At 46.6% G+C, this 70,731-nt stretch overlaps 3 protein-coding genes and 1 pseudogene across 8 annotated transcripts; 2 read left to right on the top strand and 2 right to left on the bottom strand.

Moving 5' to 3' along the window:
- Positions 1–24,909: 24,909 nt before the first annotated feature.
- On the bottom strand, positions 24,910–31,079 carry ZNF846 (zinc finger protein 846; the record flags this gene model as incomplete). Its single annotated transcript, XM_030821775.1, has 4 exons — positions 24,910–26,440; positions 27,525–27,607; positions 29,767–29,846; positions 30,961–31,079. Coding segments are annotated over 4 exons (1,572 nt in total), but the record flags the coding sequence as incomplete, so codon positions are not given.
- An 11,329-nt stretch (positions 31,080–42,408) lies between these two features.
- Positions 42,409–42,873, top strand: LOC100589118 (ubiquitin-conjugating enzyme E2 L3-like). Of its 2 annotated transcripts, XM_030821875.1 has the most exons (2): positions 42,409–42,435; positions 42,532–42,873. In XM_030821875.1, exons 1-2 carry the CDS (start codon positions 42,409–42,411, stop codon positions 42,871–42,873), a joined length of 369 nt encoding a protein of 122 aa, XP_030677735.1. The 2 variants fall into 2 exon arrangements, with proteins under 2 accessions (XP_030677735.1, XP_030677734.1); XM_030821874.1 differs by having other exon boundaries at positions 42,409–42,873.
- Positions 42,874–55,447: 12,574 nt separating this feature from the next.
- Positions 55,448–64,451, bottom strand: FBXL12 (F-box and leucine rich repeat protein 12). 5 transcript variants are annotated; one of them, XM_012509582.2, is made up of 4 exons: positions 63,901–64,450; positions 63,718–63,790; positions 58,411–58,454; positions 55,448–56,900 (listed from the first exon to the last, which is right to left on the bottom strand). In XM_012509582.2, exon 4 carries the CDS (start codon positions 56,898–56,900, stop codon positions 56,079–56,081), a length of 822 nt encoding a protein of 273 aa, XP_012365036.2. In that variant the 5' UTR covers positions 58,411–58,454; positions 63,718–63,790; positions 63,901–64,450; the 3' UTR covers positions 55,448–56,078. The 5 variants fall into 5 exon arrangements, with proteins under 5 accessions (XP_012365036.2, XP_012365038.2, XP_030676775.1 ...); XM_012509584.2 differs by having other exon boundaries at positions 63,927–64,450; XM_030820915.1 differs by lacking the exon at positions 58,411–58,454 and having other exon boundaries at positions 63,901–64,451.
- Positions 64,452–65,220: 769 nt separating this feature from the next.
- On the top strand, positions 65,221–65,344 carry LOC115837127 (annotated as a pseudogene).
- Positions 65,345–70,731: the final 5,387 nt, after the last annotated feature.

Raw genomic sequence — 70,731 nt, 5'->3', positions numbered from 1 at the left:
TTTTGTTTTTGTTTTAATTTTTTTGAGACAGAGTCTCGCTCTGTCGCCCATGCTGGAGTGCAGTGGCACGATCCTGGCTCACTGTAACTTTCTCCTCCTGGGTTCAAGTGATTCTCCTGCCTCAGCCTCCTGAGTAACGGATTACAGACGTGTGCCACCACCCCCAGCTAGTTTTTTTGTATATTTAGTAGCGACAAGGTTTTGCCATGTTGGCCAGGCTGGTCTCAAACTCCTGACCTCAGGTGATTTGCCCGCCTCAGTCTCCCTAAGTGCTGGGATTACAGGCGTGAGCCACTGCGCCTGGCCGGCCCCTATTTTTAAAGTCTGTGGGGATGTCCAGGCCTACGAAGTTCAGATCAAAATAGCTTAGCATTCTTATTTTTCTTCAGTGGAAAGACCTGTTTGTGGTCTATGTAATTTTATATTTCCATAGAGAAATATGCACTTCCTAGACACCTATTAAAGTGTCTTTATAACAGAATGTAAGGCGTCAAAAGTACGTTTATGATGCATAAACAAACGAAGAGTCTCAGGTGAAACATTCGTTCGCATAACAAGATGCCCCTTTGAACCATCCCTCACCCAATGCTCACCGGAATGCGTAGGGTCTGTAAGGCGGGACGAGGCTGGGGGACGAGTTAATGTGGCTCAAGCGGAGGAAATTCTTTTCTTCGTAGAAAAAACTCACAATGGTCTTTTTGGAAGCTTATCTTTTTGGAGGCTTGTCTTTTGGGAGGCTTTTGAAGGGAGCACCGTGGGTGAGCGCCCCAATTATCAACCGCGACCTTCGCGAGGACCGACAGCCCAAGCGGCCTCGCAGACCTACCTTAGGCGAGCAGAGCAGGCCAAGAATCTCTAAGAAGGCCCCTTGGCAGCCTCGGATAAACTTGAACGCCTGTTCCACTACCAGTCCACTTGCTCCGTCCGAATTCAACCACAACCATGAGAAAACCTTGCTCAGGCTCGCGGAGCCAGTACCGGAAAAGAGGGCAGCGCCTCGCTGGCGTCACTTCCGCTTACAGCCTCCAGCTAGCAGTGGCTCCGCGGCTCGTGCTTCAGCCCTGTTGGAAGACCTCACGCTGAGGAATTCTAGTTTCCTTCCGCGTGGGTGCAACTGAACATCGCTGTGGACTCACAGAGGAAGCTGGAGTCACCAGGTTCAGAGAACAAGGTTGAAGTTAGTCAGGCCTGTGGGCGGAGCTACGGGCGAGGGGCGGGAGCGACGCTAGGGGACCGGGAGGAAGGTGAGGCCAGGCCCAGAGGACGAGGTTGAGGGTAGAGTCAGGCCTGTGGGTGGGACTACACTGGGGGCGGAACCATGTTTGGGGGCGGAGCAGAAGGTGGGGCCAAGCCCAGAGTACCAGGTTGAGATCAGAACCAGTCCTGTGGATGGTAGAAGAAGGGCAGGGAGGAAGGTGAGGCCTGGCCTCAAGTAATCGGCCTGCCTGGACCTCCCAAAGTGCTGGGATTACAGGCGTGAGCCACTGCCCCTGGGCCCTGGACTCTCAATTCTATACCAATAATCTGTAGCTCTGTCCCTAAGTCAGTGCCACATTGTTTTGATTACTGCAACTTTGTAGTAAGTTTTGAAATCCAGAAATGGAAGTCCTTCAACTGTGCTCCTCTTTTTCACAATTGTTTTGGCTATTTGGTGTTCTTTCCATTTCTATATGAAGTTTAGGATTCACTTGTCAATTTCTGCCCAGAAGCCAGTGTCAAAAAATAAAAATAAAAATAAATAAATAACCACTGGAAAAAGCAAGATCTTCATTAATTTTAGTCACATCTACCAGGTTTTTCTTTCTTTCTTTCTCTTTCTTTCTTTCTTTCCTTCTTTCTTTCTTTCTTTCCTTCTTTCTTTCTTTCTTTCTTTTTTTTGAGATAGAGTCTCACTCTGTCACCCAGGCTGGAGTGCAGTGGCACAATCTCGGATCACTGCCACTCCCGCCTCCCAGGTTCAAGCCATTCTCCGGCCTCAGCCTCTAGAGTAGCTGGGATTACAAGCTCCCACCACCCTGCCCGGCTAATTTTTTTTTGGTGGGGGGGACCGAGTTTCACTCTTGTTGTCCAGGCTGGAGTGCAATGGCATGATCTCAGCTCACTGCATTCTGACTCCCAGGTTCAAGTGATTCTCTTGCCGCAGCCTCCCGAGTAGTGGGGATTACAGGCGCCTGCCACCATGCCCAGCTAATTTTTGTATTTTTAGAAGAGACAGCGTTTCACCAGGTTGGCCAAGCTGATCTCCAACTCCTGACCTCAGATAATCCACCCGCCTCAGCCTCACAAAGTGCTGGGATTACAGGTGTGAGCCTCAGATTTTTCTTTAGGCATGGAAGTGTAGGGGTCTACATTAGGAGAGAGTTAAGAGTGTAGAAGTATCATGGGTTAAGCAGAGCTCAGGAGGAAAACCAAAAAAATGTTGTATCCGTTTTGTACCTTAGGAAAGGCAGTCCATGAGCATCACTGGGTGGAGAGTTTTGGGTAAGAAATGTATATTTTCTAGCACAAGGGTCAAACTCAACTCCGTTGGAAAATTCTTGGTTAGGGCAATGTCTTCTGAGGCAATGTCATCTCAGCCAGTGAAATTTGGGGCCAGAGTGATGTCATGATGTCATCTGGGATGTGGGACTGGGGAATCCTTTTTTTTTTTTTGAGATGGAGTCTCGCTCTATTGCCCAGGCTGGAGCTCAGTGGCATGATCTCAGCTCACTGCAACCTCTGCCTTCCAGGTTCAAGCTATTCTCATGCTTCAGCCTCCCAAGTAGCTGGAATTAGAGGCACAACTGCTATGCCAGGATAATTTTTGTATTTTTGGTAGAGGCAGGGTTTTGCCATGTTAGCCAGGCTGGTCTTGAACTCCTGTCCTCAAGTGATCCACCTGCCTTGGCCTCCCAAAGTGGAGGGATTACAGGCGTGAGCCATCAAGCCCAGCCTGAGGAATCCTTTTACGTGGGTAACCACTTCAATTGATAGTGACCTCCCAAGTGTAAACCAGTGAAAGTACATAAACTAGTAGTAATAACACCAACAGTCAACAGAATGGTGTGCAACTGTGCCTGACAGTTTTTGTTTTGGGGTTTGTTTGGTTTTTTTTTGGTGGAAATTTAGCTGCTTTTTGTTTGGGGGGTTTTTTCAAGACAAGGTCTCACTGTATTACCCAGGTGGGAGTGCAGTCGTGCAATCATAGCTCACTGCACCCTTGAATCCCTGGGTTCAAGGGATCCTCCCTAAGCTACTGAGAAGCTGGGACTAGAGGCAAATGCCACCATGCCCGACTTATTTTTCAATTTTTTTGTAGAGATGGGTCTCATTATGTTGCTAGGGCTGGTCTTGAACTCCTGGCCTCCAGCAATCCTCCTGCCTCAGCCTCCCAAAGTGCTGGGATTACAGGAGTGAGCCACAGCACCTGGCCAAAATTAATTTTAAATGGGTCTTGTGGCCGGGTGTGGTGGCTCACACCTGTAATCCCAGCACTTTGGGAGGCCAAGGTGGGCGGATCACGAGGTCAGGAGTTCGATACTAGCCTCACCAACATGGTGAAACCCCGTCTCTACTTTAAAAATACAAAAATGAGCCAGGCATGTTGGCACACGACTGTAATCCCAGCTACTCAGGAGGCTGAGGAAGGAGAATCGCTTGAACCTGGGAGGCAGAGGTTGTAGTGAGCCAAGATCGCACCACTGCACTCTAGCCTGGGCAACAGAGCGAGACTCTGTCTCAAAAAATAATAATAATAAAATAAAATAATAAATGGGTCCCGTTATCTGATGATCAGCTGCCTGGCCTGTGGGACAATCCCTGGTTAATGAGTCCAAAGAAATCATATACACTCAATCTGGATTCTAACCCCTGAGAGATGGGGGCAAAATTTAAAATTTGTTAAGATTGGTTAAGATTTGGGGCAAAATATAAACTTATGTAGGGGTTTATTTGTTGGACTGGAATTTGAAAAGGAGTTGTTTGAGGACTTAATTATGCCCCTCAGTTAAAATATCTATTTGGAACCTGTTAGGGACACAAAACTTCTATTGAATGCCTTTTTCAAGAGCCTAGCATTCTGTATTTTAAGAAGTGAAATGTGTGTCTTGGTTACTACCAGTAATGCCTTTTACCCCAAGGGGAATGAGGAGTGTCCTCACAGAGGCTGGTATTGTGGCCTCAGTATACGCGGCAATGTGTTGTTTTGATTTATATTTTGGGTATCTGTTAGGCAAGAGATTTCCAGATTTTTTTTTAACCTTATAGGGACAATATTTAGGTAATGGCTCAGTTGTGTATAATAAACATGAAGATGGGACCATATGTTTGACCAGGGCATCCAGTGCCAAAACAGTTGCCAAAAGTATGGCCAAGCAAATTGTTTCTTGGGTTCTGTCCTTTAAAAAAAAAAAAAATTAGCCAGGCGCTGTGGCTCACACCTGTAATCTCAGCACTTTGGGGGGCCGAGGCGGGTGGATCACCTGAGGTCAGGAGTTCGAGACCAGCCTGGCCAACATGGTAAAACCCTGTCTCTACTAAAAATACAAACACTAGCTGGGCGTGGTGGTGGGCGCCTATATTCCCAGCTACTCAGGAGGCTGAGATAGGAGAATCACTTGAACCTGGGAGGCAGAGGTTGCAGTGAACTGAGATAGTGCCACTGCACTCCAGACTGGGTGACAGAACAAGACTCCATATAAAAAAAAAAAAAAATTTAATAGAGATGGGGTCTCACTATGTTGCCCAGGCTGGTCCTGAACTCCTGGACTCAAGTGATCCTCATGTCTCTGTCTCCCAAAGTGCTGGGATTACAGGCATGAGCCACACGTGGGCAACCTTGAAGAAGTTCTTTTATGGTCACGAACAAGAGTGACTGTTGAGTTTATTTTATTTTATTTTATTTTATTTTATGTGTTTTTTGAGACAGAGTCCTGCTCTGTCGCCCAGGCTGGAGTGCAGTGGTGCAATGTCGGCTCACTGCAACCTCTGCCTCCCAGGTTCAAGCGATTCTTCTGCCTCAGCCTCCCAAGTAGCTGGGATTACAAGTGTGTGCCACCACGCCTGGCTAATTTTTGTATTTTTAGTAGAGACAGCATTTCACCATGTTGGCCAGACTGGTCTTGAACTCCTGACCTCAGGCAATCCACCCACCTTGGCCTCCTAAAGTGCTGGGATTACAGGCATAAGCCACTGCCCACCGCACCTGGACTGACTGATTTTAATTTTTTTTTTTTTTTTTTTTTTTTTAGAGATTGGGTCTCACTATGTTGGCCACATTGGTCTTGAACTCCTGGTCTCATGCAGTCTTCTCGCCTTAGCCTTCCAAAGTGCTAGGATTACAGATGTGAGCCACTGCACCCAGCCTGTTGATTTTTTTTTTTTTTTGGAGATGGAGTCTTACTCTGTTGCCCAGGCTGGAGTGCAATGGCACAATCTCGGCTCACTGCAACCTCCTCCTCCTGAGTTCAAGCAGTTATCCTGCCTTAGCCTCCCATGTACCTGGGATTACAGGCATCCGCAACCATGCATGGCTAATTTTTTTTTTTTTTTTTTTTTTTTGTATTTTTAGTAGAGACAGGGTTTCACCATGTTGGCCCAGCTGCTCTTGAACTCCTGACCTCAGGTAATCCATCTGCCTTGGCCTTTCAAAGTGCTGGAATTGGCTGAGTGCGGTGGCTCACGCCTGTAATCCCAGCACTTTGGGAGGCCGAGGTGGGCGGATCACGAGGTCAGGAGATCGAGACCATCCTGGCTAACATGGTGAAACCCCGTCTCTACTAAAAATACAAAAAATTAGCCGGGCGAAGTGGCAGAGGCCTGTAGTCCCAGCTACTAGGGAGGTTGAGGCAGGAGAATCGTATGAACACGGGAGGCGGAGCTTGCAGTGAGCTGAGATCGTGCCACTGCACTCCAGCCTGGGCGACAGAGTGAGACTCCGTCTCAAAAAAAAAAAATGCTGGAATTACAGGTGTGAGCCACTGCGCCTGACCCAGCCTATTGATTTTAATTTATCAGTAAAATTTGTAAGTGAAAAATATGTTGCTACCAGAATCCAAAAAGAACTAAGAGCTACTGGACTTATGTGTTTTTAATAAGTGTGTCAGTGAATCTCCTTGGAGGAGGATGTTATTAATGTAATGTCATACCTGTGTTCCTAGAGAACTGTGTGGATCTTATCAAGATCTTCTCTGCAAAGGTTGTGCGTGATAACTAACCTGTTAAGGTACCCCAGGGGTAATGGGAAAAAGTATATTGTATCTCTTTGTAGGTGGAACCAAATTGTGGCTGAGAAGCTATTGAAACAGGCACTGAACAGGATATATTAGCCAATTGTATTAGTCAGGGTTCTCTAGAGGGACAGAACTAATGGAATATATATATATAGGGGAGTTTATTAAGTATTAACTCACAGGATCACAAGGTCCCACAATAGGCCATCTGCAGGCTGAGGAGCAAGGAGAGCCAGTCCGAGTTCCAAAACTGAAGAACTTGGAGTCTGATGTTTGACGGCAGGAAGCATCCTGCATGGGAGAAAGAGGTGGGCTGGGAGGCTAAGCCACTCTTTCTTTTCACATTTTTCTGTCTGCTTATATTCTAGCCTGTCTGGCAGCTGATTAGATTGTGCCTATCCAGATTAGGGGTGGGTCTGCCTTTCCCAGCCCATTGACTCAAATGTTAATCTCCTTTGGCAACACCCTCACAGACACACCCAGGATCCATACTTTGTATCCTTCAATCCAATCAAGTTGACATCCAGCATTAACCATCACACCAATCTACAACAGCAAATTATTTATCTGTTGTTCAGTGAATAGAATCAGTAATCTAAATAATATTTGATATTGACTATGGAGACCCTGATGGATGGGACCACAACACTAGGTCTGTAATTAGTCCATCACAAAGGGCCATTGATCACTTTTATTATTTGTTTTGTTTATTTTCTAGAGGCAGGGTCTCACTCTGTTTCCCAGGCTAGAGTGCAGTGGCCCAATGACAGCCCCCTGCAGCCTCAAACTCTTGGACTCAAGTGATCCTCCCACCTCAGCCTCCCAAGTAACTGGGGCTACAGGCACACATTACCATGCTCAGCTAATTTTTTTTTTGTAGAGATGGGGTCTCACTATGATGCTCATCTTCCCAACTTTGCCTCCCAAATCTTTGGGATTATAGGCATGAGCCACTACTGTTCACCCTGTTTTTAAATCAGTAACTAGGGATAGAATTCTGTTTACTAGCCTTGATGTTTCTTTAGTACTTACAGTTTCAAGTTACTAATTTCCACCACCTTGGATTTATAGCTGCCTAGAGCAGCCAGAAGTCTTTTTTCTCTCCCCCCAGCCCCCCCATTTTAGGCTTTGAGTTGCCTAAAGCCACAATTCTTTGTGTTTGTTTTGGTTGGTTTGAGACAGATCCTCGCTCTGTCACCCAGGCTGGAATGCAGTGGCACAATCTCAACTCATTGCAACCTCCATCTCCCAGAAAGCCACAGTTCTTAAATTCCATCTCTGGTTGATAAGAGGAAACGAGGAGCGGTAAAGGTCTGATGCCTGTAGGCAGTAGCCTCAAGATAATTTTTCCCTTTCTTCCCCCCACCCCCACTTTTTTTTTATTTTACGTAAAATCTTTACAATGGCTTGTATTTCTAAGTGGCTAAAAAGAAATTTTTTTCTTTTTTGGCCAGGCACAGTGGCTGGTGCCTGTAATCCCACCACTTTGGGAGGCCAAGGCTGGTGGCGCACTTGATGTCAGGAACTTGAGACCAGCCTAATCAACATGGTGAAACCCCCTCTCTACTAAATATACAAAAATTATCCAGGCATGGTGGCACATGCCTGTAATCCCACCTACTCGGGAGGCTGAAGCACTAGAATAGCTTGAATTGGAAAGCAGAGGTTGCAGCCAAGATTGCACCATTGCACTCCAGCCTGTGCAACAAGAGCGAAACTCCATCTCAAAAAAATAACTTTTTTTCCTCTTATTTTGGATGTTTACTTGACATCCTGGTGGTTGGTCCCCACTGGCTACTGTTGTAAGCAGTGGCCTCCATTTGGTTCCCTTTGGCCCCAAGGATAGGCAGTCACCTCCCTCTCTCTCTCTGGTGTCCCCATTGACCTCATTAGGGTCAGATGACAAAGAACTACATAAGCCAGTGAAGGCACCGACATAGAGATCCCACACCCTGGCAGCACCTTTGCCTGGAGTTGGATATGACTTCCTGGGGAGGGGGCACCCCTCCTACTGGAGGAACCCTGTGGGGTTTTAGCACATCACCACCAAGAGCAAGGGTCTAACACAGGCGAGTCTTCAAACTCCCATCAGTGGTTTTGCCAAATACTGGGTATATATGCATGAAGTTGGGGTCACCCCTTTCCTGTTCCAGAACTTATGACATGAATTGCAATCTTGAACAGCTTGGCCAATTTGGCTCTGATTCATTCATTGGACTAAGAGTGAGTATAGTTCTCCCTCTTGCTGTACTAGGGCTGGGATTTTAGCTGCACTAAGTCTAGGCCAAGTGATACTGGAACAGGAAAAACTGATATTCTTATTGCCTCTTTGGTGTTACTTGTAATGTCCTCGGAGCTGGCTGCACCATGGTCAAGCCATCGTGACATTCCCCCACCCTTGTGATAATGTACTTTGTGATATTGCCCACCCTTGTGAATGTACTTTGTAACATCCTCCCCACCCTTGTGACAATACATCCTTCCAATGCTTGTGAATATACTTTGTAACATCCTCCCCACCCTTGAGAATGTACTTTGTGACATCCATCCCCTGCCTGCAAAACAATTTCTCCTAACTCCACTGCCTATCCCAAATCTATAAGAACCAAGGATAATCCCACCACCCTTTGCTGACTCCTTTCTCAGACTCAGCCCACTTGCAGCCAAGTGAATAAACAGCCTTGTTGCTCACACTAAGCCTGCTTAGGCGGTCTCTTATATGGAAGCACGTGACATTTTGTGCCAAAAACCCGGGACAGGGGAACTCCTTAAGGAGATGGGTCCCCTGTCCTCAAGCTCTCTCCGTGAGGAGATCCACCTATGACCTCAGGTCATCAGACCAGCCAGCCCAAGGACCATCTCACCAATTTCAAATAAGTAAGTGGTTTTTGGCACTTTGGTAAGCAGTTTTTTTCACTCTCTGCCTAACCTCTCTCACCTCCCTTCAATCTCTCTTTTAATTTCAGTTTCTCTCCTTTCCTGGTAGAGACAAAAAGAGACACACTTTATCCATGCATTCAAAAACTCTGACGTCGGTCACAGACTTGGGAAGACAGTCTTCCCTTGGTGTCTGATCACCGCGGGGATGCCTGCCTTGATCATTCACCCACATTCCCTTGGTGGCAGGTCAATTTCAGGGATGCCTGCTTTGGCTGCTCACCCACATTAAAGCCCAGGACTCAGTCAGGGATGCCTACTGGAAGACTGGTGACTGCCCACCTCCATTTCTCCGTGTCTCTACCTTCCTCTTTAAACTTACCTTCTCCACTATGGGCAACCTTCTGTTATCCATTCCTACTTCTTCCCCCTTAGCCTGTGTTCTTAAAAACCTAAAACCCCTTTGACTAACACCTGACATAAAACCTAAACGTCTTATTTTCTTCTGTAATATTGCTTGGCCCCAATACAAACTCAACAATAGTTCAAGTGGCCAGAGAATGGTACTTTCAATTTGTCTATCCTACAAGACCAGGATAATTTTTGTCGAAAATTGGGCAAATGGTCTGAGGTGCCTTATGTCCAGGCATTTTTTACACATCGCTCCCTCCCTAGTTTCTACCCCTAGTGCAGCTCATCCCAGGTTTTCCTTCTTTCTCTCCTGTCTGCTTCTTTGGTCTCCACCCCAAGCTCAGAGTCCTCTGAATTCTCCTTTTCCACTGACCCCTCTGACCTCTCTCCTCCGCCAGCTGCTCCTCCCCAGGGTGAATCAGGTCCCAATTCTTCCACAACCTCTGCTCTCCCACCTTATAGCCCTTCTATTATAATAACCCTTACGTAATAACCCTTACGAGCCTAATACATCCCTTCATTCTATTAGCCTAATACATCCCTTCATTCACACCTGGTCTGGCTTATAGTTTCATTCTGTGATTAGCTCTCCCCCACCTGTCCAACAATTTCCTCTTAGACAGGTGGCTGGAGCTAAAGGCATGGTCAGGGTACATGTGTCTTTTTCTCTATCAGACCTTTCCCAAATCAGCCAGTGTTTAGGCTGTTTCTTATAGGACCCCACTAAATATATACAGGAATTCCAGTATGTAACTCAGTCCTACAATTTAACCTGGAGTGACTTAAATGTCACCCTGACCTCTACCCCCTCCCCAGATGAATGAGAAAGAGTTTATTTTCTATCCCAGTCCTACGCGACACCCACCGGCTTCATGAGCCAGGCCTCCAAGAGGGCACCAGGGCAGTTGCCCGAGAGTACCCCCACTGGCAATACCAGACGGACTACCCAGGTATAGCTAGGCGAGATTACATGGTCTCTTGCCTAGTTGAGAGGCTCAAAAAGGCAGCATACAAAGCTGTCAATTATGACAAGCTAAAGCAAACTACCCAAGGTAAAGATGAAAACCCAGCCCAGTTCGTGGCCTGCTTGCAGCTACCCTTAGACGCTTTACAGCCCTAGACCCAGAGGGGCCAGAAGGCCACCTGATCCTTAATATGCATTTTATCACCCAATCTGCTCCTGACATTTGAAAAAACTCCAAAAGTTGGATTCTGGCCCTCACACCCCACAACGGGATTTAATCAACCTCACCTCCAAGGTGTTCAATAACAGAGAAGCTGCCAAGCAGCAACGTATCTCTGAGTTACAGCTACTTGCCTCCATTGTAAGACAACCCACAACCACATCTCTAGCATACAAAACCTTCAGAGCATCCAAGCCACAGCTCCCAGGGGCTCCTTCAAAACCCCCTCCTGGACCTTGCTTCAAATGCCAAAAGCCTGGTCAATGGGCCTCGGAATGCCTGCAGCCTGGGTTTCCTCCTAAGCCATGTCCTTTCTGTGTGGGCCCCCGCTGGAAGTTGGACTGTCCCAGTCACATCGCCACCACTCCTAAAGCTCCTGGAGCTCAAATCCAACTTTCCTTGGCTGACTCCTTCCCAGATCTCCTCGACTTAGTGGCTGAAGACTGATGCTGCCCAATCGCCTAGGAAGCCTCCTAGACCATCACAGAGACCAAGCTTCGGGTAACTCTTACAGTGAAGGGTACTACTTCACTGAAGCTACTGCCCTGCACCCTTCCACTACCTCTCAGCAAGCTGAACTCATTGCTTTAACCCGGGCTGTCACCCTTGTAAAGGGACTATGTGTCAATATCTACACTGATACCAAGTATGCCTTCCACATCCTACATCACCATGCTGTTATATGCGCAGAAAGTGGTTTTCTCACTACACAACGGTCCTCCATCAATGCTTCTTTAATAAAAATCCTCCTTTAGGCTGCTCTACTACCCAAGGAATCCAGAGTCATTCACTGCAAGGGACATCAGAGGTCACCAGATCCCATTGTTCGAGGCAATGCTTATGCTGATAATGCAGCAAAAGAAGCAGCTAGTATTCCCACGTCTGTCTCTCATGGCCATTTTTTTTCCTTCTTGTCTATCACTCCCACCTATTCTCCCACTGAAACTATCACCTATCAATCCCTTCCTACTCAAGGCAAATGGTTCTTGGATCAAGGAAAATCCCTCCTTCCTTTCTCACAGACTCATTCTATCTTATCATCCTTTCATAACCTCTTTCACGTGGGTTACAAGCCAATGGCCCATCTCTTAGAACCTCTCATTTCTTTTCCATCATGAAAATACATCCTTAAGGAAATTACTTCTCAGTGTTCCATCTGCTACTCTACCACCCCTCAGGGATATCTCAGGCCCCCTCCCTTTCCTATATATCAAGCTCTAGGATTTGCCCCTGACCCAAGACTGTCAGATTGACTTTACCCATATGCCCCACATCAAAAAACTAAGATACCTTTTGGTCTGGGCAGATACATTCACTGGATGGATAGAGGCCTTTCCCACAAGGTCTGAGAAGGCCACCACAGTCATTTCTTCCCTTCTGTCAGATATAATTCCTCAGTTTGGCCTTCCCACCTCTATACAGTCCGATAACGGACCGGCCTTCATTAGTCATGTCACTCAAGCAGTCTCCCAGGCCCTTGGCATCCAGTGGAACTTTCCTGCCCCTACCGTCCTCAATCTTTTGGAAAGGTAGAAAGAACCAATGGTCTTTTTTTTTTTTTTTACTTTAGTTTATAGGGTACATGTGCACAACGTGCATGTTTGTTACATATGTATACATGTGCCAAGTTGGTGTGCTGCACCTGTCAACTTGTCATTTACATTAGGTATATCTGCTAATGCTATCCCTCCCCCCTCCCCCCACCCCCCAGCAGTCCCCAGTGTGTGATGTTCCCCACCCTGTGTCCATGTGTTCTCATTGTTCAATTCCCAGCTATGAGTGAGAACATGCAGTGTTTGGTTTTCTGTCCTTGCGATAGTTTGCTCAGAATGATGGTTTCCAGCTTCATCCATGTCCCTATAAAGGACATGAACTCATCTTTTTTATGGCTGCATTGTATTCCATGGTGTATTTGTGCCACATTTTCTTAATCCAGTCTATCATTGATGGACATTTGAGTTGGTTCCAAGTCTTTGCTATTGTGAATAGTGCTGCAATAAACATACGTGTGCATGTGTCTTTATAGCAGCATGATTTATAATCCTTTGGGTATATGCCCAGTAATGGGATGGCTGAGTCAAATGGTATTTCTAGTTCTAGATCCTTGAGGAATCGCCACACTGTCTTCCACAATGGTTGAACTAGTTTACAGTCCCACCAACAGCGTAAAAGCGTTCCTATTTCTTCACATCCTCTCCAGGACCTGTTGTTTCCTGACTTTTTAATGACCACCATTCTAACTGGTGTGAGATGGTATCTCATTGTGGTTTTGATTTGCATTTCTCTGATGGCCAGTGATGATGAGAGTTTTTTCATGTATCTGTTGGCTGCACAAATGTCTCCTTTTGAGAAGTGTCTGTTCATATCCTTTGCCCACTTTCTGATGGGGTTGTTTGATTTTTTCTTGTAAATTTAAGTTCTTTGTAGATTCTGGATATTAGCCCTTTGTTAGTTGGGTAGATTGTAAAAATGTTCTCCCATTCTGTAGGTTGCCTGTTCACTCTGATGGCAGTTTCTTTTGCTGTGCAGAAGCTCTTTAGATTAATTAGATCCCATTTGTCAATTTTGGATTTTGTTGCCATTGCTTTTGATGTTTTAGTCATGAAGTCCTTGCCCATGCCTATGTCCTGAATGGTATTGCATAGATTTTCTTCTAGAGTTTTTATGGTTTTAGGTATAACATTTAAGTCTTTAATCCATCTTGAATTGATTTTTGTATAAGGTGTAAGGGAGGGATCCAGTTTCAGCTTTCTCCATATGGTTAGCCAGTTTTCCCAGCACCATTTATTAAATAGGGAATCCTTTCCCCATTTCTTGTTTTTGTCAGGTTTGTCAAAGATCAGATGGTTGTAGCTGTGTGGTATTATTTCCGAGGGCTCTATTCTGTTCCATTGGTCTATATCTCTGTTTTGGTAGAACTAATGGTCTTTTAAAAACATACCTCACCAAGCTCAGCTTTCAACTTAAAAAAAGACTGGACAGTACTTTTACCAATTGCCCTCCTTAGAATTAGAAACTGTCCTCGAGAAGCTACGGGGTAGTCCATTTGACTATATGCACGTAACTTCTTGTTGGGCCCCCACCTCTTGCTAGACACCAGCCCTCCAGGCGACTATCTTCCAGTCCTCCAGTAGGCTAGACAGGAAATTCTCCAGGCTGTTAATCTTCTCTTGCCTACTCCAGATTCCCAGCCATATGAAGACACCCTAGCTGGATGATCAGTTCTTGTTAAGAATCTGACCCCTCAAACTCTACAACCGTGATAGACTGGACCCTACTTAGTCATCTATAGTACCCCAACTCCCGTCCATCTGCAGGACCCTCCCCATTGGGTCCACCAATCCAGAATAAAGCTGTATCTTTCAGCCAGCCAGCCTGATCTCTCCTCTTCCTCCTGGAAGTCGCAAGTACTCTCCCCTACTTCCCTTAAACTCACTCGCATTTCTGAAGAAGAGTAATAACACTTACGAGTCTAATACATCCCTTCATTCTATTAGGTCTATTCGTCCTTACCCTACTTTTTGCAACAGGGCTTTAGGAAGTCACCCCCACTACTTGGACTGCACCCCAAAAATTTGTCATCCGTACTATCTTCTGTCTAGTCATACACCTATTCACCATTCTCAACTACTCGTAAATGCTCTGCCCTTGTTTACGCTGCCAGTTTACACTTTTCCTCCAAATCATCATAACTGGTATCTCCTGGTTTTACCTCAAATTGCCACCCTTAACACTCCTGGAGTGAATAGAAGATCTTCAGTGGCAAGATACACTCCAATTCTTCTATCCTGATGAAGTCCCTTTTTTTTCTTCACTTTTCTACTCACTCTTATCCTTGCCCCCATTCTCCAGTCACTCTCTACCTCTCCCTAGTTACCTCCAGCATAGTATCAATCTTACCCACTCTCTCCTCACTGCCTCCAATCCTTCTCTAGCAAAGAATTGTTGCCTATGCATTTCCCTTTCTTCCTGCTCTGACACAGCCATCCCTGCTCTACAGACTGACTGAGCTACCTCTCTAGTCTCCCTACACCTCCAAACCTCCTTTAATAGCCCTCATCTTTACCCGCCCGAGGAACTTCTTTACTTTCTAGATAGATTTGATGAGAGTTCCCCAGATATTTCGCACCAAAAAGCTGCCACACTTCTCCGCATCTACTTATGGCACCTTTCTCCTTATGTCAATTCCACCCCCCCATATTTGGACACCTAACCACACAAACAACTATCCCTGTTGCTGCTCCTTTATGCTTCTCCTGACAGCAGCTTACTGGAATCCCTTTAGGCAACCTTCCACAGTCCAAATGTTCCTTTACTCTTTATCTCCAGAACCAAACCACACACATTACCAAACAGATGGGAGTATTCCAACTTCACATTACTGATAAGACCTGTATCATTATTGACAAACTAAAAATCATTGGCAGTCACTATTGTTTAGGAAGACACCTACCCTGCATCTCACTCCATCCTTGGCTACCCTCCACCTGCTCATTTGACTCTCCTCCTGGCCCCTCCTCTTGCTTGCTTATACCCTGCCCCATGAATAGTAATGAAAGGCTACTCATAGATACTATGCACTTTCTTATACACCATGAGAACCCAACCTCTCCCTCTATGCAGTTGCACCATCAATCCCCACTACAACCTCTAACGGCTGCTGCCCTTGCTGGATCTCTAGGATTTTGGGTGCGGGACTCCTCTTTCAGTACACCCTCTCTCATTTTCACTTTACATTCCCAGTTATGCCTGACACAAGGTCTCTTCTTTTTCTTTGGTTCCTCCACCACATGTGCCTACCTGCAAACTGGATGGGCACATGTACTCTAGTCTTCCTTACCCCCAAAATCCAGTTTACAGATGGGAACGAACAACTCCCTGTCCCCCTCATGACACCAACACGACAAAAAAGAGTCATCCCACTAATCCCTTTACTTGTGGGTCTAGGACTTTCTGCCTCCACTATTGCACTTAGAACTGGAGTAGCAGCTATCTCAACCTCTGTCACACCATTCTGCAGCCTCTCTAATGACTTCTCTGCTAGCATTACAGATATATCACAATCTTTATCTGTCCTCCAAGCCCAGGTTGATACTTTAGCTGCAGTTGTCCTCCAGAACTGCCAAGGCCTCGATTCACTGCAAAGACAGAGCTCAAAACCTCGCTAGTCAGGCAACTAATTACGCTGGACTCACCTGGCCACTCTCTAACTGGGTATCCTGGCTTCTTCCAATCATTAGTCCTCTAATACCTGTCTTCCTCCTTCACTTATTGAAGCCTTGTGTCTTCTGATTAATCTCTCAATTTCTACAAAACTGCATCCAGGCTATCATTAATCACTCTATACAACAAATGCTGCTTTTAACAACCCCACAATATCAACCCTTACCCCAAAATCTTACTTCAGTCTAATCTCTCCCACTTTAGGTTCCCGCACCACCGCTAATCCCGCTCGAAGCAGCCCTGAGAAACGTCACCCATCACCCCTCCATACCGGCCCCAAAATTTCACCCCAAGTTTTCACTATTCTTATTATTATTTTTATTTCTTATTAACATAAAAAAAACAGGAACGTAAGATCCTCTGAGCTGGCTGCACCATGGTCAAACCATTGTGACATTCCTCCACCCTTGCGATAACGTACTTTGTGATATTCTTTGTCCTGTGAATGTAATTTGTAACATTCCTCCCCACCCTTGTGAGTGTAATTTGCAACACCCTCCCTGCCCTTGTGTGGGCTGCAAGCCACCCAGGCGCCGAGGCAAGAGACCGAGGACACGAGCTGTTCCAGTATAATAAAATATAAAACAAGAATAGTTATACCAGATATAGATCTTAGATATAATTATATATGAATATTATTAATCATTAGTTTGTAGTAATTACTTTTTATCCCAATATTATAATAATCCTCACTCTATAATCATAATCTAGGAAAAACCAGGCCATACAGAGATAGGAGCTGAGGGGACATAGTGAGGTGTGACCAGAAGACAAGAGTGCGAGCCTTCTGTTATGCCCAGACAGGGCCACCAGAGGGCTCCTGGGTCTAGCAGTGACGCCAGCGTCCGGGAAGACGTCCATTGCCAGGCAGACAGTGGTCTAGCAGTAGTGAAGTGTGTCAAGGAACAACACCCGCTACTTAGCAGACCAGGAAAGGGAGTCTCCCTTTCCCCGGGGGAGTTTAGAGAAGACTCTACTCCTCCACCTCTTGTGGAGGGCCTGACATCAGTCAGGCTTGCCCGCAGTTATCCAGAGGCCTAACCATCTCCCTGTGATGCTGTGCTTCAGTGGTCACACTCCTAGTCTGCCTTCATGTTCCATCCTGTACACCTGGCTCTGCCTTCTAGATAGCAGTCTAAAATTAGTGAAAGTACTAAAAGTCTCTGATATGCAGAAATAATGGTGTAAGCTGTCTTTCTCTTTGTCTCCTCTCTCTCTGTGCCTCAGCTGCCAGGCAGGGAAGGGCCCCCTCTCCAGTGGACATGTGACCCACGTGACCTTACCTATCATTGGAGATGACTCACACTCTTTACCCTGCACCTTTTGCTTTGTATCCAATAAATAACAGTGCAGCCAGACATTCGGGGCCACTACCAGTCTCTGCACATTGGTGGTAGTGGTCCTGTGGGCCCAGCTGCCTTTTCTTTTATCTCTTTGTCTTGTGTCTTTATTTCTACACTCTCTCATCACTGCACACAGGAAGAGACCCACTGACCCTGTGGGGCTGGTCCCTACACCCTTGTGAATGTACTTTGTAACATTCCCCCCAGCCCTTGTGACAATACACCCTCCACTGCCCTTGTGAATGTACTTTGTAACATCCTCCCCACCCTTGAGAATGTACTTCATAACATCCATCCCCTGCCCACAAAAAAAATTGCTCCTAATTCCACCACCTATCCCAAACCTATAAGAACCAATGATAATCCCACCACCTTCACTGACTCCTTTCTCAGACTCAGCCCACTTGCACCCTAGTGAATAAACAGCCTTCTTGCTCACACTAAGCCTGCTCAGGTTGTCTCTTATACGGACGCATGTAACATTACTGTAAAATGAGATCTTGCAGGGTGCAGTGGCTCATGCTTGTAATCTCAGCACTTTGGAGGCTGAGGTGGGTGGATCACCTCCCAAAGTACTGGGATTACACGCATGAGTCACCATGACCAGCCAGGTACTTCTTTATAGCAATTCAAGAACAGACTAATACACATGACTATTTCCAGGCTATTTTGTACCAATAGTCTAGTTGTCTGTGTACAATGCAACAGTATCTTTTTTTAAATAAGACTAGAAGGAATTTTATTAATTTTTTTTGCACACAAAACAATAAACATTTTCTAAAAATACATACAAACAAAAAGATGCATATCAGACATATTAGGAAGGTTGCACATGGGAAGACAGGGAATAGAAATGGGGGGTGGGAATTAAAGAAAATAAATGAGAGAGGGACTTTGTATGGATCAATGATAATAACTCAATCCTCTATTTGACAAAGAAGAAGGAGAAGGAAGAGGAAGAAAAAGCAAGTGGGATAAAGGATCAGAAAGGGAGGAAAATAGAAAAAATTAGCGTATGACTCCAGGGTAAACCTGTTTTGTTGTCGTTGGGTTGGTTGGTTGGTCTGTTGTATTTTTCATATGTTTCGCCATGTTGGCCAGGCTGGTCTCGAACTCCTAGCCTCAAGTGATCAACCTGCCTCGGCCTCCCAGAGTGCTGGGACTACAGGCGTGAGCCACCACGTCCAGCCCCCACATTGCGTCTGGCCTCCGTGGTAGACCTCCCAGACGGGGCAGCCGGGCAGAGGCGCTCCTCACTTCCCAGATGGGGTGGCCAGGCAGAGGCGCTCTTCACATCCCAGATGATGGGCGGCCGGGCAGAGGCGCTCCTCACTTCCCAGATGATGGGCGTCCGGGCAGAGGCGCTCCTCACTTCCCAGATGGGGCGGCCGGGCAGAGACGCTCCTCACTTCTTCCCAGATGGTGTGGCCAGGCAGAGGCGCTCCTCATTTCTTCCCACACAGGGTGGCCGGGCAGAGGCGCTCCTCACTTCCCAGACAGGGCGGCCGGGCAGAGGCACTCCTCACTTCCCAGACGGGGTGGCAGCTGGACAGAGGCGCTCCTCACTTCCCAGACAGGGCAGCCGGGCAGAGGCACTCCTCACTTCCCAGACGGGACAGCCAGGCAGAGGCGCTCCTCACATCCCAGACAACGGGTGGCCAGGCTGAGGTGCTCCTCACATCCCAGACCGGGCGGCCGGGCAGAGGCGCTCCTCACATCCCAGACAGGGCGGCCGGGCAGGGGCGCTCCTCCCTTCCCAGACGGGATGGCCGGGCAGAGGCACTCCTCACATCCCAGACGATGGGCGGCCGGGCAGCGGTGCTCCTCACTTCCCAGATGATGGGCGGCCGGGGAGAGGCGCTCCTCACTTCTTCCCAGACGGAGCAGCCAGGCAGAGGCGCTCCTCACTTCCCAGACGGGGCAGCCGGGCAGAGACGCTCCTCACTTCTTCCCAGACGGGGCGGCTGGGCAGAGATGCTCCCTCCAGCCCAGGCGCTCCTCACTTCCCAGACGGGGCGGCGTGCAGAGGCCTCCTCACTTCCCAGATGGGGGGCCGGGCAGAGGCGCTCCTCACTTCCCAGACGGGGCGGCCGTGCAGAGGCACTCCTCACTTCCCAGATGGGGTGGCCGGGCAGAGACGCTCCTCACTTCCCAGTTGATGGGCAGCCGGGCAGAGGCGCTCCTCACATCCCAGACAATGGGCGGCCAGGCAGAGACGATCCCCACCTCCCAGACAGGACAGCGGCTGGGCAGAGGCTGCAATCCCAGCACCCTGGGAGGTCAAGGCAGGCGGCTGGGAGGCGGAGGCTGCAGCGATCCAAGAACACGCCACCGCACTCCAGCCCCGGTAACACCGAGCACCGAGTGAGCGAGAGTCAGTCTGCAGTCCCAGCACCTCCGGAGGCCGAGGCGGGCAGACCACTCGAGGTCAGGAGCTGGAGACCAGCCTGGCCAACATGGCGAAACCGCGCCTCCAGCCAAAGGGCAAAAACCAGGCAGGGGTGGTGGTGCACGCCCGCAATCCCAGGCAGCCCGCAGGCCAAGGCAGGAGAATCATGGGAGCCAGAGGCAGGGAGTCTGCAGCATGCCCACTCTACTCCAGCCCGGGCAACAGAGGGAAGAAAAGAAAGAAAGGAAGAGAAGGAAGGAAGGAAGGAAGGAAGGAAGGAAGGAAGGAAGGAAGGAGACAGTATCTTAATTACTACAGTTTTAATCTTGATATTCATTAGGGCAAGTTCTTCCACCTTTTTTATCAGCTGGGTCTTGATTATCCTTGTCTATTGTTCTTCCATATACCTTTTAGAAACAGTATTTCAAGGGCGGGCATGGTAGCTTATGTCTGTAATCCTAGCACTTTGGGAGGCCAAGATGGGTGAATCACCTGAAGTCAGGAGTTTGAGACCAGCCTGGCCAACATGATGAAACCTTGTCTCTACAAAAAAAAAATACAAAAAATTAGCCAGGCGTGGTGGTGCATGCCTGTGATCCCAGCTACTCAGGAGGCTGAGGCAGGAGAATCACTTGAACCTCGGAGGTGGAGGTCACAGTGAGTGGAGATTGTGCCACTGCATTCCAGCCTGGGCAACAAAGTGAGACTCTGTCCCCCCCCAAAAAAAAAAAATTCTTATTTCTTCTTTCAGTAATTTCCCATGTTTTTTCTATTCTCTCATTCTAGAATGCCTTGTAGATGGATATTGAAACTTTTTGCTTATCTCATACATTATTTAATTTACATCCTTTCCAGCACTTTTCTTTTTAAACTGAATTCTGTGAAACGTTCCTTCACTTAATCTTTGAGATCTTTCTTCTTTTTTAATTTGAGTAGTTACTGCTATGAATTTCCCTCTTTTCACTGCTTTTACTGTATCTGTCCATTCAGGCTGCTATAACAAAATACCATAGACTGGTGGTTAATAAACAACATAAATTTATTTTTCTGAGTTCTGGAGATTAAGTCAAAGCTCAAGGTACAGTCAGATTCAGTGTCAGGTGAGGGCCCTTTTCCTGGTTCACAGACAGCCATCTTCTTGAAGTAACCAAATACAGTAGAAGTGGCATGAAATATCTTTGGGGTGTCTTCCATGAGGGAGGTAATCCCATTCTGCAGAGCCCTCATGACCTCATCATGTCCCAAAAATCCCAGCTCCTAATACAATCACTTTGGGAGTTAAGATGTCAAAATATGCAAGTTGAGGAGACAAAATTTATTTATTATTTATTTATTTATTTTTTTTTTTTGAGATGGAGTCTTGCTCTGTCACCCAGGCTGCAGTGCAGTGGCGTGATCTCGGCTCACTGCAAGCTCCACCTCCTGGGTTCACACCACTCTCCTGCCTCAGCCTCCCAAGTAGCTGGGACAACAGGTGACTGCCACCACGCCCGGCTAATTTTTTTTTTTTTTTTTTAGTAGAGATAGGGTTTCACCATGTTAGCCAAGATGGTCTCAATCTCCTGACCTTGTGATCCACCCACCTTGGCCTCCCAAAGTGCTCGAATTACAGGTGTGAGCTACTGTGCCCAGCCGAGGAGACAAAATTTAGACCACGGCAACATCTCATAAATTTTGGTATGCCATGTCTTTGTTTTCGTTTTTCTCAAGATGTTTTCTAATTTACCTTGTGAATTATTGCTTCACCCATTGATAGATCAGGAGTGTGTTGCTTACAATAAAACATATTTGCGAATTTTCCAGTTTTCCTTGTTTTTCATTTCTTGTTTCATTCTATGTGACTTGAAATGGCACTTTGTATTTCAGTCTTTTACATTTCATTAAGATTTCTTTTGGCCGGGCGCGGTGGCTCACGCTTGTAATCCCAGCACTTTGGGAGGCCGAGGCGGGCGGATCACGAGGTCAGGAGATCAAGACCACGGTGAAACCCTGTCTCTACTAAAAATACAAAAAAAAAATTAGCCGGGCGTGGTGGCGGGCGCCTGTAGTCCCAGCTACTCAGAGAGGCTGAGGCAGGAGAATGGCGTGAACCCGGGAGGCGGAGCTTGCAGTGAGCCGAGATCGGGCCACTGCACTCCAGCCTGGGTGCCTGGGTGACAGAGCGAGACTCCGTCTCAAAAACAAAAACAAAAACAAAGATTTCTTTTGTGGCCTAACATGGTTTCTCCTGGAAACTATTCCACATACACTTGAGAAAAATGTGTTCTCTCCTGTTGTTGTGTGAGTTGTGCCTGTTAGAGCCAACTGGTATATAGTACTTGCCCTATTTCCTTCTTGATATTATAGGTGGCTGTTCTACCTATTAAGTTGAAAGTGGTATATTGAGGTCTCCAATTATTATGCAGAATTGTCTATTTTTCCCTTTAATTTTGCCAATATTTACTTCATGTATTTTAAGCTCTGATGTTTGATACATATAATTTTTTTATCTTCTTGATGGATTTTACCTTCTATCAATATATACTGTCATTCACTCTTCTATCAGTTTTTGACTTCAAGTTTACTTTGTCTGATATTAGTATATCCAGCCAAATTCTCTTTAGGTTACTATTTACATGGAATTATCTTTTTCCTTTATTTAACTTTCAACCTTTTTTGTTTTAGACCTAAAGTGAAGGACGGCCGGGTATGGTGGCTCACACCTGTAATCCCAGCACTTTGGGAGGCTGAGGTGAGCAGATCTCCTGAAGTCAGGAGTTTGAGACCAGCCTGGTCAACATGTCAAAACCCTGTCTCTACTAATACTACAAAAATTAGCTGGGCATGGTGGTGGGTGCCTGTAATCCCAGCTATTCAGGAGGCTAAGGCAGAAAGAATTGCTGGAAGCCAGGAGGTGGAGGTTGCAGTGAGCCAGGATCTTGCCATTGCACTCCAGCCTGGGCAACAGAGCGAGACCCCATCTAAAAAAAAAAAAAAAAGTGAAGGACAACATACAATTGGATTGTGTATTTTAATCCATTTTGCCAAATTATGCCATTAGATTGGAGAAGTTATCCCATTTACCCTTCGTATAATTACCAATAAAAAAGACTCATTTTGCAACTTTGTTACTTTTTCTGTATGTCTTACAGCTTTTTGGTCCCTCATTTCCTGCATTACTGCCTTTTTTGTTAATTTGTTTTTGTAGTGACATCTTTTTTTCTTCTCATTTTGTGTATATTCCATTGATATTTTATCTGTAGTTACCATGGGGATATTTTTTTCTTTTTTTGAGATGTAGTATCACTCTTGTTGCCCAGGCTGGAGTCCAAAGATGTGATCTCGGGTCGCTGCAACCTCCACCTCCTGCATTCAAGTGATCCTCCTGCCTCAGCCTCTCGAGTAGCTGGGACTACAGGCATGTGCCACCACACCCAGCTAATTTTTGTATTTTTAGTAGGGACGGGGTTTCACCATGTTGGCCAGGCTGGTCTCAATCTCTTGACCTTGTGATCCACCCACCTCGGCCTCCCAAAGTGCTGGAATTAGAGGCATGGCCTGGTCACCATGGGGATTAAATATAACATCCTAACATCCACTGTACAGTCCACTGTCCAGTCCACTGTCCAGTCCTCACTCCTCCCACATGCTGTTCTTACTACAATATAGAAAAAATTCTACTTAGGGGAAATTTTAAAAGCAATTAAACTTTTCAACCACAGAAAATTTACTGTCCATGACGATTTGTCATGGACAGTAAGACACATAAAAAGGCAATCTCATTTTCATGTCATTTATTTCAATTTCTCCTCTAGTATGAATTATCTTGTGTACAGTAACAATAGTACCTGAAAGCTTCCCATAACTCCTCAGATTCATAGCTTATTCTTCCAGTGAATATTTTCAGAGGCACTTAAGGAATATGTATGCTAAAAGTATTACCAGATTTTTTTTTTTTTTTGAGATGGAGTTTTGCTCTGTCACCCAGGCTGGAGTGCAGTGGCGCAATCTTGGCTCACTGCAACCTGTCTCCTGGGTTCACACAATTCTCCTGCCTCAGCCTCCCAAGCAGTTGGGATTACAGGTACCCACCACCATGCTTGGCTAATTTTTGTATTTTTAGTAGAGATGAAGTTTAACCATGTTGGCAGGCTGGTCTCAAACTCCTGACCTCAAATGATCTGCCCATCTCAGCCTCCTAAAGTGCTGGGATTACAGGCATGAGCCACCACACCCAGCATATTCCCATATTTTCACATTCATATAGCTTCCTTGCAGTGTGGATTTTCACCTGTATAGTAAGACTTGTAAAATGGATGCAACATTTCCCTCATTCTGTATCATCAAGATTTCTCTCCAGTATGAATTATCATTTATATTAAAGGATGAAATAATACGTGTGTATGTGTGTGTGCATATATATATGTGTGTGTGTGTGTATATATATGAAGATATTCCCATATTTCTAGCATTCATAATGTTTCTGGCCTCTTTGAGATTACCAAATATTAACACATGAGGCAGAAATAAAGATCTCACATCTTACCTTCATAGGGTTTCTCTCCAATGCACGTTGACTTAGTAACACTGGAAGAATTCTTAACATACCTTAAATTGATGAGGTTTCTTATACCTGAAACTGTCAGAAATTTCTGAAGGCTGTCCCAGATTTCTTACATATATAGGCTATCTGCCCATTGTGAGTTCTTTGATGTTGAGTTATTAAAAGGTATAAGTGAAGATCTTGTAGTCTTTACATGTGTAGGGTTTTATACCACTGTGATTCTCATGTGGATACTAAATCCTGAGTACTAAGTAAATGTTTTATCACATTCCTTACATACAGAGGCTTTTTCTCCAGTGTTGATTATGAAGTGCTATGAAGCCTTGTGAAGTATTTTAAGACTATCTCTCATTCTTACCTTCAATTGGCTTTTACAGTAATTTTTGGTATGAAAAATGAACAATATGCTGGGTGTGGTGGCTCATGCCTGTAATCCCAGCACTTTGGGAGGCCAAGGCAGGCAGATTGTGAGGTCAAGAAATGGAGACCATCCTGGCTAACACGGTGAAACCCTGTCTCTACTAAAAATAAAAAAATTAGCTGGGCATGGTGGCACATGCCTGTAGTCCCAGCTACTCAGGAGGCTGATGCAGGAGAATTCCTTGAACCCAGGAGGCAGAGGTTGCAGTGGGCCAAGGTCGTGCCACTGCACTCCAGCCTGGGCAACAGAGGGAGACTCTGTCTCAAAAAAAAGAAAAGAAAAAATAAAAAGAAACAATAGTGGAAGAAACAAAGGCTTTACCACGTCTTAGAACCAGATTTTTCTCCCAAAGTTGAGTTCTTACACTTTATAAGGTGTGAAGAATTACTACTCTTGCCTATTCCTTATATCACTGGGACTTGTGTCCATATAAAATTCATTCCTATTATATAAGAAATGGAAATTCAGTAAAGGTTGTCCATATTCTTTACCTTCATATGATTTTTTTCCAGATGAGTTTAGATGTAAATACTAAGATCTGAGGAACACTTCAGGTTTTTTCACATGCCTTAGTTCTTAGATGTTTAGCAAGTGCTGAAGATTGAGTGAAGTTTTTCCCACATTTCTTACATTCATATGGTTTTGCTCCAGAGTGAGTTCGCATGTGAACATTAAGGCATGTGGAATACTTGAAGGCCTTCCCACATTCTCTACATGCATAAGGCTTTTCTCCTGTGTGCTTTCGCATGTGCATATTAAGATTTTTGGAACAAGCGAATGCTTTACCGCATTCCTTACATTCATAGGCCTTTTCTCCAGTGTGAGTTCTTAAATGGGTACTAAGGCCCGAGGATTGAGCAAAAGCTTTCCCACATTCTTTGCATTCAAACGGCTTCTCTCCAGTGTGAATCCTTACATGTTGACTAAGCATTGAGGAATTATTAAAGGGTTTCCCACATTCTTTACAGTCATAGGGCTTTTCTCCAGTATGTGTTCTCATGTGTAAAACAAGTCCTGAGGAACGAGTAAAAGCTTTCCCACATTCCTTACATAAATATGGCTTCTCTCCACTGTGAATCCTTACATGTTTTGTAAGGCATGAGGAATGAATAAAAGCTTTTCCACACTCCTTACATTCATATGGCTTTTCTCCAGTGTGAATCCGTATGTGTAAAATAAGTCCTGTGGATCTAGTGAACGCTTTTCCACATTCCATACATACATATGGCTTCTTTCCACTGTGAATTCTTGTATGATCAGTAAGATATGAATAATGGGTGAAGGCTTTCCCACACTCTTTACATTTATATGGTTTTTCTCCAGTGTGAGTTCTGATGTGTAATTTAAGTCCTGTGGATTGAGTGAAAGCTTTACCACATTCTTTACAGACATAAGGCTTCTCTCCACTGTGAATTCTTCCATGTCCTATAAGGTGTGAGGAATTACTGAAGGCTTTCCCACATTCCTTACATACATAGTGTTTGTCTCCACTGTGAGATCTTATATGTACCTTAAGGGATGACTGATTAAGAAAAGTTCTCCAACAATCTTTGCATTCGCACAATTTCTCTTGTGTGTGAGTTTTATTCTGCCTAGTAAGATTTGGAAACTGGTTGCAGGCTTTTTCATGTTTAACACACTTAGGCGTTTTCCCCTCGGCATGACTTTTCTTGTAAAAACTATGAGGAAAGTTCTTTCTTAAGGCTTTTCCACTCTGACTATCCTCAGAAGTTTTCTCTCCAATGTGAGTTCTCATGTGAGTCATAAGAAATGGGTGTTCACTGAAGACTTTTCCAGAATGGTTAGAGTCATAGAGTTTCTCTGCAGTATTGCTTCTCTCCTGTTGAGATATAAAAGATGAATAAAGAATTTCTCACATTCAGTATGGTAACAGAATTTCCCCCCAATCACAATATTTATGCATTGGAAATATATTTAAACATTTTAACATATCCATTATATGTACAAAGTTCCAGCCCCATTTTTGAGTTAAGCTGAGTAATAGGACAATGAGGCCACTAGCCTGCCTATATTCTCTGTGTTCACAGAGCTTTTTAGAAAATCTGTCTGATATATATTTATTTATTTTTGAGAAAGATTCTCACTCTATCGCCCAGACTGAAGTGCAGTGGCACAGTCTCAACTCACAGCAATCTCCACCTCCCAGTTCAAGGGACTCTCACGCCTCAGCCTCCCAAGTAGCTGGGATTACAGGATGTGCCACTATGCCCAGCTAATTTTTGTATTTTTAGTAAACACAGATTTTTGCCATGTTGACCAGGCTGGTCTCCAACTCCTGGCCTCAAGTGATCTGCTCGCTTTGGCCTCCCAAAGTGCTAGGATTACAGGCATGAGCCACAATACATCTGAGAATTATTTAGACTAAATTATGGGCTGGGCACAGTGGCTCATGCCTGTAATCCCAGCACTTTGGGAGGCCAAGGCAGGTGCATTGCTTTGAGCTCAGGAGTTTGAGACCAGCCTGGACAAAATGGTGAAACCTCATCTCTACAAGGAAAAAAAAAAAATCAGCCAGGCATGGTGGCTCATGCCTGTAGTCTCAGCTACTCAGGAGGCTGAGGCTGGAGGATCATTTGAGCCCAGGAAACAGAGGTTGCAGTGAGCCAAGATTGCACCACTGCACACCAGCCTGAGCAACAGAGTAAGACCTTGTCTCAAAAATAATAATAAAGTAAAATAAATTATGCACCAAAAGCTGAGTTGTCTGTTTGTGGATGTTTATTTGTGAGATCTCTGAGAAGAAATACGTTTGCAGTAAGTTTAGAGTGCTTCCCATATTCATGATATTCAGAGAATCTCTTCAGACTGTTTTCTTTGGGTAAGTGCCATTTTCCTCATGTAATTTTCATGAATATTGTGCTTCTTGCCCTCGTGTGGAAGATTTCATCCCTTGGAAATCTTACCAATTGTATTCCATTTGGTGATCTTTCTGCAGAAATATCTTGCAGCAGTGGGGAGCCTTTGGTTTTGAGTTGCAAATCCAATTCTGAAATAAAGTGAAAAATGCAGCTTGGGAGAAAAATTGTGGAATAAAGTCACTTAAAAGCCCATGGGGCTGGGTATGGTGGCTCACGCCTGTAATCCTAGCACTTTGGGAGGCCTAGATGGGTGGATTACCTGAGGTTAGGAGTTCAAGACCAGCCTGGCCAACATGGCGAAACACCATCTCTGCCAAAAATACAAAAAATTAGCCTGGTGCAGTGGCGTGTGCCTGTAATCCCAGCTACTCGGGAGGGTGAGGCAGGAGAATCACTTGAACCCAGGAGGCAGAAGTTGTGGTGAGCTGAGATCCATCACTGCACTCCAGCCTGGGCTACAGAGCAAGACTTTGTCTCAAAAAAAAAAACAAAAATGCCTAAGGAACAGAAATAGCATAATCAAATGTGGCAGAATGAAGAAGTCCAGGGCTCTTTCCTACTACAATACAACTAATGAGTTCAGAAAAGCTATCAGAATCAACTGTGCCAGGCTGGGTGTGGTGGTTCATGCCTATAATCCCAGTACTTTGGGAGGTCAAAGCAGGTGGATCACTTGAGGCCAGGAGTTCGAGACCAGCCTGGCCAACATGGTGAAGCTCTGTCTCTACTAAAAATACAAAAATTGGCCAGGCGTGGTGGTGTGCACCTATAATCCCAGCTACTCAGGTGGCTGAGTCATGAGAATCACTTGAACCCAGGAGGCAGAGGTTGCAGTGAGCCAAGATCATGCCACTGCACTCCAGCCTGGGTGACACAGTGAGACTCTGTGTCAAAAAAGAAAAAAAAAAAAAAAAGAAAAAAAAATATAGATATATATATAGCTAAGTGAAAGAAGCTAGACAGAAAAGGTTACATTGTATGATTCCACTTATATAAGATATACAGAAAGGGTAAATCCATAGAGAAAGAAAGCAAATTAGTCTCTGCAGGGTGAGTGGGGAGTGACTGCTTGATGGGTACATGGTTTCCTTTTGGTGTGATGGTAATGCTTTGAAACTAGGCCAAGCACACTGGCTAATGCCTGTAATCCCAACATTTTGGGAGGCGGAGGCAGGTGGATCACTTGACGTCAGGGGTTCGAGACCAGCCTGGCCAACATGGTGAAACTCCATCTCTATCAAAAAACACAAAAATTGGACAGGCGTGGTGGCTCACGCCTCTAGTCCCAACTACTCAGAAGGCTGAGGCGGGAGAATCACTTGAAGCCAGAAGCTGATGGAGGTTGCAGTGAGCCAAGATGCCACCACTGGACTCTATCCTGGGCAACAGAGAGAGACTCTGTCTCAAACAAACAAAAAAGAAATGCTTTGAAACTAAAAAGAGCTGATAGCTACACAACACTAAAATGGTAAATTTTTGTGTATTTTACATAAAAAAAGTACATGGCACATTTGTATATCTTTCCAAACTTGCATAAAACATGATAAAAAAGAGTGAAGCAAATGGAAAGATGGACTATAAAGAGTTTGGCTATGTCAGAAGTTTTGCAATGATAAAGATATGGTGTCAAAACTATCACTACACCTGTAATGCCAGCAGCACTTTGGGAGGCTGAGGTGGGTGGATCACAAGGTCAGGAGTTCGAGAACAGCCTGGCCAACATAGTGAAATCCCATCTCTACCAAAAATACAAAAAATTAGTTGGGCGTGGTGTTAGGCGCCTGTAATCCTAGCTACTTGAGAGGCTGAGGCAGGAGAATTGCTTGAACCCAGGAGGTGGAGGTTGCAGCAAGCCGAGATCGTGTCACTGCACACCAGCCAGGGCAACAGTGCGAGACTCCATCTCAAAAAACAAACAAACAAACAAACAAACCTGTATTACTTATTATCCAAGTAATTATATGCAGAAAACTGAGGCTGACAGTAAGCAAAAAGATGGGAGAATCAAGAAAGCAATATAAGAAGTTGTTGGCAAAGGACCTACATACATAAGATGGAATTTTCAAATAAGGCAGACAAACCTTTCTGAGAACAGAAAAAAGGTTGAGAAGATCAATGGAAATTTAAAGATGAGGGGAGTTGAAGGTATCTAAGGAAACCAAATGGCCTCAGCCTTCTCGGGAAAAAAGTATACCCTGAGAAGTTTGCAAAGTAACATTTCCAATGTACTGCATGTCTCCCAGGCTGGCACTGCTCTTCATAATACCATATCTGCTTATGAACTCACCTTGCAGAACTCCTGTCACTCCTGTCCTCAGCTCTTCCATTTGTTCCAATCCAGACATGAAACAGGGTTTGCATAATTCAACCCTGCTGGAGGGAAAAATGCACAAAAGAAGAGGCCCATGCAAGACATAACACCATGTCCTCGAATGGGGAACCAATACTTTTGCCTTCAGGGATTCTGAAGACGGTCAAGTGTAACTTTACAAACAGCAAACTAATCATATAACATTTCCAATATGTGCACTAAAACTATTTTTAAAACAACAAAATGTTGGCCGGGCACAATGGCTCATGCCTGATACCCCAGCACTTTGGGAAGCCAAGGCAGGCAGGTCACTTGAGGTTAGGAGTTCAAGACCAGCCTGGCCAATGTGGTGAAACCTCCTCTCTACTAAAAATACAAAAATTAGCAGGGCATGGTGGCATGGGTCTGTGGCCCCAGCTACTCAGGAGGTTGAGGCAGGAGAATTGCTTGAGCCTGGAAAACCAAGTCCAACTTCATACACATTTAAAGTCTTAAAAGTTTTTAATCCATACATGAAATAAACTCATTTACTTAAATCTTTATTTTCATGGGGAATCCTCTACACCAGGGTGTCCAATCTTTTGGCTTCCCTGGGCCACACTGGAAGAAGAAGAATGGTCTTGGACCACATATAAAATACATTAACACTAACGATAGCTGATGAGCTACAACAAATAAACAAAAAAACAGGTCTGTGCATAAATCTCATAATGCTTTAAGAAAGTTTACAAGCTTGTTCTATTAAGTAATGCCCAGGCCATGCACGGTGGCTCACGCCTGTAATCCTAGCACTTTGAGAGGTCGAGGCAGGTGGATCACCTGAGGTCAGAGTTTGAGACCAGCCTGGCCAACATAGTGAAACCCCGTCTCCACTAAAAATACAAAAACTAGCTGGCCATGGTGGTGCACACCTGTAATCCCAGCTACTTGGGAGGCTGAGGCAGGAGAATCACTTGAACCCAGGAGGGGAAGGTTGCAGTGAGCAGAGACTGTGCCACTGCACTCCAGCCTGGGCAATAGAGCCAGACTGTGTCTCAAAAAAAAAAAAAAAAGGAATGCCTACTGGCTACAGTCTATGCCTGTCTTGCTTATTACAGTACCCCCATTTGACAGCAAACATTTAAGAAACATTGATTTCCTAAAGGGGTCAGTGAAGAAATGATGCCAGTTTTACCTAGTATAATGAGATTCTTGTAGTTCTCCAACATCACATCTCTGTAGAAATCTCTCTGGGTTTGATCCAACAAAGTCCACTCCTCCTGGGGAAAGTCCACAGCCACATCCTCAAAGGGTCACTAAGTGCTAAACCATTAAATACATGCTGGCTTCAGCTAAGTACCATCTTCTTTGATGTTCTGAGAAAAGTGTATGAAGGACTAAGGAAGACTAGAAGCCTGCAGTACTCCCAGGCCTCAGGCCTCTTCTCCTCTATATAGATACTGTCTTGCAACTGCATCCAGTCACATGGACTTATCAGCATCACTGAAACATGACTAAATTGATCTTACTACAGCTTTACAATGAGCTCTTCTGGCCTTAGTCCTCCTCTATTTATAGTTGCAGTCTGCACTGAACATGTTGCAGCACTATGTAAAATCTAATAACAAATGAATTATCTCCACAGTGACACACAAATTCCTTCAGATTAGGCACCTCCATCCCCTTCTTATAATCTGTCATAACACTCGGCAAAACAATGAGCCAACAAGCACGACTGAGGATCAGAAAGAATTACTAAATATTGAGATAAAACAATAATTTCCATTGCAATCTCTGTACAACCTGAGATGGCATGGTTCGTAGAGAAATTCACCTGGGGAGTTATTTCCTGAGCAGGACCATCATTTCTTTAAGATGCCTGAATACACGATAAGGAGGTAAGGCTACCTGATGATGGCTACAAGCATAATATTTTGAAGTTAGGTCTGCTTTCCACTTGCCTGAGAAGAATCCATCAGTAACCCAGCCACCAGCTTTGCCTCCTCAAAGCCCCTCTCATGAAGACAGAAAGTGTCCTGGAAAAAATGACCTTTGGGAAAAGAATAATGGCATGTCAGTTGGATACATCAAACAAAAAGTATTTCAGGCTGGGCACGGTGGCTCACGCCTGTAATCCCAGCACTTTGGGAGGCCAAGGTGGGCAAATCACTTGAGGTCAGGAGTTTGAGACCAGCCTGGCCAACATGGTGAAACCCTGTCTCTATTAAAATACAAAAAAAAAATTAGCTGGGTGTGGTAGCACATGCCTGTAATCCTAGCTACTCCGGAGGCTGAGGTGGGGGAATCACTTGAACCTGGGAGGTGGAGATTGCAGTGAGCCGACACCATGCCACTGCACTACAGCCTGGGTGACAGAGTGCGACTCCATCTTAAAAAACAAAAAAATAGGCTGGGCGCGGTGGCTGATGCCTGTAATCCCAGCACTTTGGGAGGCCGACGGAGGCAGATCACAAGGTCAGGAGATCAAGACCATCCTGGCTAACACGGTGAAACCCCGTCCTACTAAAGATACAAAAAAATTAGCTGGGCATGGCGGCATGTGCCTGTAGTCCCAGCTGCTGGGGAGGCTGAGGCAGCAGAATGGTGTGAACCCGGGAGGCGGAGTTTGCAGTGAGCTGAGATCGCACCACTGCACTCCAGTCTGGGTGACAGAGCAAAACTCCGTCTCAAAAAAAAAAAAAAAAAAAAAAAAAAGCAAAAAAACAAAAAACAAAAAAATAGAGCATTTCCATACCCTGCATCTCAGACATAGTCTTTTCCATGACATGCCTCCCAATTGTATTCTATTCTGACACTTAGGCTGGGCGCGGTGGCTCACGCTTGTAATCCCAGCACTTTGGGAGGCCGAGGCAGGCAGATCACGAGGTCAGGAGATCGAGACCACGGTGAAACCCCGTCTCTACTAAAAATACAAAAAATTAGCCAGGCGTGGTGGCGGGCGCCTGTAGTCCCAGCTACTCGGAGGCTGAGGCAGGAGAATGGCATGAACCCAGGAGGCAGAGCTTGCAGTGAGCCGAGATTGCGCCACTGCACTCCAGCCTGGGCGACAGAACGAGACTCCGTCTCAAAAAAAAAAAAATACTATTCTGACACTTAATACTCTAGTTGGGCCAGGGGGTGGCTCATGCCTGTAATCCCAACACTTTGGGAGGTCGAAGTAGGAGGATGGCTTGAGGCCAGGAGTTAGACACCATCCTGGGCAATATAGTAGACCAAGTCTCTTTATTAAAAAAATAAAATAAATATATACATATATATGAAAACAAACAATAAAAGAAAAAATACTCTAGTTGACTTTGCCTAGTAACTATCAGACAGTAAGAATATTTTTATGTCTGGCTTCTTTCAGTCAGCATTATGCTTGTGAGGCACACCCAACTTGTATTCATCCACCTGTGATTTTGTTCATATCTTTGCTGAAGAGTATGTCACAGAGGCTGGGCATGGTGGCTCATGCCTGTAATCCCAGCACTTTGGGAGGCCAAGATGGGCAGATCACTTGAGGTCAGCAGTTCAAGATCAGCCTGGTCAATACAGTGAAACTCCATCTCTACTAAAAATACAAAGAAAAATTAGCTGGGCCTGGTGGCTCGCACCTGTAATCCCAGCTACGTGGGAGGCTAAGGCAAGAGAATCACTTGAACCAGGAAGGCGGAAATTACAGTGAGCCAAGATTGTGCCACTGCACTCCAGCCTGGGTGACAGAGCAAGACTCTATCAAAAAAAAAAAGCCACAGAAATAAATACACCACAATTCATCCATTCTGTGGATCCACATTTGGGTTGTTTCTAATTTAGGCTATTTCAAATAATGTGATGAATAACTTTTACATTTAGCCTGGCACACGTATGCATGTTACATCACCAAGTCCATATTTAGTTGATACTGTTTAAAATGTGGCCGGGCACAGTGGCTCACAACTGTAATCCCAGCACTTTGGGAGGCCGAGGTGGGTGGATCACAAGGTCAAGAGATGGAGACCATCCTGGCCAACATGGTGAAACCCCATCTCTACTAAAAATACAAAAATTAGCTGGGCATGGTGGCCTGTGCCTGTAGTTCCAGCTACTCAGGAGGCCGAGGCAGGAGAATCGCTTGAACCCGGGAGGTGGAGGTTGCAGTGAGCCAAGATCACGCCACTGCACTCCAGCCTGGCAACAGAGCAAGACTCTGTCTCAAAAAAAAAAGGTGTTCTTATCAGCAATGCATGCACATCTTAAAGAAGACTTGATATTGTCACTGACTTTAGTTATGCTTTTATTTATTTTATTTTTTTTGTAGAGATGGGGTCTCGCTATGTTGCCCCCAGCTGGTCTCAAACTCATAGCTTCAGGGGCTCCTCCTGCTTCTGCTTCCCAAAGTGCTGGGATTACAGGAGTGAGCCACTGTGCCCGGCCTAGTTTTTTTTATTTATTTATTTATTTATTTATTTATTTATTGAGACGGTGTTTTGCTCTTGTTGCCCAGGCTGGAGTGCAATAGCACAATCTCAGCTCACCACAACCTCTGCCTCCCAGGTTCAAGCGATTCTCCTGTCTCTGCCTCCCAAGTAGCTAAGATTACAGGCATACGCCACCACACCTGGCTGATTTTGTGTTTTTAGTAGAGGCAGGGTTTCTCCATCTCGGTCGGGCTGGTCTGGAACTCCCAACCTCAGGTGATCCGCCCACCTCGGCCTCCCAAAGTGCTGGGATTACCGGCGTTTAAGTCACCGCATCCGGCCAATACACACTGATCTACACAAGAGATGCAAAGAAACAGAAAACATGCAAAATATTAACAAATGGTCAGTCTACAACAAGGATATATAATAGGTGTTCAATATTCTGGCCTTTCACATTTTCTTCAGTTTAGAATATTCAATCTACAGATAGCCTAGGCAACAAACCAAGACCCTGTCTTTAAAACGTAAATAAATAAATAAAAATATATGAGGGGGAAGGCCAGGCGTGGTGGCTTATACCTATAATTCCAGCACTTTGGGAGTCCCAGGCGGATGGATCACGAGGTCAGGAGTTCGAGACCAGCCCAACCCACATGGTGAAACCCCGTCTCTACAGAAAATACAAAATTAGCCAGGCGTGGTGGCACATGCCTGTAATCCGTTACTCGGGATGCTGAGGCAGGAGAATCGCTTGAACCCAGGAGACGGAGGTTGCAGTGAGCCTAGATCATGCCATTGCACTTCAGCCTGGGCAACGAGCGAAACTCCGTCTCAAAAATATATACATATACGAGGGGAAAAACACTGAATCAAAACACGTCTCTTTCACAGTTAATACAACTGTAATTTCTGATACTGGCATAATGAAGCCTGCATTCTACTTCCTGGAAGCCCCTCCGTTTTGAAGCTCTTTGGGAGGTAGGGACTTACGAAGTTCAGCTGCTGTTGGTCTCAAAAACACAGCGGTGTATTGCTACTTTGCTTTATAACTGTGGCAATATTTGCTTTTATTTCTAGAAACCTACAACTCCTGCACACTTGAAAAAGCATTTAACTGCTGAGCAATTTCTCAAACTTCAATAAGCGATGCCCCCCCTCACCCCCCCTACAGCCAGAGCATCTCCTCCGTCCAGGGCTCACCGGAACGCACTGCAATCGCCCGGTCGGTGACAAAAGGACGCTGGGGCCCTTTTCCACAACAGCGGAGATGCTTTTCCTTCTGGAGAAAGGACACAAAGGTTGACTGGCTGCTTTTAAACAGAGGGGCACGGTGGTTGGAGAAAAAAACACGTCTCTACGGGGGACCCTGGGCCAGGCCGACTGGTGCGGGCACAGCGGGAAGAGGCGCTCCGAGGAGGCGGCGGGGGAAACCCCTGCCTCGGGGTCCTGGCGGGGAGGGGGCGCCGCTTCTCCGGAGCAGCCGCGGGAGGCCGGCGCGTCTCAGACCTAGCCGAAGCGCGGGGCGGCGCCCTCCGACCCTCACTCCGCCTCCCGCTAGGCCCTCCTGCCCGGCCCTGCCTAGGTTGAGCATGAGCGCCAGCTGAGGTGAAAACCCAGCTAGGAAGCGGCTGGAGAGCGGGGAATAGGTATAGCGGCGCACCGGCTCGCACTTCCGCTTCCGGTTGCGCACCGCATTAAGTGTAGGGGGCCGAACCCCAAGAGCTTTGGAATGAGGATGATGTGAAGCTGAGAGAAGAGCTGGGGCCGCCTCTTCGACACGCGTACAGAAAAGTCCCGTTTTCTCGCATCCAAGGTGGACCAGAATCCAGATCAATCTGTCGATATTGGGAACGCCGCCGTACCAGGAAACCCAGCGCCAAGGGCCGGGTTGGAGGCGGGGACCGGCCCAGGGGGCGGGGCATGCGTGGAGGCGTCACCCAAGGCTTGGACTACAGGCAGCGGGATGCTCATCGAGTGCTTTTCATTTTTAGTTTTGTGAGATAAGGCTCCGGTTTGTCGCCTAGGCTGGAGTACAGTGGCTCCGTCATAGATCATTGCAACCTGGAACTCCTGCGCTGAAACGATCCTCCCTCCGCAGCCTCCGGAGTAGCTTGCACCACAGTTGCGCCCATCACGCCCAGCTAAGTTATCTTTTTCTAGAAACTTGGGTCTCACTATGTTCCCTAGGCTGGTCTCGAACTCCTGAGCCTAAAGGATCCTCCCCTTTTGGCTTCCCTAGTAGCTTGGACCGCAGGTGAGTGCCACCACGCCCGGCTAATTTTATTCTTTTTTTTTTTTGTAGAGACATGGTCTCTGTTACCCAGGCTGGTCTGGAACTCCTGGGCTCGAGTGATCCTTCCACTTTGGCCTCACAAAGTGCTGGGATTATAGGCATGAGACACCACCCTAGGGAAATTCTTTTCTGCAGGATTTTCTCCTTGTTTCTTCAACCCTCTGCAGGGTTATAAACATATTTACAAAGAAAAGCCCGCTGTAGTCCTAGCCACTGCGGGAGAATCACTTGAGCCCAGGAGTTCGAGACCAGCGACACCCTGTTTAAAAGATTAACCTGATGGGGCTGGCGGCGGTGGCTCACGCCTGTAATCCCAGCACTTTGGGAGGCCGAGGCAGGCGGAACACCTGAGGTCAGGAGTTCGAGACCAGCCTGGCCAACATGCTGAAACCCCATCTCTACTAAAAATATTTTTAAAATAGCCGGGCGTGGTGGTGGGCGCCTGTAATCCCAGCTACTCGGGAGGCTGAGGCAGGAGAATTGCTTAAACCTAGGAGATGGAGGTTGCAGTGAACCGATACGGTGCCACTGTACTCCAGCCTGGGTGACAGAGTGAGACTCCGTCTCAAAAAAAAAAAAAGATTAACCTGTTAATCCATAAAATGGTCTATGCCTCTGATACATTCAGTTCCTTCTTTAGGCCTTTAGTTTTGTTGCAATACAATTATAGCATACAATTCGACCGCCCCGTCTGGGAAGTGAGGAGCGCCTCTGCCCAGCCGCCCCATCTGGGAAGTGAGGAGCGCCTCTGCCCGGCCGCCCATCGTCTGGGAAGTGAGGAGTGCCTCTGCCCGGCCGCCCCGTCTGGGAAGTGAGGAGCGCCTCTGCCTGGCCGCCCATCATCTGGGAAGTGAGGAGCGCCTCTACCCAGCTGCTGTGCAACCTTCGAAGTGTGAAGTGACAGCCTTCATTGTAGAATGAATGAAGACACTGGCACTGATTATATAACACCTTGGCAGCTATCTCAAGTCATTGATGGTGGAGGTATTGGAATTTTAGAAGAAAGCAAACACACAAATTTGACTAAAGGCGATTTTGTGACTTCTTTCTATCGGCCTTGGCAAACCAAGGTTATTCTGGATGGAAATAGCCTTGAAAAGGTGATATATATATGAACGTATCTGATTTTTTTCCCCGTATAATTCTTACTTTGTGTATTTGATATTCAGTTGTGTTTGTAATCATGGAAAAATAAAAGCATATATAAAAAGAAAAAAACAATTATAGCATAAAATTAACCTGTTTAAAGTGTACAGTTTCATGGCTTTTTGTATATTCATATATTTGTGCATCGATCGTCACAATCAATTTTAGAACATTTTCATGACCACAAAAATAAACCCAGTACCCTAACCATCATCACCCAATCCGCTCATCCAGCCCTACCACCACCCCCAGCGTCCAAAGCAACAGCTAATCTTTCTGTCTGTATAGATTGCCTACTGTAGATATTGCCTGTAGAATTAGAATATAAAACACGTGGTGTTTGGCTTGTTTCATTTAATGTTTTCAAAGTTCATCCAATTAGCATATGTCAGTACTTAATTTTTTTTACTAAATAAGATTCCATCGTATGGTTATATCATAACATCAGTTGTTGGATATTGGGTTTTCTCTCTCTCTCTTTTTTTTTTTTTGGCTTTTTTGGATAATACAAGACGCATTTTAAGCAGTGGTCAAAGGAAAATTCATATTCCTAAACACTTTTGTCAATAAAAATGAGAATAGCTGGGTGCAGTGGCTCACACCCGTAATCCCAGCACTTTGGGAGGCCGAGGCAGGCAGATCACCTGAGGACAGGAGTTTAAGACCAGCCTGGCCAACATAGTGGAACCCGGTCTCTACTAAGAAATACAAAAATCAGCTGGGCGTGGTGGCGCGCACCTGTAATCCCAGCTTCTCGGGAGACTGAGGCAGGAGAATCACTTGAACCTGGGAGGCGGAGGTTGCAGTGAGCCAAGATGGCGCCACGGCACTTCAGCTTGGGCAATGGAGCGTGACTGTCTCAAAAAACAAAAAAAAGGAATAAAAAATAAATCCGCAGCTCAAAAAATAAAACCTAGAAAAAGAATATCAATGTAAACCAAAATGGAAAAAGGTTTATTTATTTATTTTTTATTTCAATAGCCTTTGGGAAACAGGTGGTTTTGGATTACATGGATAAGTTCTTTAATGGTGATTTCTGAGATTTTGGTGCACCCATCATCCGAGCAGTGTATAATGTACCCAATGTGTAGTTTTTTATCCACTTTTACCCCTCACCCTCCTCCCACCCTTCTCCCAGAGTCCCCAAAGTCCATTCTTTCTTTCTTTCCTTTTTCTTTTTTCTTTTTTGTTTTTTCATTTTGAGACAGAGTCTCACTCTGTTGCCCAGGCTGGAGTGTAGTGGCATGATCTCGGTAACCTCTGCCTCCCAGGTTCAAGCGGTTCTCTTGCCTCAGCCTCCTGAGTAACTAAGATTACAGACATGCGCCACCATGCTCAGCTAATTTTTATATTTTTAGTAGAGATGGGGTTTTGCCACATTGGCCAGGCTGGTCTTGAACTGCTGGCCTCAAGTGATCTGCCCACCTCGGCCTCCCAAAGTGCTGGGATTACAGGCGTGAGCCACTGCACCCACCCAAAGTTCATTATATCGTTCTTATGCCTTTGCATCCTCATAGCTTAGTTCTCACTTGTGAGAACATATATATGGTTTTCCATTCCTGAGTTACTTCAGTTAGAATAATAGTCTCCATCCACGTTGCTCAGAATGCTATGACTTTCTTGCTTTTTATGGCTAAGTAGTATTCTGTGGTGTATATATACCACATTTTTGTTATCCCCTTATTAGTTGATGGGCATTGAGGCTAGTTCCATACTTTTGCAATTGCAAACTGTGGGCTATAAACGTGTGTGCAAGTGTCTTTTTTTTTTCTTCTTTTTGAGATGGAGTCTCACTCTGCTGCCAGGCTGGAGTGCAGTGGCCTATCTTGGCTCACTGCAACCTCCACCTCCTGGGTTTAAATGATTCTCCTGCCTCAGCCTCCCGAGTAACTAAGACTACAGGTGCACGCCACCACGCCCAGCTAATTTTTGTATTTTTAGTAGAGACGAGGTTTCACCGTGTTGGCCAGCATGGTCTCGGTCTCTCGACCTCATGATCTGCCCACCTCAGCCTCCCAAAGTGCTAGCAATACAGGTGTGAGCCACCGTGCCCGGCGTGTTTCAGACATTTTTAAGACTATGTCCCATTCATTTAAAATACTATTTTTCCCCATTGAATTGTTTTGACACCTTTGTCAACCATCATAAGACTGTAAATGTGAGCTTAGATGTTTTAAATGGAGAATTATACCAAACCTTCCAAGTTCAGATATTCCCAGTGCTCTATAATTTAAGAACAATGAAAATGAAGAAACCCTTCCTAATTCCTTTTATGAAGAAAGTATAACATTGATACAAAATGTGGTAGAGGCTGGGCATAGTGGCTGACACCTGTAATCCCAGCACTTTGGGAGGCCGAGGCAAGTGGGTCACCTGAGGTCAGGAGTTCGATACCAGCCTGGCCAACATGATGAAACCGTCTCTACTAAAAATACAAAAATCAGCTGGGTGTGGTGACATGCACCTGTAATCACAGCTACTCAGGAGGCTGAGGCAGGAGAATCGCTTGAACCCAGGAGGCAGAGGTTGCAGTAAGCTGAGATCACACCATTGCACTCCAATGGTGACAGAGCAAGACACCGTCTCAAAAAAAAAAGTGGTAGAGTACAAAAAATGAAAAATTGCAGAACCATATCAATTATGAATATGGATTCAAATATGCTGTTAGCTATTAACAAATAAAATACAAGACCACATTAAGAAAATAACTATCCCCATGTGAAGTTTAGCATAAAACAGCAATATTAGTGCAGTTATTAGAAAATCCATTAAATAGTCCAGGTGTGGTGCCTCATGCCGGTAATATCAGCACTTTGGGAGGCTGAGGTGGAGGTTGCATTGCCCAAGCTCATGAGTTCCAGACCAGCCTGGGCAACATGGTGAAAGCCCATCTCTACAAAAAAGACAAAAATTAGTCATGTGTGATCTCAGCTACTCACGAGGATGAAGTGGGAGGATCGCTTGAACCCAGGAGGCGGAAGCTGCAGTGAATTGTGACCGACCATGACCCTGCACTCTAGCCTGGGTGGTAGAGCCAGACCTTGTCTCAAGAAAAGAAAATAAAAGAAATCTACTAAATAATGCACCATATAAATATATCTACGAGAACAAGTCATGTGACTTTCTCCATGGATGCTGATGAAGCCTTTGGAAAAAATTCAACACTCATTTATTTATTTATTTATTTATTTATTTTGAGACGGAGTCTTGCTCTGTCACCCAGGCTGGAGTGCAGTGGCGCAATCTCGGCTCACTGCAAGCTCCACCTCCCGGGTTCACGCCATTCTCCTGCCTCAGCCTCTCCGAGTAGCTGGGACTACAGGCACCTGCCACCATGCCCGGCTAATATTTTTGTATTTTTAGTAGAGATGGGGTTTAACCGTGGTCTCGATCTCCTGACCTCGTGATCCACCCACCTCGGCTTCCCAAAGTGCTGGGATTACAAGCGTGAGACACCGTGCCCGGCCAACACTCATTTATTATTATTGTTATTATTATTGTTGTCAGAGATAGGGTCTTCCTATGTTATGCAGGCTGGATCAAACTCCTGGGCTCAAGAGATCCTCCTCCCTCAGCCTCCTGAGTAGCTGGGGCTATAGGTGTGCAACACCACACCCAGCACAATGTCCATTATTGATATCAGCATTCCAGAAAAACAGAAATTAGTGAATACTTTCTTAAGATCATTGCCTATACCTATAGCTAAGTGTGTGTGTGTGTGTCTGTGTGTGTGTGTACTGGAAACATTAGATAATGCAATTCAGTAAGAAAAATTAATTTGAAACATAGAATTGCAGCCGGGCACGGTGGCTCACACCTGTAATCCCAGCACTTTGGGAGGCCAAGGCAGGAGGATCACCTGAGGTCAGGAGCTCGAGACCAGCCTGACCAACATGGTGAAACCCCATCTCTATTAAAAATACAAAAATTAGCCGGACATGGTGGCATGCTCCTGTAATCCCAACTACTCAGGAGGCTGAGGCAGGAGAATCGCTTGAACCTGGTAGGTGGAGGTTGGAGTGAGCCGAGATTGCACCACTGCACTTAAGCCTGGGCAACAGAGCAAAACTCCATCTCAAAAAAAAAAAAAAAAAGAAGAAGAAGAAGAAAAAGTAAAGAAGCATAGAATTGCAAAAAAAGGAAACTATCTCTTTTTGCAGATGATGTGATATTATATATGGAAATCCCTAGAGAATAAAATAAGTTAAGAGAATGTGAAATTGCTATCTAAAAACAATGGCATTCATCTACCAGTCAAAAGCCAGTAAGGTGATGTAATAAAACTTATGGAGAATAGAAACATAAAGATACTTAGGTTTAAACTTATCAAAAAACGTGTAAAACTTACATGAAGAAGCTTTAAAACAAACATTCTTGAAAGACACAAAATAGACTTGAACAAATGGAAAATTCCTTGTTCTTCTATAAGACGACTTAACATCACATAGATAGCAATTCTTAACAGGTTAACTCAAAAATATAACTATCCCAGGCCAGGCGTGGTGGCTTACGCCTGTAATCCCAGCACTTTGGAAGGCCGAGGCGGGAGGGTCACGAGGTCAGGAGATAGAGACCATCCTGGCTAACACGGTGACACCCTATCTCTACTAAAAATACAAAAAATTAGCCGGGCGTGGTGGGGGGCGCCTGTAGTCCCAGCTACTCAGGAGGCTGAGGCAGGAGAATGGCGTAAACCCGGGAGGCGGAGCCTGCAGTGAGCCGAGATCGCGCCACTGCACTCCAAACTGGGGAAGAGAGTGAGACTCCCTCTCAAAAAAAAAGACCAAATCCAAGATGGCGGCGAGCAGGAGGCTGATGAAGGAGCTTGAAGAAATCCACAAATGTGAGATGAAAAACTTCCGTAACATCCAGGTTGATGAAGCTAATTTATTGACTTGGCAAGGGCTTATTGTTCCTGACAACCCTCCATATGATAAGGGGGCCTTCAGAATCGAAATCAGCTTTCCAGTAGAGTACCTATTCAAACCACCGAAGATCACATTTAAAACAAAGATCTATCACCCGAACATCGACGAAAAGGGGCAGGTCTGTCTGCCAGTAATTAGTGCTGAAAACTGGAAGCCAGCAACGAAAACCGACCAAGTAATCCAGTCCCTCACAGCACTGGTGAATGACCCCCAGCCCGAGGACTCGTTTTGGGCTGACCTAGCTGAAGAATACACTAAGGACCGTAAAAAATTCTGTAAGAATGCTGAAGGGTTTACAAAGAAATATGGGGAAAAGCGACCTGTGGACTAAAATCTGCCACGATTGGTTCCAGCAAGTGTGAGCAGAGGCCCCGTGCAGTGCATTCAGACACCCGGCAAAGCAGGACTCTGTGGAAATTGACATGTGCCACTGCCTGGGGTTAGCTTGTGGCAGTTACTAACTCTCTACAGTTTTCTTAATCAAAAGTGGTCTAGGTAACCTGTTAAAGGATTAAAATCTAAGATCTTCTAAAATATATATATATATATCATATATATATCATATATATATAAATATATCATATATATTTATATATCATATATAATATATAAATATATCATATATATTTAAATATATAAAAAATAATCCCAATAAAAAACCACCAAACTTTTTAATGGAGTTATGTAAATTAATTTTAAAGTTCATATGGGAGCACAAATGTCTGATAATACCCAAGAAAACTCTGAAAAACAAAAGTGACAATGCCCTACAGATATTAAGACATACTATAAAGCCTCTACAATTAAAACTGTGGATAGGAACAGGAACACGAAACAGACAAATGGGATAATATGGAATATCTAGAAATAGATCCAGGAACATATGGGAATTCAGTTCAGAAAGGTGGTATTTCAGATCAATTGGGGCAAAAATGCAGTTTGCAATGAAAGGTGCTAAGATTAACTGGACAGCCATTTGGAAAAAGACAAAATTATATGGATAACTCACACCATTCACAAAATAAACTCCAAATGGATCAGGGAACTAAATGTGAAAAACAAAAATATATGCATATGTAGGGTATTTGAATGATTATTGGGCGATTAATGAAAAAGATGTGACCACAAGGCGGCAGTAGCACACTTGGACCATGCTTTGACGGGTTTGTGTGTGCGGTCCCTCATAGCATGAGAATATCCAAAGGCTACAGAGTTGGAGGTCACTACTCAGAACGGGAGGAGAGCAAGAGAACTCCAGGGAGAGAATGGGAGTTGAGAGGGAGCTTATGTGTTTTTGTTGTTGTTGTTGTTGTTTTGTTTTGTTTTTCCTTTTTGTGGAGAATGGGGTCTCGCTATATTGCCCAGGCAGGTCTCGAACTCCTGGGCTCAAGCTATCCTCCCTCCTCTTGCCTCCCTGAGAGCTGGGATTACAGGCATGAGCCACTGCACCCGGCCAAGTGGGAGCTTATGTGCTAGGTGAAGTTGCTTAGCAGCCTAGTGGGAAGTTTCTAAATCAGAAAGCTCTGAAGAGCAGCAAGGGATTTGGGGTCCTTTTTATAGCTGGAGGGTTTATCTTCTCTGTGGCCATCAAATGGTTGGCACAATTTCACCAGGGTGTGCAGAGCAGGCAGGCCCTAAAGGACTAAAAATCTGCTTGTTTGGGCTATGTTTAAACCCAAACAATTGATTCAGGAGGAGGACGAGGAGGAAGAAGAAGAAGAGGAAGAAGAGGAAGAGGAAGAAGAAGAAAAGAAGGAGGAGGAGGAGGAAGAAGAAGAAGAAGAAGGAGAAGGAGAAGGAAAAAGAAGAAGAAGAAGAAGAAGAAGAAGAAGAAGAAGAAGAAGAAGAAGAAGAAGAAGAGAAGAAGAAGAAGAAGAAGAAGAAGAAGAAGAAGAAGAAGAAGAAGAAGAAGAAGAAGAAGAAGAAGAAGAAGAAGGAAGAAAGAAGAAGGAGGAGGAGGAGGAGGAGGAGGAAGAAGAAGAAGAAGAAGAAGAAGAAGAAGAAGAAGAAGAAGAAGAAGAAGAAGAAGAAGAAGAAGAAGAAGAAGAAGAAGAAAGAAGAAAGAAGGAAAACACACACACACACAATTGGATGGCCAAGCGTGGTGGCTTGCACCTGTAATCCCACGGAGGTCAAGGCAGGAGGATTGCTTGAACCCAGGAGTTTGAGGCTACAATAAGCTGTGATCCTGCCACTGCACTCCAGCCTGGGCAACAAATCAAGACCCTATCTTTAAACAAACAAACAAAAAACAATTAAAAACAATTGGAGTGGCCGGGCATGGTGGCTCATGCCTGTAATCCCAGCACTTTGGGAGGCCAAGGCAGGCGGATCACTTGAGGTCAGGAGTTCAAGACCAGCCTGGCCAACATGGTGAAACCCTGTCTCTACTAAAAATACAAAATTTTCCAGGGATGGTGGTGCGTGCCTGTAATCCCAGCTACTCAGGAGGCTGAGGGAGAAGAATCACTTGAACCCAGGAGGCAGAGGCAGCAGTGAGCTGAAATTGCGCCATTGCACTCCAGCCTGGCCAAAAAGAGCGAAACTCCGTCTTAAAAAAAAAAAAAAAAAAAATTGGATGTGGAAAAACTTGAGTTTGGGGCTGGGCGCGGTGGCTCATGCCTGTAATCCCAGCACTTTGGGAGGCCAAGGTGGGCAGATCACGAGGTCAGGAGATCGAGATCATCCTGGCCAACATGGTGAAACCTCGTCTCTACTAAAAATACAAAAACTAGCTGGCTGTGGTTGCATGTGCCTGTAATCCCAGCTACTCGGGAGGCTGAGGCAGGAGAATCCCTTAAACCAGGGAATTGGAGGTTGCAGTGAGCCCAGATCACGCCACTGCACTCCAGCCTGGCAACAGAGCGAGACTCTTGTCTCAAAAAAAGAAAAAAAATAAATAAACAATTGGAGGTGGAAAAACTTGAGTTTGGGGCCAGGTGCGGTGGCTTATACCTGTAATTTCAGCACTTTGGAAAGCCAAGGTGGGTGGATCACCTGAGGTCAGGAGTTCGAGACCAACCTGGCTAAAATGGTAAAACCCATCTCTACTAAAAAATACAAAAAAAAAAAAAAAAAAAAAAGAGCCAGACTAAAACTTGAGTTTGACACTGGCAGCTATTGTGAGTAATGGTGCTATGAACATTGGTGTACAAATATTAAAGATCTGAGAATATCTTTACATTTCAGGGTGACCCTCAGCACAAAGACAACCTGTATCAACCAACCAACCAAAACAATAAACAAAAAAGCCCAGCAAACACTGGACAAAGAAGAAAATCAGCTTTCCAGGGTTACCACATTATCAGATTCAAATGTCCAGTTTTTGACAAAAATCTCAAGGTACACAAACAGGAAAGTATGGCCCATTCAAAAAAATAAATAAATAAATAAATACAAATTTTCCCTGAAAGAGACCTAATCGTAGATCTACTAGATAAGGACTTTAAAACAACTGCCTTAGAGACATTCAAAGAACTAAAGGAAGACACAGAAAAACTCAAGAAAATGATGTATGAACAGAACATAAATAACAATAAAGAGATAGAAAACCTAAAAAGAAACCAAGAAGAAATTCTGGAGCTAAAAAATACAATAATTAAAATGAAAAATTCACTACAGGGATTCAAAGGAGATTTCAGCTGTTGCATGCCAAACCTCTCCATGGATGATGTCAAAGGTACCCCTAGTAGTGACAACCAAAAATGTCTCCAGACATTGTTAACTGTCCCCCAAGAGTAAAAACATCCCCATTGAAAACCACTGCTCTAGACCTACCTCCCAATTTATAGAAAATGCAGGTGACAGAAGAACAGCTAAAAGAAACCATGAGCAGGCCGGGCACTGTGGCTCAGGCCTATAATCCCAGCACTTTGGGAGGCCAAGGCAGGTGGATCACCTGAGTTCAGGAGTTCGAGACCAGCCTGGCTAACATGGTGAAACCCTGTTTCTACTAAAAATACAAAACATTAGCCAGGCAAGGTGGTGCATGCCTGTAATCCCAGCTACTGAGGAGGCCAAGACAGGAGAATTGCTTGAACCCAGGAGGCGGAGGTTGCAGTGAGCCAAGATCATGCCATTGCACTGCAGTTTGGGCAACAAGAGTGAAAACTCGTCTCAAAAAAAAAAAAAAAAAAAAGACACAAGGTCTTGCTATGTTGCCCAGGCTGGATTCCAATTCCTGGGCTCAATCCATCCTCCCAACTCAGCCTCCCCAGTAGCTGGGACTACAGGTGTGAGTCACCATGCCCTATCTTCAAAGTTTAATACTATGCTAGTATATAAGAAAACCGATACTTTATAACCCAATGGTGAAACAATATTCCTCTGGAATCAGACTGCCTGAGATTGAATCTAGGCCTAAACTCTCTGTGCATAATATTTTTCATTTGTAAAATGAGGGTTAGATTAATATCCACTTTCTAGCTCTGAGGGTACATAGTTGAATAGAGTGCTCATGTGAGATGATTTAACTCTATGACATTTCAGCCAACTGTAGTGTCAGAGTGTCACCTTGAAAAGAGGTTGGTTCCTTTGGAAGAAATGTTACTTCCAGAAGTTAGAATAAAAGGATTTTTTTTTCTTTTTTGAGACTGAGTTTCATTCTTGTTGCCCAGGCTGGAGTGTAATAACACAATCGTGGCTTACCACAACCTCTGCCTCTTGGGTTCAAGCGATTCTCTTGTCTCAGCTTCCCGAGTAGCTGGGATTACAAGCAGGCGCCACCACACCTGACTAATTTTTTATATTTTTAGTAGAGATGTGGTTTCTCCATGTTGGTCAGGCTGGTCTCAAAGTCCTGACTTCCAGTGATCTGTCCGCCTCGGCTTCCCAACGTGCTGGGATTACAGGCATGAGCCACTGCACCCTGCCAGAATTTTTTTTTTTTTTTTTTTTTGAGGCCAAATTTTGCTCTTGTTGCCCAGGCTGGAGTGTAATGGCACGATCTCAGCTCACTGCAACTTCTGCCTCCCAGGTTCAAGCAGTTCTTCTGCCTCAGCCTCCCAAGCAGCTGGGATTACAGGTGCCCACCACCACGCCCAGTTAATTTTTTGTATTGTTAGTAGAGACGAGGTTTCACCATGTTGGCCAGGCTGGTCTTGAACTCCTGACCTTCAGGTGATCCACCCGCCTCTGCCTCCCAAAGTGCTGGGATTATAGGCATGAGCCACCATGCCCAGCCTTCACAACTTTTTTTTTTTTTTTTTAGATAGGCTGTCACTCCTGTAACTCAGGCTGGAGTGTAGTGGAGTGATCTTCACTTACTGAAGCCTTGACCTCCTGGTCTCAAGAGATCCTCCCACCTCAGCCTCTCAAGTAGCTAGGACTACAAGTGCACGCCACCATGCCCAGCTAATTTTGTATATTTTTGGAGAGATGAGGTCTCACTATATTGCCCTGGCTGGTCTGAAACTCCTGGGCTCAAGAGATCCCCCCACCTCAGCCTCTTAAGTGCTGGAATTATAGGCATGAGCCACTGCACCTGACCACTCTGTTTTTCTTTCTGTTTAAAGACAGGGTCTTGCTATATAGCCCAGGCTAGAGTGCAGTGGTCATTCACAGGCATGATCATGTGCACTACATCTTTGAACTCCCAGGCTCAAGCGATCCTTCCGCCCCAGCCTTCCCAATAGCTAGGACTACAGGCATGTGCCATCACACCCAGCAAGTTTCCCTTAGTTCTCTGAAATGTTTTAAGACTCCACTCAAATCTTTTTAAACAGTCTTAAATTTTCATCATATTACCTAGTGATTTTTTTTTTTTTTAAGATGGAGCCTTGCTCTATTGCCCAGGATGGAGTGCAGTGGTGTGATCTCAGCTCACCTCCCAGGTTCAAGCTATTCTCCTGCCTCAGTCTCCCAAGTAGCTGGGACTACAGGTGTGCACCATCATGCCCGGCTAATTTTTGTACTTTAGTAGAGGTAGGGTTTTACAATGTTGGCTAGGCTTGTCTTGAACTCCTGACCTCAAGTGATCCACCTGCCTCAGCCTCCCAAAATGCTGGGATTACAGGTGTGAGCCACTGCACTCAGCCTGACCTAGTGATGTTTTACTCCCAGTTCCAATGTTCCACAGTTAGACTCCAGACGTACCAAAATCATTTAACTTTCACGAATTCACCATGGCCTTTATGCAGTGGTTTTCAACAGTGGCTGCACATTAGATTCACTGGAGGACTTTTAAAAACACTCATACCCATGACACATCCCCATAAATGCTTTTTTAATTGGTCTGAGGTAGGACTCAACCCTTAGTACATTTCTCAAGTTTCCAGGAAATTCTATAAGGATTAGGCTGAGAATTACTGACTTGGCTTCTGCATTCATATGCTCTTCTTGACCACTTGATATACTCCTACACATATTTCAGAACTTAAGTCAACCTTGCCTCCTTGGGGGAAAATATCCTGTTAGGTGTTTTTTGTTTGTTTTTTTGTTTTTGAGATGGAATCTCCTTCTGTAGCCCAGTGGCGGATCTTGGCTCACTGCAACCTCCGCCTCCAAGCGAGGTCCAAGCGAATTCTCCTGCCCCAGCCTCCTGAGTAGCTGGAATTACAGGCATGCACCACCACACCCCATTAATTTTTGTATTTTTAGTAGAGATGGGGTTTCACCATGTTGGCCAGGCTGGTCTTGAACTCCTGACCTCAAGTGATCTGCCCAAGTTGGGCTCCCAAAGTGCTGGACTTACAGGCATGGGCCACCATGTCCCGCCTCCCATTAGGTGTACTGTTATCCCTCCCCACTCCCAGCACCCTATAGCCCCTTTGAAATTCCTTTATTATAAGTCTTGTCATAATGCTTTATCACTTGCCCTGTTTATCTTTCATGCTGTCTGATGAACTCCAGGAAAACATTAACTAATTTTAGTCTAGACACCTTCTTGTGGAAGTTAGGCAAACAGACTTCCGAAAGACTGTCCTGATTTAAAATCCCAGGTCCCACAAAAAAACTTTTTTCTTTACAGCCAAGCAAGTGGAAAAAACAAAAACAAAAACAAACAAACAAAACCTTTATTTTTTAATTGCTCTATCAACGAAAAAGAAAATAAGAGAAATTTCCCAAGGACAAACAATTTTTTTTTTTTTTTTGAGACGGAGTTTCGCTCTTGTTGTCCAGGCTGGAGTGCAATGGTGCAATCTTGGCTCACTACAACCTCCGCCTCCGGGTTCAAGTGATTCTCCTGTCTCAGCCTCCCGAGTAGCTGGGATTACAGGTGCACGTCACCACGCCCTGCTAATTTTGTATTTTTAGTAGAGATGGGGTTCCACCATGTTGGCCAGGCTGGTCTCGAAATCCTGACCCCAGATGATCCACCCGCCTTGGCCTCCCATAGTGCTGGGATTACACGTGTGAGCCACTGCACCCAGCCTAATAATTTTTTTAAGTTAGCAGAATCCAGGGATAGGAGAACTTTCCCTCAGTATTTTTCTTCCCTTCCAGAATACAGAGTGATTGCTGAAAAATAGCTTCCCCTCCAGGAATGGCACTAGCTCTTGTGACTAGTTTTTACCACACAATGTTAAAGGAAAAAAAAATGCGTTGTGTTAGCCAAAGAGCAATGTGCTTTCTCTTTTTTATGAGACAGGGTCTCAATCTGTCACCCAGGCTAGAGTGCAGTGGTGCTGCACAGCTCACTGCAGCCTCAAACTTCTGGGCTCAAGCAATCCTCCAGCCTCAGCCTCCCAAGTAGCTGGAACTTCAGGTGTGCATCATCACGCCTAATTTTTAATTTTTTGTTCCAGAGATGGGGTCTTGCTAGGTTGCCCAGGCTTGTTTCCAACTCCTGGTCTCAGGCAATCCTCCCCACTCAGCCTCCAAAAGCACTGGGATTGCAGGCATAAGTCACCATGCCCAGCCTGCTTTCTCTATTTTTACTTTCCCTTTCCACCTAGATGTACATGGTGTCTCAACATTCAAAGATCCTGGGTTTCTGCACCACCAGGGGGAAGAAAGCCAATTAAATTTAGATTGTCACATGAGTAGGAAATTAACTGAAACTTTGATATTTGTCTGTTACATTAGGTTACCCACAAATACACAGCTAGATGGAAAAGAAATGTTACTGGGATATAATTTTGGTTAAATAGGACCCAAGAACTCAAGACCAGCCTGGGCAACATGATGAAACCCTATGTCTTAAAAAAAAAAAAAAAAAAAAAAACAGCCAGGCATGGTAGTGTGCACCGGTAGTCTCAGTTACTTGGGAGGCTGAGGTAGAAGAATTGCTTGAACCCAGGTGAGGGAGGTTGCAATGAGTCGAGATTGGGCCAGTGCACTCCAGCCTGAGGGACAGAATTAGACTGTCTCAAAAAAAAAAAAAAAAAAGTAGGTGGGGCGTGGTGGCTCATGCCTGTGATCTCAGCACTTTGGGAGGCCAAGGTGGGTGGATCACCTGAGGTCAGGAGTTCGAGACCAGCCTGACCAACATGGTGATACCCCATTTCTATTAAATACAAAAAATTAGCTGGGTATGGTGGTGGGCACCTGTAATCCCAGCTACTCGGGAGGCTGTGGCAGGAATCTCTTGAACCTTGGGGGCAGAGGTTGCAGTGAGCCGAGACTGCACCATTGCACTCCAACCTAGGCTACAAAAACAAAAACTCCGTCTCAAAAAAAAAAAAAAAAACTAGAAATGTTGGAGTTGTTCTCAGGAGTTGGGTTAAGCAGAAGTCAAGATGGCAGTCGGCATCCAAGATGGAGTCATGATTGCCTTCACAGCCCCTAATAGGGCCCAGTTATTGGGCCTCCCTTTCAGATACTGTTGCATGGCAGCATGGCAGCTTTATATCCTGGGCAAGATCGTGGAGTAAAATTACTCAGGTTCTACTTTACCAGCTATGTTGCTTTGGGCAACTTAACTTCTCTGTGCCTCAGTGTCTTCATCTCTACCTCCCTCAGTGGGCTGCTGATAGGAGTCCATGCATGAAGGACTGAACACAGTGCCTGCCACATAAGAAGCACTCAATAGGCTGGGTGTGGTGGCTCACACCTGTAATCTCACCACTTTGGGAGGCTGAGGCAGGAGGATCGCTTGAGCCAAGGAGTTTGAGACCAACCTGAACAACATGGTGAGACCACGTCTTTACAAAATAATAATAATAATAATTCTTTTTAAAAATTAGCCAGGTGTGGTGGTGCATGCCTGTATTCCCAGCTGCTGGGGAGGATGAGGTGGGAAGATTGCTTGAACCCAGGAGTTCGAGGCTGCAGTGAGCTACAGTCACACCACTGCACTCCAGCTTGGGTGATGGAGTAAGACCGTGTCTCAAAATAAATAAATAAAAATAAAATAATAATAAATGTCAGCTATTGTGATTATGCTTTGCCTTCATTGGAGGGCAGCCCTGAAGCCCCCAGCCTCTTATCTGGGAGAAGGCAATGATTAGGGATGGGGAGGTTCCAAAAGGGGAGAAGCTCTGTCTGATGTCCCATCACCACATCACCCCTCGGGGCAAGGCCCATGTTAGAGGTCACTAAGGCAGAATGAATTCTCCATAGGGTAAGCCCAGGAAGAAGACACCTGTAACCGGTGGTATGCCACAGCTCAGGAGAGCCAAATGCTGAACCTTCAATTATTTTGTGAGCCAGTTGTTAAAACTGTTGGTAGCTTGAAACCGGCTGTGGTGAGACAGTGTTTACACCATAGTAATCTGCAAATGCTACAGATCAGGGCCTTCTTCCCCCACCTGCTAGCACTGCCTGTAAACACTTACCTGCTTCAAAATAAATGCCTGCTGCCAGTTGCAGCGGCTCACACCTGTAATCCCAGCACTTTGGGAGGCTAAGGCAGGCGGATCACTTAAGGCCAGGAGTTTGAGACCAGCCTGGCCAACATGGTGAAACCCCGTCTCCTAAAAATGTAAAAATTAGCTGGGTGTGGTGGCATGTGCCTGTAATCCCAGCTACTCAGGAGGCTAAGGCAGGCTGAAGCTGAAACCTTGGAGGCAGAGGTTGCAGTGAGCTGAGATTGCACCACTGCACTCCAGCTTAGGTGACAGAGTGAGACTAGCATCTCCAAAAAACAAACAAAAAAACTAAAATTGATGCCTGCTGCTCCCTCCCTTCCAACTGGAAAGGCAGGGAGGAAAAAGAAAGGAAGTTGTTTTTCCCTAGAGTTGTTCCAGGTTGGGGCATCAGCAATGCACTTCCAGAACCACCTGCAGAGTCCAGCACAGGGCTGGTGTTGAGTCACCCTCATATTCTCCCAAACTGACCCCAGCTCTCCAGACACTCTCTGCAAGCATAACAAACCTCATTTCCCTCCTTGCTCCCACAGGCTCTGAGACTTCACCAATCTCTGTTTCTACCTGGTTCAACCCAGCCCCCCGATGTCCTGGGCTGGAGCTGCTGGGGTTGGTCACAGCTTTGGACAATCAGACCTTGACTAGGGCCATATCAGGGTCACACTCATAGCCTAGTCCTCGTGTGGCCAGATGGAGAAGGAATTTCGGGTGAGGTGGCTCATGCCTGTAATCCCAGTATTTTGGGAGGCCAAGGCAGGAGGATCATTTGCACTCAGGAGTTAGAGACCAGCCTGGGCAACATAGTGAGACCCCATCTCTACAAAAAATAAAAAGTAGCTAGGCGTGATGGCACATTCCTGTGGTCCCAGCTACTTGGGAGGCTGAAGTAGGATGGCTTGGGCCCAGGAGTTCGAGACCAGTCTCGGCAACATAGGGAGACTCCTGTCTCTATCTGTCTGTCTGTCTATCTATCTATATTTATTTTTCAAACAGAGTCTCTCTCTGTTGCCCAGGCTGGAGTGCAGTGGCCCAATCTCGGCTCTCTGCAACCTCCTATCTATCTATCTATATGTATTTTTGAAACAGAGTCTCTCTGTTGCCCAGGCTGGAGTGCAGTGGTACAATCTCGGCTCTCTGCAACCTCCCCGTCCAGGGTTCAAGCGATTCTCCTGCCTCAGCCTCCTGAGTAGCTGGGATTATAGGCATGTGCCAACAAGTCCAGCTAATCTTTGTATTTTTAGTAGAGACGGGGTTTCACCATGTTGGCCAGGCTGGTCTCGAACTCCTGACCTCAGATGATCCTCCCACCTTGGTGTCCCAAAGTGCTGGGATTACAGGCATGGGACACACCATGCCTGGCCCCATCTCTATTTAAAAAAAAAAAAAAAAAAAAAAAAGGTTGGGCACAGTGGCTCACACCTGTAATCCCACCACTTTGGGAGGCCAAGGGGGGCAGATCACAAGGTCAGGAGTTTGAGACCAGCCTGACCAATATGGTGAAACTCCGACTTTACTAAAAATACAAAAATTAGCCGGGCATGGTGGCACGTGCCTGTATTCCCAGCTACTTAGGAGGCTGACGCAGGATAATCACTTGATCCCGGGAGGCAGAGGTTGCAGTGAGCTAAGAATGCGCCACTGCACCACTCCAGCCTGGGCAACAGACCAAGACTCCGTTTCAAAAAAAAAAAAAAAAAGAGAGAGACAGAGAGAAAGAGAAGGAATTTCTACTGCAACTCTGGGTGGGAAGAGCATGGGAGGAACATCTCTGGCTCTTCTCTGATGGGTAAGCTTGGAATAAGAAACCAAGTGTACCCAGCTCAGCCCTCTTCTCCAACCTAGCTCTAAGTACCAGAGGAGGCACCTGGGCCTGCTGAGCAGGCGGTGAACCCACAGAGCCGGGGCTTAGCCACACACAGCAACGCTCATCTCACTGGTGGGCGCTCACAATTACAATCTGACACCTGCATCTTTCAAGTGGTTCAGACTCGAAAGGCAGGAAAAGGAGGTGTTACTTACTGAACCACTAAAGCCTGAGCCACCTGCGAGGCCCTGCCCACTCCTGTCCCCATTATCTCCTTTCGTTTTATTTTTTTTTGAGACAGGGTCTTACTCTGTCACCCAGGCTGGAGTGCAGTGGTGATCACAGTTCACTGCAACCTCCGAGTCCCAGGCTTAAGCAATCCTCCCACCTCAGCCTCCTGAATAGCTGAGATACCAGCTGGGTAGATGCACACCACCACGCCTGGCTAATTTTTTCTGTAGAGACAGGGTTTCACCATGTTGCCCAAGCTGGTCTCGAACTCCTGAACTCAAAGTGATTTACCTGCCTCAGATGTCCCAGGTTGGCCTTAAACTCCTGGGCTCAAGTGATCCACCCACCTCAGCCTCCCAAAGTGCTGGGATTACACATGTGAGCCACTATGCCCGGCCCTGACCTCACGTTCGACAGCTCTTCTCCCTGCTCACTCTGCCACACAGCCTTCTTTCTGTTTCTGGAAAATGCCAAGTTCATTCTCATCTTAGCAGTGCTGGCCTTTCCTCTTCTGCTCTAGCTCTTCTGATCTTTGCTTTCTCTTCACCTCTCAGATCTCAGCACAGAGGCCTGCCCTGCTCACTCAACCATGCAAGTGTGCCTCCATCACGTGACCCTGGTGTACTGGCTCAGAGTCTCCAAAATTACAACATAGTGGCTGGGCGCAGTGGCTCACGCCTGTAATTCTAGCACCTTGGGAGGCCGAGGCGGGCAGATCACAAGGTCAGGAGTTTGAAACCAGCCTGACCAACATGGTGAAACCCCAACTCTACTAAAAATACAAAAATTAGCTGGGCGTGGTGGCAGGTGCCTGTAATCCCAGCTACTCGGGAGGCTGAGGCAGCAGAATCACTTGAACCCGGGAGACGGAGGTTGCAGTAAGCCAAGATCGCACCATTGCACTCCAGCCTGGGTGACAGAGTGAGACTCTGTCCCCACCCAAAAAAATTAAAACATAGATTGGTTTACCTGTTTGTTGTCCTGTCTTCTCCTCTATGAGATCTACGAGGGCAGGGTCTTGTCAGTTTTGTTCATTGTTGTGGCCCAGTTTCCCAGAACCTAGAACAGTGCCTGCAAAATAGTAGAAGCTCAAGAAACACTGGTTGAATGAATAAACTGAATACTTCTCGGGAAAAAAAAAAATGATTTTTTTCTTTAATAGCAAAATAATATACGTCTTGGAAAATACAGCATACAAAATACAGAAAATATAATTGAGAACTTTTATGAGCATATCGATCATTGAATCGCGAGTCTGCATTGCCTATCTCTCCGCGTCTCTTGCGTGTGTGTAGGTATATAAATGGTGTATAGGCTTGTGGGTGTGCATGCATAGACAGTCCTTCTTGGGTACTCATAAGGGGGCTCAGACCCTCGGGTGCCCCTAAGTCTTAACCCCACCCCTTCTTCATCCGTCCGGTTCCTGAGGACGACCATGAAGGTGACTCTTCATTGAGAGCCTCTGGAGGCTGGGAGCTTTTAGAGTAAGGCTTTGCAATGTAACCATGAGGTAGCTATGATCATCCTTATTTCCAGATGTGGGAACTAGGCTTCCCAGAGGCTGATGATATGACCAAGGCCACATAGCTGGCAAACAGTGATTCCAAAGGTCTGGAGGGCCCTAGGCCTCTGTTCTCGCAACCTGGGGCTTTCAGTTTCCTCAAGTCTGATTATCTGCCCTCTTCAAGGTGCTGCTCAGAGGGTCTGGGGCTCAACGATGAAAACTGGGATGGGTCCCAGGGGCAGGTGGAGTAGTTACATCCACCAGTCCATAGACTCCTTGGGGCAAGCCCTGACGATGACCATACAGTGGGGCAGCCCCTTACTCAGGATCTTCTCTGCCTCCTGACCCTCCCACCCCAGCCCCTGCAGCTCAAGGACTCTGAGCTTGGGCATAGTGAGGCAGGAGGAGAGGATTTCAGTGGGGGAGGGCATTTCCGGGGTGACGAGGGGACCCTGCAGGCACAGACTCTCCAGGGCCGGCATTCCCTCCAGGACAGCCAGGCCAGGGGCAGAGAGGCCCCTCACGGTCAGCCGGATCTTGCGCACATCTCGGAGGTGGCGGCTGATGGCCAGCAGGGTGCTGTCGGCAGACAGGGTGCAGCCCAGCACCTCGAGCCTCTGCAGATAGCTGAGCTCCTGCAGGCCAGCATCCAGCCCTGTCTCGGTCACACGGTAGGTGCCACCCAGCACCAGCGAGCGCAAGGCCCGGAAGCGCGTCAGGCCCTGCAGGTGCTCGTCACGGAAGGCAGGGACGCGGTCCAGCACGATGCATTCGAGCAGGGGCAGCACGGTGGGGTCCTGCTGCTTGTGGAGCCAGGCCATGGAGATCTCGCAGCTGTGTAGCTCCAGGGTCCTCAGGGTGCTGGGCAGGCTGGTGATGGGCACCATGCTCAGGTCGGCCACGTGCAGGCAGAGGCGCTTCAGGTTGGGGCACTTCTGGCCCAGGGCTCTCAACAGAGCAGGGGACAACTGGGGGGCCTGGGAGCCAGAGAACAGGTAGCCACCCATCCGCAGGGAATGGAGCCGGGATGCCATGTACCTTCTAAGGAGGTGCCACATGACTTTAGGTCGCATCTGTAAGAGCCAGAGATTGGGGTGACAGAGTGAGAGGTATGGGGCTTCCAAGGCCCCTGCTGGGCTGGAGACACACATCCCGGGGTGGGGGATTCTGGTGCCCCGCTGGGCTTCTGCCCTTCCCCAGCCAGTCTCCTCCCCAGGTTCAACCTCCCCAGGTTCAACCTCCCCAGGTTCAACAAGACGGTCTGAGTGCACCATCTTGCCTGCTAGGGCTTTGAACAAATCTTTTTTTTTTTTTTTTTTCTGAGACAGGGTCTTGCTCTGTCACCCAGTCTGCAGTGCAGTGGTGAGAGAATGGCTCACTGCAGCCTGGCCCTCCTGGGCTCAAGTGATTCTCCCACTTCAGCTTTCCAAGTGGCTGGGACTTCTCACACATGCCCAGCTAATTTTTGTGATTTTTAGTAGAGATGAGGTCTTGCTATGTTGCCCAGGCTGGTCTCCAACTCCTGGATTCAAGCGATCCTCCCATCTCAGCCCCTCAAAGTGCTGGGTCTACAGTCGTGACCCACTGCACTCGGCCACTTAGAATAAATCCGGTAGGGGCCAGGCACAGTGGCTCATGCCTGTAATCCCAGCACTTTGGGAGGCTGAGGTGGATGGATCATTTGAGGTCAGGAGTTTAATACCAGCCTGGCCAACAGGGTGAAACCGTGTTTCCACTAAAAATACAAAAATTAGCTGGGCATGGTGGCAAGCGCCTGTAATCCCAGCTACTCAAGAGGCTGAGGCAAGAGAATCACTTGAACCCGGGAGACAAAGGTTGCAGTGAGCCGAGATCGTGCCACTGCACTCCAGCCTGGGCGATAGAGTGAGACTCCACCTCAAAAAAAAAAAAAAAAAGGATAAATCTGGTAGGGGAAAAAAAGATACTAACAGAATCTATCTTTAGCAATAAATTTTTACCGTTTTTCTGGACTAAGAAAGAGAGCAAAGCAACCCATTGATATTTTTATCCCTTTCTTAATGATCACCTCCAGTAGAAATAAGCAACACAGAATAAAATTTTAAAAGCCGAAAACTACCCAAAGTAAATTAGGTCTATGTTAAAAAAAAAAAAAAACAAATGAAAAGGCTGGGCACGGTGGCTCACACCTGTAATCCCAGCACTTTGGGAGGCCAAGGCGGGCAGATCACCTGAGGTCAGGAGTTCAAGACCAGCCTGACCAACATGGAGAAACCCCATCTCTACTAAAAATACAAAATTAGCCAGGTGTGGTGGCGCATGCCTGTAATCCCAGCTACTTGCGAGGCTGAGGCAGGAGAATCGCTTGAACCTGGGAAGCGGAGTCTGCGATGAGCCAAGATCGTGCCGTCGCACCAGCCTGGGCAACAAGAGCGGAACTCCGTCTCAAAAAAAAATATATCAAAGCCTGGTACAGTGGAAGCTATAAAAATCAACCCTGGGAAGTTAGACTCAGTAGAAAATAAAAAATATATATAATTGATAGCACTGGGCATTTCATTCTAAGTACATTTTATCTTAAAAAGAAAAAGTTAGCATGCTTACATCTGCCTTTTATTGCTGGATTTCTCTACTTGGCATCATAGGGCCTAATGGAAAAGGGAAAATTGTCTAATATCATATTCTTTATGTGTATTTACAAAGGTGTTTCTTTTCTTTTTTTTTTTTTTGAGACGGAGTTTTGCTCTTGTTGCCCAGGCTGGAGTGCAATGGCGCGATCTCAGTCACCGCAACCTCCGCCTCCTGGGTTCAAGCAATTCTTGTGCCTCAGCCTCCTGAGTAGCTGGGATTACAGGCATGTGCCACCATGACCGGCTAATTTTTTTTTTTTTTTTGAGACAGAGTCTCGCTCTGTCACCCAGGCTGGAGTGCAGTGGCGCAATCGGCTCACTGCAACCTCCACCTCCCAGGTTCAAGCAATTCTCCTGCCTCAGCCTCCCAAATAGCTGGTACTACAGGTGTGTGCCACCATGCCCGGCTATGTTTTTTTTGTATTTTTAGTAAAGACGTGGTTTCACCATGTTGGCCAGGATGGTCTCGATCTCCTTACCTCATGATCCGACCACCTTGGCCTCCCAAAGTGCTGGGATTACAGGCATAAGCCATGCGCCTGGCCTTAATTTCGTATTTTTAGTAGAGACAGGGTTTCTCCATGTAGGTCAGGCTGATCTCAAACACCCAACCTCAGGTGATCTGTCCACCTCGGCCTCCCAAAGTGCTGGGATTACAGGCATGAGCCACTGCACCCGGCCAAAAAGGTGTTTCTACATCAAACACTTCCATTCACTGAAAGAAAATAGCTTATCATCAATCCTTCAGAAAGCATGCTTACATTTGCCTTTTATACATGCATATATATACCCATGTAATACAAACTGTATTAGTCTATTTTCATGCTGCTGATAAAAACATACCTGAGACTGGGAAGAAAAAGAGGTTTAACTGGACTTACATTTCCACATGGCTGGGGAGGCCTCAAAATCATGGCAGGAGGTGAAAGGCACTTCTTACATGGCGGCAGCAAGAGAAAATGAGAAAGAAGGCTGGGCGCAGTGGCTAATGCCCATAATCCCAGCACTTTGGAAGGCCGATGTGGGCGGATCATGAGGTCAGGAGATTGAGACCATCCTGGCCAACATGACGAAACCCCGTCTCTACTAAAACACAAAAAAAAAATTAGCTGAGTGTGGTGGTGTGCGCCTGCAGTCTCTGCTACTAAGGAGGCTGAGGCAGGAGAATCACTTGAACACGGGAGGCAGAGGTTCCAGTGAGCTGAGATCGCACCACTGCACTCCAGCCTGGTGACAGAACAAGACTCCGTCTCAAAGAAAAATAAATAAATTAATTTTTAAAATACAAGAAATTAGCTCGGTGTGGTGGCACATGCCTGTAGTCCCAGCTTCTCAGGAAGCTGAACAGGGGAATCACTTGAACCCAGGAGGCAGAGGTTGCAGTGAGCCGAGATAGTACCACTGCACTCCAGCCTGGTGACAGAGCAAGACTCCATCTCAAACAAAAAAAAATTAAGAAAATGAGAACAAAGCAAAAATGGAAACCCCTGATAAACCCATCAGATCTCATGAGACTTATTCACTATCACGAGAATAGCATGGGAAAGACCGGCCCCCAAGATTCAATTATTTCCCCTGGGTCCCTCTGACAACACATAGGAATTCTGGGAAATACAATTCAAGTTGAGATTTGGGTGTGGACACAGCCAAACCATATCATTCCACCCCTGGCCCCTCCAAGTCTCATGTCTTCACATTTCACAACCAATCATGCCTTCCCAACAGTCTTCCAAAGTCTTAACTCATTTCAGCATTAACCCAAAAGTCCACAGTCCGAAGTCTCATCTGAGACAAGGCATGTCCCTTCCACCTATGAGCCTATAAAATCAAAAGCTAGCTAGTTACTTCCTAGACACAATGTGAGTACAGGTATTGGGTAAATGCAGCCATTCCAAAAGGGAGAAATTGGCCAAAACAAAGTAGTTACAGGGCCCGTGCAGGTCTGAAATCCAGTGGGGGCAGTCAAATTTTAAAGCTCCAAAATTATCTCCTTTGATTCCAGGTCTCACATCCAGGTCACACTGATGCAAGAGATGGGTTCCCATGGTCTTGGCCAGCTCCGCCCCTTGTGGCTTTACAGGGTACAGCCTCCCTCCCAGCTGCTTTCACAGGCTGGCGTTGAGTGTCTGAAGCTTTTCCAGGTGCACAGTGCAAGCTGTGGGTGGATCTACCATTCTGGAATCTGGAGAACAGTGTCCCTCTTCTCACAGCTCCACTAGGCAGTGACCCAGTAGGGACTCTGTGTGTGGGCTCTGACCCCACATTTCCCTTCCACACTGCCCTAGCAGAGGTTCTCCATGAGGGCCCCACCCCTGTAGCAAACTTTTGCCTGGACATCCAGGCGTTTCCACACATATTCTGAAATCTAGGCAGAGGTTCCTAAACTTCAATTCTTTTCTTTTTTTTTTTGAGATGGAGTTTTGCTCTTGTCGCCCAGGCTGGAATGCAATGGCACGATCCTGAGTCACTGCAACCTTTGCCTCCCAGGTTCAAGCGATTCTCCTGCCTCAGCCTCCCAAGTAGCTGGAATTACAAGCATGCACCACCATGCATTTGTTGTATTTTTAGTAGAGATGGGGTTTCACCATGTTGTCCAGGTTGGTCTTGAACTCCTGACCTCAAGTGATCCGCCTACCTTGGCCACCCAAAGTGCTGGGATTATAGGCATGAGCCACTGTGCCTGGCCCTGAACCTCAGTTCTTGGCTTCTGTGCACCAGCAGGCTCAAGACCATGTGGAAGCTGCCAAGACTTGGGGCTTCCACCCTCTGAAGCCACAGCCCGAGTTTTATGTTGGCCCCTTTCAGCCACAGCTGGAGCGGCTAGGACACAGGGCACCAAGTCCCAGTGTGCACACAGCACGGGGCCCGGCCCAGGAAACCACTTTTTCCTCCTGGGCTTCCAGGCCTGAGATGGGAGGGGCTGCCGTGAAGGTCTCTGACATGGCCTGGAGACATTTTCCCCATGGTCCTAATTAGGTTCCTTGCTACTTCTGCAAATTTCTGCAGCTGGCTTGAATTTCTCCCCAGAAAATGGGTTTTTCTTTTCTATCACATAGGCTACAAATTTTCCAAACTTTTCTGCTCTGCTTCCCTTACAAAACTGAATACCTTTAACAGTACCCAAGTCGCCTCTTGAATACTTTGCCGCTTAGGAATTTCTTCCACTAGATACCCTAAAACATCTTTCTCAAGTTCAAAGTTCCACAAATCTCTAGGGCAGGAGCAAAATGCCATCAGTCTCTGTGCTAAAACATAACAAGACTCACCTTTACTCCAGTTCCCAACAAGTTTCTCATCTCCATCTGAGACCACCTCAGCCTGGACCTTATTGATCATACCGCTATCAGCATTTTGGGCAAAGCCACTCAACAAGTCTCTAGGAAGTTCCAAACTTTCCCACATTTTCCTGTCTTCTTTTGAGCCCCCCAAACTGTTCCAACCTCTGACTGTTACCCAGTTCCAAAGCTGCTTCCACATTTTTGGGTATCTTTTCAGCAACGCCCCACTCTACCGGTACCAATTTACGGTATTAATCTGTTTTCACGCTGCTGCTAAAGACATACCTGAGAATGGGAAGAAAAAGAGGTTTAATTGAACTTAAGTTCCACACGGCTGGGGAGGCCTCAAAATCATGGCGGGAGGTGAAAGGCACTTCTTAACATGGTGACGGCAAAAGAAAATGAGCAAGAAGTAAAAGCGGAAACCCCTGATGAACCCATCAGATCTTGTGAGACTTATTCACTATCACAAGAATAGCATGGGAAAGACTGGCCCCATGATTCAATTACTTTCCCCGGGTCCCTCCCACAACACGTGGGAATTCTGGGAGATACAATTCAAGTTGAGATTTGGGTGGGGACACAGCCAAACCATATCATGAGCCAAGAGAGAAAGAAACATGTTTTAATGAATCTTCTCAGGAGGCTGAGGCAGGAAGATGGCTTGAGCCCAGGAGATGGAGGTTGCAGTGTGTTATGATTTCACCACTGCCTGGGTGACAGAGTGAGATCCATCTCAAAAAAATAAATCAGAAAAAGATAAACTGCAGAGCATAAATGTTATGGGCTACTTTTGACAGAGGAATCAAATCTTCCTTGTCAAATTTAGACCCGTCTGGGTCAGCAGAAATTGACTAGAAATAGTGGCCACCGCATGGTAACTCACAAGGGTAGCAGTTAAAGTTGATAAAATTTTAAATGCACACAAAACCAATGGATAAATCAACTTTTCCTCACAAAACCAACAACTGAGAATAAGTTTCAACAACTGAGAAAAAGTTTCATAATATCAAGCCAGACACTGTGGCTCACACCTGTAATCCCAGCACTTTGGGAGACTGAGGTGGGGGGACAGCTTGAGTCCAGGAGTTCGAGACCATCCTGGGCAACATAGCAAGACTCTGTCCTTAAAAAAAAACTTCAAAAGCAACACTGTATTAAAGGGAGTTACAGATGGATACATACAGTAAAACAGTTTAAAAGTAGAACACTATCTAAATAGTAGAACAGCATTACCTGAAGTTTAGAAATACATTACTAATACTATAATTGTTTATGGACACACACATATGAAGTAACGTAAAAGAAAGGGTGTAAATCCACTTTATGATAGCAATTATCTATGAAGATAGTTTCAAAAAGGGCAACAATTGTATCTATAAATGTTTTGGGCCAGTTGCAGTGGCTCATGCCTGTAATCTGAGCACTTTGGGAGACTAGGTCGGGAGGATCACTTGAGCCCAGGAGTTTGAGACCAGCCTGGGCAACATAGTGAGACTCTGCCTCTACAAAAAATAAAAAATTAGCAGGTGTAGTGGCGAGCGCCTGTGGTCCCAGCTACTCAGGAGGCTGACGCGAGAGCATCGCTTGAGCTTGGGAGGTCGAGGCTGCAATCGCACCACTGCACTCCAGCCTGAGCAGCAGAGCAAGACTCTGTCTCAAAAACAAAAGAAAAACTTGATAACATAGTCATAAATTAGCATTTATAGAATGATAAATATGTGCCAGACTGTTCTAAGCCCTTTCTCTGCGTGATCTCAGTGAAGTCCCACAATAGCCCCGTGAGGCAGGTACTGTCCTTTATCCCCATTGCAGGGATGGGGAAATTGAGGCCCTGAGGTCGAAAAGGAGCAGGTAAGCGATGATGCCAAGATAGGCCCCGGACCGCCTGGCTCTAAATCCCCAGGCCGGGCCCCGACACACTGTCTCAGGGTGGAAGAGGTAGTCTTCGGGGTCCGGGCACCGCGACCGCGGCCCAGGCCCGCCCGGCCAGCTGCGCGTACCGTGTAGAGCGTCAGGTCGACATGTCGCCACAGCCACCGGTCGTCCACCAACCTCTTCCAGCGGTGACAGACCCTGGGGAAGGGGATGCGCCGTTAGAACGACCCCAGCCCCGGGCCACATCTCATCTCCAGGTGCCAGCTGCGCCCTCCACCCTGCCCTTCCCCCCGGAGGCGGGGCCGCACCTGGAGATGCGGATCCGGTCCCGTACCGGGAGGTATGAGAAGATCTCGAGCAGGACCGAGTCCGGCAGTTCCACCAAAGTCGCCATGATCCCGCCGACACGCACTTCCGCTTCCGGTTAAAGAGACCCGAGGGGTCCTCCTGGGGGCGCCGAGGCGGCTGACAGGGCGGCGGCCGCGACCTTCCCGTAGCGGGTCGAGAAATTTGAGTTTCCTCTCGCTGGGAAGTGATTCGGTCCCAGGGCCGGACCAGCCGCGGATGGGGACCAGAAACCAGCCTGGAAAGCGTGGCTGAGGCAGTGAGAGGCTTGCGGGACGTGGCTGAGGCGTGATTTGGCCGCAACTGGGAACTAAGACCAAGTCCGGAAGGCGGGGCCGGAGTGAGGCGAAGCTCAGGGGCGCAGCTAGAGACGAGGACCAAGTCCGGAAGGCGTGGCTGGGGTGGGGTGAGGATCGGAGGCGGGGCTGGAGACCAGGACCTAGCCCAGAAGGCGAAGCTGGAGCGGGGCGAGGCCCTGGGGCGGGGCTAGAGACGAGAACTAAGCCCGGAAGGCGTGGCTGGAGCGGGGCACCGCCCGAGGGCGGGGCTAGAGACGAGGACCAAGTCCGGAAGGCGTGGCTGGGGAGGGGCGAGACCCGGGGACCAGGCTAGAGGCGAGGACCAAGCCGGGAAGGCGAGGCTGGAGTTGGGCAAGGCTCAGGGAGCGGAGCCAGAGACCGAAACGAAGTCCGGAAGGCGGGACTGCGGTGCGGCTCAGGGCGGGGCTAGAGACGAGGACCAAGTCCAGAAAGCGTGGCTGGGGTGAGGCGAGGATCAAGCCCGGAAGGCGCGGCTAGAGCGGGGCGAGGCCTAGGTGGGGCTGCAGACGAGAACCACGCCTTGGAGGCGTGGCTAGGGCGGGACGAGGCTCGCGGGGCGGGTAGAGGCCCGGACAACCTCTGGTAGGCGGGTCTGGGGCGGGGAGAGACCTTGGGGCGGGGTTGACGACGAGGAACTAGCCGAGAAGACGTGGTCGGCACGGAAACGAGGCTGCAGCAGGACCAGGCGTCAAGGGCGTGGCTGGGAAACGACGGAGACGCTCGGAAGGTGGGGGCTGGGGGACGGAGACAGGGAGAAGACCACGCCATGAAGGCGTGGTTGAGGCAGGGCGAGGCCTGTGGGTCTGGCCCCAGCGAATGACTTGGTAGAGAATCAGAGAACTCTACTTTTTTACTTAGTAATGCTTCTTGATGTCTATACACGAGGATAAATTTGTATTAGTGGAATATCGTGTCCAAAGGACCTGTTCAATTTTTCACTTTCATTGATACTACAGATATTTTCTGAATTGACAAGTCCACCAAGAAACTATATGTGTGTGTTCAATGGCTGCACACAGCAGCTTCCTTGGTAGTGTACGCAGCCTGTTGGTTGTATGGGTTGCTCTAAGGGACCTTGGAGACAGGGCTTTCCGATGGATGTTCATGTTTCTGACCTTGCACTACCACAATGTAGGCTCCAAACAGGCATGCGAGGTGCCTTCGGAAAGCCCCAGGGCACTGTGGCCAGGGTTCACATTGGCCAAGTAATCATGTACATCCGCACCAAGCTGCAGAACAAGGAGCATGTGATTGAGGCCCTGTGCAGGGCCAAGTTCAAGTTTCCTGGCCGCCAGAAGATCCACATCTCAAAGAAGTGGGGCTTCACCAAGTTCAATGCTTATGAAGTTGAAGACATAGTGGCTGAGAAGCGGCCTTTTTTTTTGGGGGGGGGGGGAGAGTCCCACTCTGTCCCCCAGGCTGGAGTAGTGTAGTGGTGTGATCTCGGCTCACTGCAACCTCTACCTCCTGAGTTCAAGTGATTCTCATGCCTCAGCCTCCCAGGTAGCTGAAACTACAGGAATGTGCAACCACACCTGGCTAATTTTTGTATTTTTAGTAGAGACAGGGTTTTGCCATGTTGCCCAGGCTGGTCTCGAACTCCTGAATTCAGGTGATCTACCACCTTGGTCTCCCAGTGTTGGGATTACAGGTGTGATGTAATGGCACCCGGCCCCATTTTCCTCCTCTCTCAGCAGCACTTCCCATCCCTTTCCCAACTCCTCGCCCCACAGCTCAGCACCAAGACCCTGTGCTTGGCAGATCTCTGAATCAAGCACATTTTGAAAAAGCAAACATTTCCTTTTCCACCCACGGTGATTACAAAAGTAACATATGTTCTGTGTCAGAAATCTGGAAAAACACCACGAAGAAGGAAAATGAGGCCGGGTGTGGTCGCTCATGCCTGTAATTCCAGCACTTTGGGAGGATCACTTGAGGCCAGGAGTTTTGAGACCAGCCAGGGCAAAATAGTGAGACTGTCTCTCCAAAAAGTAAAAAAATCAGCCAGGCGTGGTGGTGCATGCCTGAAGTCCCAGGAGGTGAGTCCCCTTGAGTCCAGGAATTGGAAGCTGCAGTGAGCTGTAATTGAATTGTGCCACTGCACTTCAGCCTGGGTGACAGAGCAAGACACTGTCTCAAAAAAAAAAAAAAAAAAGAAGGGAGAATGAGACTCTCAGTAATCCTACCATGAAGTGGTAACTACAGTCAATGCTTGTGTGACCCAGCATTTCTTTGTTTTGTTTTCAAACGGAGTTTCATTCTGTTGCCCAGGCTGGAGTGCAATGGCATGATCTCAGCTCACTGCGACCTCCGCCTCTTGGGTTCAAGCGATTCTCCTGCCTCAGCCTCCTAAGTAGCTGGGATTACAGACGCCTGCCACATTTTTGTATTTTTAGTAGAGATGGGGTTTCACCAATTGGCCAGGCTGGCCTCAAACTCCTGACCTCAAGTGATCCGCCCACCTTGGCCTCCCAAAGTGTTGGGATTATAGGTGTGAGCCACCATGCCTGGCCGTGACCCAGGATTTCTAAGAGAATGCAAAGATGTGCTGCTTCTAAATTTCCTCAGGCACCTCAGCCTCCTCAGCTCACTTTTGACCTTCCAATCTGTTTTGTCCCGGCTAGAGTCTCCCCAAAAGCAGAGGCAGGGGAATTCCCACAAAGGAATGCCCTAAATCATCCCAAGATGGGGCCAGTGGGGATTTCAAGAAAACACCAATTACCAGAGCAATCAGTCCAAAGCATTTATTAGGGAAAATTACAGACTGCTCCAACAATCATCAAGACAGGAAAGAAAAGGGGTGTTCTACCGAGGTACAGCTGCGGCTAGGGGTCAGGACATGGAGTTCAGATGCACAAGTCAGCATGTCTGGTTTCCATTACTATTTTGAGTAATGGGCCACCTGCTGGTCTGGCGGGTGTCAGCTTGACCAAAACAGGATTGTGGATTCTTTCCCTGGGATGGGATGTTCCACAACTTTGGTTTTATATTTAGATTTTCTTTTTTTTGTTTGGTTTCTTTTGGAGATGGAGTCTCACTGTGTCTTCCAGGCTGGAGTGTAGTGGCGTGACCTCGGCTCACTGCAGCCTCTGCCCCCTGGGTTCAAAAGAAGAATTCTCCTGCCTCAGCCTCCCAAGTAGCTGAGACTACAGGCGCAGGCCACCATGCCCGGCTAATTTTTTTGTATTTTAGTAGAGACAGGGTTTCACCATGTTGCCCAGGCTGGTCTCCAACTCCTGAACTCATGCAATCCGCCTGCCTTGGCCTCCCAAAATGCTAGGATTACAGGTGTGAGCCACCACACTCGGCCTATATTTAGATTTTCAAGGCCAGTTTCTGGAATTTTTAAGCAAAGTACACGGGTTAAACATTGTGAGACCTTAGCATAGAAAAACAGAAGAGAGGCTGGGCGCGGTGGCTTACACCCGTAATCCCAGCACTTTGGGAGGCCGAGGCAGGCGGATCACCTGAGGTTGGGAGATCGAGACCAGCCTGACCAACATGGAGAAACCCCGTCTCTACTAAAAATACAAAATTAGCTAGGCATGGTGGTGCATGCCTGTAATACCGGGAGTTTCTCTCTTGTTGCCCAGGCTGGAGTGCAATGGCACCAACTCAACTCACGGCAACCTCCGCCTCCCTGGTTCATGCGATTCTCCTGCCTCAGCCTCCCAAGTAGCTGAGATTACATGCATGCACCATCACGCCAGGCTAATTTTGTATTTTTACAAAATTAAAGAGATGGGGTTTCTCCATGTTGGTCAGGCAGGTCTTGAACTCCCGGCCTTAGGTGATCTGCCCACCTTGGCCTCCCAAAGTGCTGGGATTACAGGCTTGAGCCACCGCGCCTGGCCTTGGAGAATTCTTAAACCACTGTAGCAGTATAGTTCAACAATACTAAAAGGTGGTTTTAGTCTCTGGATCCTGCCATTCAAAAGCAAATAGGCTGGTTGCAGTGGCTCACGCCTGTAATCCCAGCACTTTGGGAGGTCGAGGTGGGGAGATCACTTGAGGTCAGCAGTTCGAGACCAGCCTGGACAACATGGTGAAATCCTGTCTCTACTAAAAATACAAAAATTAGCTGGGCTTGGTGGTGCGTGCCTGTAATCCCAGCTACTAAGGAGGCTGAGGCAGAAGAATCGCTTGAATACGGGAGGTGGAGGTTGCGGTAAGCTGAGTTTGTTCCACTGCACTCCAGCCTGGGCAACAGAGCGAGACTCTGTCTCAAAAAAAAAAAAAAAAAAAATTTGAGACAGCCTCACTCTGTGTTGCCCAGGATGGAGTGCAGTGGCACAATCTCAGCTCACTGCAACCTCCGCCTCCTGTGTTCGAGCGATTCTCCTGCCTCAGCCTCCCGAGTAGCTGGAATTACAGGTGCCTGCCACCACACCTGGCTAATTTTTTTTTTGTATTTTTAATAGAGACGGGTTTCACCATGTTGGCCAGGCTGGTCTCGAACTCCTGACCTCGTGATCTGCCCACCTCGGCCTCCCAAAGCACTTGGATTACAGGCGTGAGCCACCGTGCCTAGCCTCAAAAAAAAATTTTTTTTAAAGGCCAGATATCTCCACAGGTAGCTTACTTTATGTTATGGAAAGTGCCAATTTACTGAGCACCAAATGAATACATAATGGAGTATTCTTCATGTAGATTAAATAATGTGACCATACTCTCCCTCTTTCCCCTCCAGCCCACTTTTCCCATTTAAATACTGAAGCCCTCAAAATTATATTTGGAAAAAACCACGGATCACAGATTGTTCCTGGGGTTTTGTGTTCCTTTTTTCCCAGGCATGTCCTTAACCTTGTCTACATAAACCTGTCAATTTATTGAGACCTGTCTCAGATACTTTTTGGTTTACAAATTGTTTGACTGAATTGAGGAAGGACGGTCCTTGTCCCACCAGCCCTCACAAACCTGGAATCTGGTACAAAGTGCTCCCCAAAGATACAGATGCAGGAGATTGTGCAATTGTGCAATGTTTCCAGTTACCTTGCGGGCATTTAAGGTTGGTGACTGGCAGTGAGACAGAAGAATAGGGAAAATGAGGCAGAAGAATAGCAAAGGGAATTAAAAGTTGGATAAAGGGCAAAATACGTAAAAGCAGAGAGCAGAAGCAAGGTGAAGAGGCACCCGCCCCTTCTTGCTCACCCAGCAAGAAGCAAGATAAATGGCAGAAGCTGAGGAGACAAAACAAAAGGAAGATTAAAAACTGAGTAAAGGCCGGGCGCGTTGGCTCACACCCAACACTTTGGGAGGCTGAGGCGGGAGGATCACAAGGTCAGGAGATGGAGACCATCCTGGCTAACACAATGAAACCCCGTCTCTACTAAAAATACAAAAAAATTAGCCGGGCATGGTGGGGGGCGCCTGTAGTCCCTGTTACTCTGGAGGCAGCTGAGGCAGGAGAACGGCGTGAACCCGGGAGGCAGAGCTTGCAGTGAGCCGAGATCGCGCCACTGCACTCCAGCCTGGGCGACAGAGCGAGACTCCGTCTCAACATAAAAAATAAATAAATAAAATTAAAAAAAAAAAAACTGAGTAAAAATCCCATGGCCGGGGAAATCAGAACCAAACCAGTAAGGAGCAGCTCTTTAGGCATAAGCACGCGCATTAAAGACAAAAAGTATCCTTAACGTGATAAGGATAACCAGCTCATTAGCGCTCATGCATATGGACGGCATATCATGCATGTACTTAAAATTATGGAATGGAGGCGGCCCTGAAGCACACAGGGGCCAAAGTAAGGAACACACCTATCATTCAAAAAGGTAGACATTTGCTAGATATTAGGCAGCCTTGGGAAGAGAAAAAAAGCCTGGCCAACATGGTGAAACCCCATCTCTACTAAAAGTACAAAAATTAGCCGGGCGTGGTGGCGGGCGCCTGTAATCCCAGCTACTTACTCGGGATGCTGAGGCAGGAGAATCGCTTGAACCCGGAAGGCGGAAGTTGCGGTGAGCCGGGACCGCGCCATTGCACTACAGCCTGGGCAACAGAGCGAGACTACGTCTCAGAAAAAAAAAAAAAAAAAAAAAAAAAAAAAAAAAAAAAAAGATCCAAACTATACCAAGCCGGGGCTGATTTTCTCTCGCAGAGGTCAGTCCGCTCTCCCCACTCCGAGAGTGGAATGCTGTGTTTAATAAACTTGCTGCTTTGCTATCTCTGTATGTCTCGTCCAAATCTTTGTTCGGGACACCAAGAGCCTGGAACTGTGCGGCACCATGCGGTAACAGCAGCTGTTGGGCAGCGTAGAGTCTAGTCCAGGATCAAGCTTCGCCTACTGACTGGAGTCCGCATCCCGGGGGAACGCGAGGGCCAGAGGGCAGAGGTGAGCCAAATGCTCACGAGGCCCAGCCCTCAATGAACCCTGGGGGTCAGAAGGGATGACTGCAGAACTCGCCCCCCGCCCCCACCCTCCACCCTCCACCCTCGCTCCTAGTAGCCGCAGCAAGAGGCTTCGGGCTCAGGATC

This window comes from Nomascus leucogenys, chromosome 10 (genome assembly GCF_006542625.1).
Source record: "Nomascus leucogenys isolate Asia chromosome 10, Asia_NLE_v1, whole genome shotgun sequence".
In the NCBI taxonomy this organism is placed as follows: Eukaryota; Metazoa; Chordata; class Mammalia; order Primates; family Hylobatidae; genus Nomascus; species Nomascus leucogenys.
Note: the sequence above shows the minus strand (reverse complement) of the source record. Positions and strands in the feature narration are given on the sequence as shown.

Excerpts from the sequence above, each read along its gene's own strand:
- LOC100589118 (XM_030821874.1), top strand. The coding sequence starts at position 42,409 with ATGGCGGCGAGCAGGAGGCTGATGAAGGAGCTTGAAGAAATCCACAAA.
- FBXL12 (XM_030820915.1), bottom strand. The coding sequence starts at position 63,986 with ATGGCGACTTTGGTGGAACTGCCGGACTCGGTCCTGCTCGAGATCTTC. Across the intron at positions 63,791-63,900 it reads GACCGGATCCGCATCTCCAG|GGTCTGTCACCGCTGGAAGA; the intron begins GTGCGGCCCCGC and ends CCCCTTCCCCAG. Across the intron at positions 56,901-63,717 it reads TCGACCTGACGCTCTACACG|ATGCGACCTAAAGTCATGTG; the intron begins GTACGCGCAGCT and ends TGGCTCTTACAG.